At 39.8% G+C, this 72,089-nt stretch overlaps 1 long non-coding RNA gene across 1 annotated transcript; it reads left to right on the top strand.

Annotated features, from left to right (window-relative positions):
* The first annotated feature begins 36,954 nt into the window (after nt 1–36,954).
* LOC120391707 lies at nt 36,955–69,407 on the top strand. The gene is made up of 3 exons (XR_005591442.1): nt 36,955–37,156; nt 43,633–43,758; nt 69,288–69,407. It is a non-coding gene; the product is annotated as an uncharacterized LOC120391707 (long non-coding RNA).
* Nucleotides 69,408–72,089: the final 2,682 nt, after the last annotated feature.

The following is a 72,089-nucleotide window of genomic DNA, read 5'->3' as shown; positions in this document are numbered from 1 at the left end:
ACAAGCCCTGGAAGATTTTGATAAAGTAGAAAGAGCTGGGATTTCCACTGGTGAACTCCTTTTACTGACCTTATATATGCTGGTGATGTGATGCTGTTTGTTGCAACCATTAATGAAATGCAATGATTGTTGGAGGCTGAAAAACAGTTAGAAAAAATATGGACTATCCCTGAATGTGGCAAAAACATTATGTATGTTGACACAAACAATAACAAAAGTATGTAAGTAGACATCACAATCAACAGCCAAGCTGTAGATGCAGTAGATGAATTCAGTTCTCTGGGATGATACATATCCATCCAAGGATGTTGTTACAAAGAAATTGGAAGAAGACTAGGAATGGTTCACTCATCCACAGCCTCCAATTACAAAAGTGGAAAAAACACCCTGGCATCTCAATGTCTGAAAGTTCAGCTGGAGAAAAGCTTAATGATTTCCATAGCAACTAATGTATGTGAATTGTGGGAAACTAATGTTTCTAACAAGAGGAAAAATAAAGTTCTGGAGATGTGGTGCTGGCAAAGATTCTTGCGTATCTCCTGGATGGAAAGGATGATGAAGGCTTATATTAAAGAAATAGTACTGGAGAGAAGTGGACTCCATTTTCAGAAATCAACAGCTACAAACTTATATACTTTGGTCACAAGGGCATAGAGATGGAGATAATCTCAAGAAAGTTATCATGGAAGGATTGGTGCTGGGTCATCATAGTAGGGGGACGATCAGTGAAGAGCTGGATAGATGATGTGTCAGATCACTGGCAGCTTAGTTGCTGGGGGTGTGAAGTTAGCAATGGATTGAGAATATTTTCAAAAATTCTGCTATGATGTCACCAGTGTTCAGATATGAATAAATGAGCTTCACATACTTCTACGTCTCAAGAGAGTGTCCCAACCACCGGGCTATGGTACCTATATTCTGTTTGAAGCTATTTCATTTTTTATAAATAGTCTCTAGAGCAGGTATTTGAACTGGGGTCTCCAACTTCCCAGGTAAACGCCCTAACCAACAGGCTATAGAGTTGTTTTCATGCTTTTTCCCTGGGTGAATTATTATTCATTGTTATTCATAGTGGCACATTATAGAGACTGGCAAATTGTCATAATAAAAGATTATGAAATGCCACTATGAATACCTGTTTTTATATATTAAAAATTGCTTGATTTTTAACCCAGTTGCCCCAAAATAGTTATTCATAGTGGCATTTCATAAATATAAATAATTTGGGGGTTCTTTTTTATCTTCTGGTTTTTGAACCTTTAGTGTTTTCTCTACAACCATGAGGGCTAAAAACTTACTTCAAAAATGAAACTGAGATGCTCTTCTATTCCCAGGAGTCCAGAAGATGGAGCTTTAAGAAAAGAAACATCCAATATTTTGAGACTTATGATACAATGGCAAGAGTTGTCTTTTCTTATGCTTGTCTGGTGTGCAAGAAACAATAATATTTATTCATATAACTTCTGTCTAATGTTATACTTTCATGAATGTATTAGCAGATTTAAATATGTAAAATTACCAACATAATAATAAATAAAAAAAATATTTTAAAAAGCTACAAGGCATAAAGGATATGTAGTGAATGACGTAAGGGGAAAATCCTTGTGAGACTATTCTCGTGAGTATGTATTGCAGTGTCCTATATAAAGTGCATATCCAAAGTAAATTTGAATTCTTATTACATAGTGTAAGGAGAAAAATATTATACACATGAAGGATCTCAGCTAGCACTACAAAACAGAAAAGTACTAAGTTTTATTTTTTTTAAATGTACCAAGAAACTTCTCATATGGAAGAAACCCAATTGCATAAAACTAGATCCATAAGGAGGGTGGTGATCACGTTTGCTATACAAATATTTTATCTTTCTCTCCTAAATTAAGGCTAAACTAAAAATACATTTATATATGAAAAAGGGGTTCAATTTCAAAAAAGTAAAACTTATTTCACCAGCTTAAAAAACAAAAAAGCCAAAACCCTCAAAGCTATTCACTTGGGAGAAAAAATAATACGTGACTAAATATAACTTCATTGACTTGTGATTAAATATTAACATACCAAATTGAACCAAAACAATTTTTAAAAAAGTAAACTTAGAAAAAATATTTTTTAATTAACCAAATGGCTTAGAAGTGGGATGTTGGGGGGAAAATAATACTAAAATCTTAAAACTTTCCACAGTGTCTTTGTGCTAAAAGTTGTTTGTTTGTTGATTCAGTGGTTGTAATTTTAAGGTGCAGATGGTGAAATTGACTATAACCGTGGTTTACTGCTCCTGCTCTCTCTCTCTAGAGTTTTAAGTTCAAATTGCACCTATAAAAAGAGGTAATTAGTCCTTTCTGTTTTATTGCTGTTAGGGGAAAGGAAGCAGTTTCAGTTAACTACCATCTAGACACCACTCCAGATTAAATATCTTAGATTCAGTACCTTATACTGTCTTTTAAATACCAAAGTGAGAGTTCAAAGAAAGTAGGAAATGTCACCTTCCCAAACATTATGGACTATTAATTATATCATTGCAGTCAAATTTCTCAGTGCAATTAGTTGACAAATATGCATATCAGTCTTTAAGAGAGTCTATGAGTAGGAATAAGGTTGATTCTGTCTAAATTTGTCTTAATAAAAGGAGTGAATGCATTAAGAAAATTGAACAGTTATCTCATAACCAAAATTATATGGAACAAAATGAACAAAAACTGATTATTTTTAAAAATAAACACAGGAAAACAATAATACATATGTTTCTTTTTTCATATATATAATTCTTTGCATGTGTTATTAATTAGTTCATTAATTCCCCATATAAAACATGGCCCTATAAAGTGCTGAGCACTCTTTGGTGGCACTAAACGCTGATTACCGCCATTGGCTTTGGTGAGAATAGAGGATGCTCATCAGCATTTTGCAGGATTGAGGCAACAGTTTCTTTTACTGTCTCTTGTGAATGCAGAAATGGAACTGGTGTTTTCAGCATTACTGATGATGGAGAGACAGAAAAAAATAGTTGAAAATGGCTTTTAAATACTTTTCTTCCCCCAAATTGTGGATAATGTAAAAAAGAATCACTTGAGGTGGCGGGGCAGAGCTTGTGTGTGGATTTTTGTGTCTTTACTTCTTTCAAAACTTTTATTTAAACAATGCCAAAAAATCAATCCCCCACCAATTTTTTCTTACCCCATTCTCCCCAAAATGCCTGCTAGTAAATAAATAATAAAACCTGATTGCATTTTAGATCTTTTTTAAAAAAAATACATATTGAAAACAAAATCCCCCAAACCCTAGCTCCCACAATAGATCCATTTTGAATCTGCTGAAACAACAAGCAAAACCAATTTTTTTTGGGGGGGGGAGTGGGGAAAATCGTTGTTGACCACCTCTAAAAAAACATTTTGAAGAAAAATAGTCAATAAATGTGCATGTGGAGGTGGAGGGAAGAATGGAAATGAGAGAGGGGAGTCCACCACACATGTCATGGAATTGTGCACACTCTTGCCAGTGGTGAATTTGGCCTGTATATGTATTTAACAGGATGACACAAGATATTATGACCAGTCAGCCAAACTTTCTGCATTTCTAAGTGCAATTTGACAATTCAAGATGCATAATTTCCATAACTGTTAGCAGGGTGAGATTAGACTAGAATTATGGGCTGTCTTCAAATCTTGCTGATGCTTCATCATAATTCTAGAATTCTAACTTTTCTTTCTATCCACAGATAAATGCTGAAGTCTCCAAGTCTCCATCCAAGTCTCCATCTCCAAGTCTCCATCCAAGTCTCCATCTCCTGTCTCAGTTACCACCTCTCTTTCTCTTTGGCCTCCCTGACACTCACATCATCATGTCCACCACATTCAAAATGAGCTGCTAAACTCATTTTACTTGCCTGTAATTCTGACCAAGTCCCACCTCCTCCCCCACTTTGAAATCCTCCATTGGCTCTCTCTTTTCTACCATATAAAGCCCAAGCTTGTTTCCCCTGTCTTCAAGGCTCTCCCCATTGTTTCAGCCCTCTCTGGTTATCTGCTCTCATCTCTTGCAATATCCTCTTTCCACTCTGCCATTTATGCCAACTCTCTCCATTCTTCCCCACAACCATGTCTGCGCTTTCTCCTGTGCTGTCCCTTCCTCAAGAGTCACTTCTTTCATGATGCATACAAGTAATTTGACAGATGAGATGGAGTTAAAAAAATGTTACATACACACATACCCACTCCCCTTTGCATGACAGGTATCTTGGGGCAACAAAAGAAAATGGAACTGACAATACATTGCCTATCATCACCCTGATCATTGTACTTACATGTCAAATACCCACATCCACTGTCCCTTCCCCGCACTCTGAGTGTGTAAGCTCTTTGGGTAAGAAAGCACCAGATCTTTCTATATGTTTGTACACCTGGAAAAGCAGGGGCATCCTGATTTGGGCCTCTTGGCATAATATAATCAATAACAACATGCAGTGACTGGCTCGTGTCTTCTTGGCTCAGCATGGCAAGGTACTAACAGTATATGCCTACTGCTTGAAAGTTCACAGCGAATTTCTTGCAAGAGGCTGGATTGATTTTCCAGTATACTTGTGTCTGTATGAGAAAGCACACTAAGATTTAAAAGTCAAATGCAAAAATCCCCCATCTTCATACAAAAATAAAATAAAAATGTCATCTGATTTCACTGGTAACATCCAACCACGTTTGGCCATTAGGCAGAGACTGTAAGAGTTTACACTGCCCAGTGCCCACTATGTACTACTTCTGTCTGTAGTAACAGTAACAGCTTTATTGTATTGCTTAGAATGATGTGTATGACTGTGATGTATTTCATTTATCTAAATGGTGTCTATTTAGGAGATCCACTTTCCAGTTCAGGTGCCTCACTCTACATCATAGCAGAATATTCTGAGGAATTTGCCACTGGAAAACATCCCAGGAAGTACTTTTATGAAAGTCAAAGATACATAGGTTCTAAGGCCAGAAGGAACCATTGTGATCTCCTGGTCTGAGGTCCTGTATAACACAAGACACAGAACTTCTCCAAAATAATTCCTAGAACATAACTTTTAGAAAAAAACCAACATCTAGTCTTGATTTAAAAAATGTCAGTCATGAAGAATCCACCACTAGCCTTGGTAAATTGTTCCAATGATTGTGGTGGATTCTGTCACTGACAATCATGCACTCTGCCCTTATGAAACGTGCTATAGAATATAGCAGAAAGTGATAACCTTTCAATAACATTTTTGTCTCAGCTGATTATAATATCACTCTTATAGAATTTTTTAGGAAAGTAAAATAACCTATAGAACAGAGATACTTGTTTTATGGATTCTACAGGCATTTAGAGTAATTTGTATAGAACCCTATTCATTTTCCATAGAATCCTTCTGGTTTAACATCTCTTTCAAGTTCACAAAAAATGGCCAAATTGTACACACCCTTTTGCAAACGTTGACCCATGTCACATGACTGAGGATAGGAAATAAAATCCAGTCTTTTACCAATACCACTGTGTATCACACTTTTACTAGATGTGTTCTGAAGAAAACTGGATATTTAGTAAAATAGGAGTCAATGAAGTCCCTAATTATGGCAGAGAACTAGAAGATAATTCTTACACGTTTCACTGGAATTAAGTGACCGTAGAATAGCAATCTAAGATGGTAGAATCCTCCTCATTGCTGCATATGATAAAGGTTCAGAGATACTAGAGAGCTATAATACCAATGAGTGCATCCAAGGGGAACCCCAGGACTAGGCAAAATCATTGTACAATTCAATACTTTGAAAATTAAAAGGACATTCAATTAAATTAAGAAGATGGGATATTCAAAATTGGAATGCTAAAGGAAATACTTTTTAGCATAATGTAATTAGGGGATCTCATTCCCACAGAAAATCATTGATATCAAGAATTTAACAGGCATCTACATTTATATCTATATCTATATCTATCTATCTAGATTTAGATATAGATATATAAACAAGCATATCCAGTTATCATAACTGACAACAAATTTTGGAAGTGATATTAAACCTTGTGCTTCAGGGTCTAAGACAAAAGCAGGATGACACCAATATGGGAGGGCAGATTATTCCACATCTGCCTACTGTGGGATTCTTATGCCTTCTTCTAAAGCAGCTGGTGCTGACCACTGTCAGAGGGTACGTCTACACTACGGGATTATTCCGATTTTACATAAACCGGTTTTGTAAAACAGATTGTATAAAGTCGAGTGCACGCGGCCACACTAAGCACATTAATTCGGTGGTGTGCATCCATGGTCCGAGGCTAGCATCGATTTCTGGAGCATTGCACTGTGGGTAGCTATTCCGTAGCTATCCCATAGTTCCCGCAGTCTCCCCCACCCCTTGGAATTCTGGGTTGAGATCCCAGTGCCTGATGGGGCAAAAATCATTGTCGCGGGTGGTTCTGGGTAAATGTCGTCAGTCACTCCTTCCTCTGGGAAAGCAACGGCAGACAAGCATTTCACGCCCTTTTTCCCTGGATTGCCCTGGCAAACGCCATAGCATGGCAACCATGGAGGCTGTTTTGCCTTTTGTCACTGTCACCGTATGTGTACTAGATGCTGCTGACAGAGGCGATACAGCAGCGCTACATAGCAGCATTCATTTGCTTTTGCATGACAGCAGAGACGGTTATCAGTCATTCTGTACCGTCTGCTGCCATTGTAAATTGGCAATGAGATGACGGTTATCAGTCATTCTGTACTGTCTGCTGCTCTCATGGGTGCCCCTGGCTGAGGTCGGCTGGGGGCGCAAAGACAAAAATGGGAATGACTCCCCGAGTCAATCCCTCCTTTATGGTATCTAAAAATAGAATCAGTCCTGCCTAGAATATGGGGCAAGTGTACTAGAGACCAGTGTATCAGAGAACCAGAGAGCACAGCTGCTCCGTGTCAGATCCCGCAGAAATGATGAGCTGCATGCCATTCACAGGGGGTTTCCCTGCAACAACCCCACCTGTTGCTTCCCTCCTCCCCCAACCTTCCTGGGCTACCATTGCAGTGTCCCCCCATTTGTGTGATGAAGTAATAAAGAATGCAGGAATAAGAAACAGTGACTTGTTAGTGAGATAAAATGAGGGTAAGGCAGCCTCCAGCTGCTATGATAGTCCAGGCAGGACATAAAGCAGTGTGGGGGAGAGGAACCCAGCATCCCGCTGCTATGATAGTCCAGACAGGACATAAAGCAGTGTGGGAGAGAGGAGCCCAGCATCCCGCTGCTATGGTAGTCCAGGCAGTACAGAATCTTTTCTTTACACATGAAGGGCGGGGGCTGATGGAGCTCAGCCCCCAGTTGCTATGATGAAGACGGTTACCAGCCATTCTGTACCATCTACTGGGAATGACAAGGAGTCATTCCTATTTTTACCCAGGCGCCCCCGGCCGACCTCACCTGAGGCCAGCCAGGAGCACTCACGGGCTGATGACGAGGACGGATACCAGTCCTACTGCACTGTACCGTCTGCCACCAGGAGCCCCCGGCTGACCTCACCTGAGGCCAGCCAGGAGCACTCACGGGCTGATGATGACGATGGATAGCAGTCATATTGTACCATCTGCCAGCAGGAAGTGAGGGAGAGGATGCTGCAGTTCACTGCCGCAGCATCGCGTCTACCAGCAGCATTCAGTAGACATAGGGTGACATTTAAAAAAGTCAAGAGATGATTTTTTTCCCTTTTCCTTCTGGGGGTGCGTGTGGGGGGTAAATTGATGAGCTATGCCCTGAACCACCCCGGACAATGTGTTTGACCCTACAGGCATTGGGAGCTCAGCCAAGAATGCAAATGCTTTTCGGAGACTGCAGGAACTGTGGGATAGCTTGAGTCCTCAGTCCCCCCTCCCTCCCTCCATGAGCGTCCATTTGATTCTTTGGCTTTCCGTTATGCTTGTCATGCAGCAGTGTGCTGAGTCCCTGCTGTGGCCTCTGTCTGGAGATTTTTTTAAAATGCTTTGGCATTTTGTCTTCTGTAACGGAGCTCTGATAGAACAGATTTGTCTACCCATACAGCGATCACATCCGTACGGTCCATGCTGGAGCTCTTTTTGGATTTGGGACTGCATCGCCACCCGTGCTGATTGGAGCTCCACGCTAGGCAAACAGGAAATGATATTCAAAAGTTCGCGGGGCTTTTCCTGTCTACCTGGCCACTGCATCCGAGTTCAGATTGCTGTCCAGAGCGGTCACAGTGGTGCACTGTGGGATACCGCCCGGAGGCCAATACCGTTGATTTGCGGCCACACTAACCCTAATCCGATATGGTAATACCGATATTAGCGCTACTCCTCTCGTTGGGGAGGAGTACAGAAACCAGTTTAAAGAGCCCTTTATATTGATATAAAGGGCCTCGTAGTGTGGACGGGTGCGGCATTAAATCGGTTTAACACTCCTAAAATCGGTTTGAACGCGTAGTGTAGACCAGGCCAGAGATTGGATACTAGACTAGCTCCTTCTGTTTCTTTCAGTGAGCACAGTGGCTCACAGGCATTGGTAATGTGATTCAAAGTTTTTGTAGGTAAATTTCTGGTCTGAATCCACCTTACACTGGCAGGGAGGTGACCAAAGTTACCATTTGGTAATTACTGGGTATGGCATATATGATAAGAGTTTGGTGGGCTCGGTTCAGCCTTTTTGAGAGATGCCCATAGCACAAAAAAGAAACAACAATGTGACAAAAGTTGTTTGTAGGTTCATCTGAGAGGATTATTGTGTTCTATTTCTTGTTACCATGCTCATCATTGCAGGACTGAAGGGGCACAGAGACCTCTAATGTTAGTCCTGTGCAGATGAGTGAAGACACCAACAGGGCAAAGGGGAAAAACTACCACCTGATCTATGGAAAATGAACTTAGAGTATCAGCCTAGCCAGGGGCGGCTCTAGGCACCAGCAAAGCAAGCACGTGCTTGGGGCAGCCCATTTACAGGGGCAGCAGGGATCCAGCCTGAGAGCTGAGAACCAACAGGGGGCTCTGGGAGCTGTAGTTCCTTGGTTAGCTCCCTGCCTATAGAGCCAGCCCTGGAGCAGGGAAAGAACTACATTTCCCAGCATTCCCTTGGCCACTACCAACTGGAAAGGAAGGAGGGGGACCTCATGCGGCAGCGTGTGCTGAGAGTGCTGTGAATGGTAGGGAGACCGTATTTTAACATTCAAAAAACAGGTCACTCCAGGGGGAGGGAAGCCCCAGCCTGCCACCATCCACTCCCTCCGACTGCCCCCCACAGAAACCCCAACCCATCCAACCCTCCCCGCTCCCTGTCCCCTGATCACCCCCTCCCGGGACCCCAGCCCCTAACTGCCCCCCAGGACCCCACCCCCCTATCTAAGCCTCCCTTCTCCTTGTCCCCAACTACCCCTCCTGAGACCCCCAGCTTCCCCTTAGGACCCCACCCCACCTGTCCCCTGACAGACCCCTGGGACTCCCTCCCATGCCCATCCAACCGCGGCCTGTCCCCTGACTGCCCCCCCCGAACCTCCGCCCCATCCAACCCCCCCTGCTCCCTGTCCCTTGATTGCCCCCCCCCGGAATCCCCTACCCCTTCTCCAACCCCCAGCCCCTTACTGTGCCACTCAGACCAGCGTGTCTGGCTCTGCGCAGCACCAGATACGCTGCTGCTGCATACATGCTGCCGTGCTATGGAGCCCACAGCCCCTGCCCCCCCCCCCCCACACACCCAGCACCTGCCTTCCAGATTTGAACACCTCAATATTCAAGAGTGCTCAAGCTCAGTTTGGGCAGCTGTTACTTCATTTCTCCCAAATCAAATACACTGATTCACTGTAACTTGCTGTAGAAAAGTATGATAAAATTGAGCAAGAAATGCTTCCCAGTAGTTATTAGGACTGGAATTGCTATTTTCAACAGACATTGCCTTTTTTTGTTTGTTTGTTTAAAAGGAAAACAGTGATATTGCATTGGCAAATTCCCCATAGAAACAAAGATTGGAACAAAAGAATAATAAAGACACCTCAACTTTTCCTCATTTATGGAGGACAGTCTTATAATATGCATCCAGATATCCTCCAATCACACAAGCTGAAAATTGTTCCACTTTACTGCAGCTCTGTAACCATATGGGAACCAATCCTGTCTGTGTTTTGTGCACACCCAACATTCCTGCTGAATGACCCGCCCTGGGAGCGAGTTACCAGTGACCCAGGGCTGCGGCAGAAGGAGGGTGCAGGTGGGGGTGGTGGGAACCCAGGGCTGGGGCGGCAGGAGGTGTGTGTGGGGGCACTGGTGGGGGAGAAGGGGGAGCCCAGGGCTGGAGCAGCAGGGGGGTGGGGGAGGGCACTAGTGGGGGGGAAGCCCAGCGCTGGGGTGGCTGGGGGTGTGTGTGCGGGGGGAAGAGCCCAAGGCTGGGGCAGCAGGAGTATGTGGGGGGGAGCCCAGGGCTGGGACAGAGGACAGCCAAAAATTTTTTTGCTTGGGCTAGCAAAAAACCTAGAACCAGCCCTGAGCCTAGCACCTTCCACAATCACAAAAGTTACCTGAGAATAACTAAACTATATCTACAATTTAATGTTACTACTTCTTCAACTTCACGTATTACTAAAAGAGTAATAGTAGCTGATAATCAGCTTTTTATCCAATTAAAATCACAGTCTCCCACCTATAACATGTACATTTGAAAGCTCACAAAAACTTGCACCTCCACTTTGGATAAAAAGAAAAAAGAAAAAAGTTAGAACAGGTGCAGCATTATGTCTTTAGAAAGCTATTATGGAATCATGAATAATGTAATTCAGAAGGTTAGCCATCTGCTTACTGAGTATCTGTCAGATATGCAGCAGCAGTAGTGTAAAGGTGATTCATTAAATACATCTAGCAAAAAGCTTTTTTGAAGACAAAATGTTCAATTCTATATTCATAATTAATATATGTAGAGTATGGATTTTGTAAACATTAAATGACTATTGGACAATAATAATGTACATATATTTAAATATTTTAGTCATAATTTGTGTCCTTACAGTGCTCACCTTCATTTTTTTAGGGAGAGAGGAAATGTTATTATGTACAATTTAACAAACTCTCAATTTTTATATCTGATTATTTTGTGATTCAAGGTATTTTTGGCACATTTTGATAAGAATCAAAAGCAATTGAAACAAATATTGAAAGATGTAAGCTTAAAGTTGTACATCTGTCAGAAGGAGGAGGACTTTATAGCTAAACATTTAATCTATGTAGTTTGGTTTTTTTCTAGAGCACCAATCGATGTAATACCTAGGCTACTCAAATAGTCGGCTATGAGGAGCTTCCTGCTGGGACACTCTAAAAGAGGAGAACATGGGAGGGCAGACACTAATTTAAAAAATCAGCTGGAATCAGCATTTACAGGAGCACTGCTACACTGGATATATTAATATTTAAAATGATGACAGAAGAAGTGCCTCTCAGTGTTTCAAGTAACAAGTAAATTTGTCTCTACTAAGACAAGTTTTCATTAGGAAAGTTTTACTCTCTTAACCATAATAATTGAAGGAAGAAGGAAAAAAACTGTTTAGAGACAGGTCAGAAGAAATATAAATTTTAACAAGGTTGTGACAGAAGTCATAGTCCGGAAACTTTCACAACACAAATAGCAAATGCACTGCTGCTTGCCCTGAATACAGTAACTGTAGCTGTCTTTACAAAACATGGACTTCTACTATGTTTAGTGAATAATGGAATTCAGTTTATATCAAAGGAATTCAAAAACATACGTCAAGAGGAATATGATTAAGCAATAGGGTGACAGTGGAGAGGGAACAAGCCACCTGACAGGATGAAAGAAAAAAAAATCATCATACATTTCTTAAAGCAATTTGATTTGCTCAGCTTCAGCAGAAAGACTTCAGAAGTGGAAACAGTGAAATTCCTTTTGGCCTGCTGATCTACTTCTCTGTATGTGACTTGACCACAATGTCAGCTCTGTGGATTTGTTCTTTGAAAGGTAAACATCACATATAATCTGTCCTAGTTACAGAGAGTACAGGAGTAGGAATATTTCACTTAAACACTTCAGGATCCAAATCCTGTATGACACATGAAACCTAAATCCTAAGTTAAAGTTCCCCAGAAGGTCCATTGCCTGACACTCAAGAGACCTGGGTTCCATTTCCTGTTCTTCCAAAGACTTTCGGCGTGACCTCTGTGTTTGAGTTCCTCATCTGTAAAATAGGGATAATAGCACTTCTCTATCCCACAGGTATGTTGAGAGGATAAAAAACTGACCCCCCCATTAACTTGCCTGAGACTTCCCATTTTATGATCCTGTTTTCAGTTGCTTCACCACACTTTAACATTTGGGTTTAAAAAATAGAGCGTGAGGTTCCTACATTACAGAGGGGTAGAGTTGCACACCAACACAGCTGTACTGTATATGCAGACCATCATCTAGAATGCCAGTAACTGTGTTAATCTAGGGACAAAAATGATATAGTCAGCTGGCACAGATTAGTATTTTTGTGAGATGTGGTTATTATTTGTCTTGTAAACTATTATTTGTCTTTCCTTTGAGAGTGTGACTTGTATTACAAAAATTGCCTCCTCCCATCTCCCCCCAGACATTCTATCAGTACAGTACTAATTGCTTGGGTTTGAGTTTCTTTTCTGTTTTTTAAGATGATGTGCTGAGGTTAAATACATTCCTCAGTGCAATTATATCATGTAATGAACTTAATAATAAAATCATAATAGCTATTTGATAACTTGCCTTTAAAATTTAGAAACATATTCAGAATTACCATACTGTTTATTGAAATGAAATGTGTGAAAATAAACACATATAGAAGAATTTTTATAGAACTCTAAATAATTAAAATAAAATAAACTAATTAGAAGGTAAAGAGATCACTAAATTAAACTATGGAATCCAAAGACTGTTTTGGTCCCTACAGCAATTTCAATCCCGCCCTGCTCCACATAATGTCAGATGCAACTGTGTGATTAAAAAGAGATAATCCAAGTTTTCTACCAGGGAAAAAAAAACCCTCCCCCTAAACCCCTGACATTTGTTGAGCGAAGTTCTATGGGTAAAAAAATAGTAGTTGATATAACACTTGTTCAGTATGTAAGGCAGTTATCACTGAGAAATGAGTTTGTGCAGCCTGAAGCCCCAGTCCTGAAAATGAACTCCTGTACTCAGGCAGATGCATTTGTAGACTCAGGGCCCAAATTATGTACCAAGGAAAACATTTTTGCAGAAAAGATGTATAATACTGTTGTGACATGTGGTAGTTTGTCACCTCCCTCCCCCCACACACAATGATTTTTGATGCTTTTGTTGCATATACCAAACAATAGTGGGCACCTTCATTCTCACAAAAAATAAAAGTCACAAACCAGTTTAGCAAAGTTAAGTGAACTGACATGCACTGACATTTTTCAATATTTAAGTCCACCTTCAGTGGGGACAAAGAGAAAAGATGCCACATGCCTGGGCATGTTTTTGAGGGAGCAGCAGATAGTTAGTAGTTATTTATATTTAGGCTTACAAGGAGTAGATTTTTATAGAGGTTAATGTTGATAAACATTGATTTCACCATACATACAACAACTGACAAAATATTTTCCTGGTTTATAATCAATTTACAAATAAGAAAAATGCTGCTTGAAAATTTATTAGAGTTTGATTTTAAGCTATTTATTTTATATATTTTGACATGTTTGATGATGACAATTTGTCTTTAAACTTTTATAAAGCTTTATTTTTTTGAATCTCAACATCTACTATCGTTATATAATTATTGTCTGATCCCCACATTTCCTGCAACTGTGAAAATTTAAATAGATAAAAATACAAAAGGTTAAAAATAAACCAATATTATCCATCACAATTCTATTTTACACAGACAAATTCTGCTTTATATTGTACTAGTGCCCAGATCCCATTCCACTTAGGTGCTGTGCAAAACTCATAGACAGACATGTTCCCTGCCTCAAAGAGCTTACACTGTTGGAAGACCAGGAGCAAAATCCTGGCCCCAATGAAGTCAACAAAAGTTGACTTGATTTCAGTAGGTCCAGGATTTCACCCAAGACTTTTAAAAATAGGAACCTAATGTCAGACTTCCAAATCCATATGAGTTTTTCCTTCTAGCTTCTCAATTCCTCTTTTCCTTTCTCATTTTTTGTGGTGCTGGGTGAGATTTTTCAAATGAAATATGCCACTTCTTGACAAAAGAACTTTAAAAAATGCATTTTTAGCAAGGTTGTTTTTTCCTTAATATTTTTTTTTGCAAAACATGACATGACCTTTTATAAAAATATTATTGATAATGGTCTTAGAAATTTTTTCATTTATCAAAGATCAGGGTTTCACTACAATGTTTTTATACAAAACTGTGAACAAAGAATAAAAATTAGTCAGTTTCAAATCCTTTGAAACAAAAACTTCAAAAGTTTGATTTTTTTGGAAAAACTAGTTTTTCATTGCCCAACCACTTCTTCTTTTTAGATTATAGCAGGTATGGCCAGATCCTCAAAGGTATTTATGCATCTATCTGGTAAGTGATAAATGCTGCATCCCAAGGGGATTGGCATAAGGAAACCTTATCAGAAAGGACTGTAACTTCATTCTTTGAACTGCATTGGGCCAATGGGAGAATATTCACTTTACTCTGGGGCAAATCCTGTCCCCAGAAAACAACCCAAATGACTAGGATGTCCTGTGGAGAGAGTCACATAAGGGGATTGGGAAAGTTGAGGAATCTGTACCTATGTTCCTGTTAAAAACTACTAATAAATTCATATAACTGATAACTTCCCTTTCATAGCCTTTTCCACAACAACCCTGCATTTTGACTCCCTCAGTATAGGGTCATTTCAGGTGCAAGAGGGGATATCTACAGATATCCCCAGGACCAGGAAGGGGTAGAGTCTAAAGGTAGTGGAACGTCCCACCTCCTTCAGGTCCTATGATTCATGTAGTTCAGCTGAGGCCAAGGCTTTGGTCCATCATCTTTTTAGAACACCCAACTCACCTTGCAAATTATGGAGCTGTGACATTAATAAACGAATGGAAGTAACAAAGACATGACTGGAGCACAATTTGTTGAAGCTTGGTGCCCCAGTACAGTAATTATAGTGTGAATTGGAGCTAAAGGTTTCTTTCTATTACTTCATATACCCACCAGAAGAACTATGCAAAATTTGTACTTCAGAATTTTCCATATGCAATTTAATGATTTGATCACGAATTGATTCATGACCAAATGTCACTGTTTCCATTGGTAAACCCTACGCTTCACTGTGAAGACAGAAGACAGGGCAGGGGGAGGGGTGATGTTCCCTGAATTTTAACTATTCAACTATTTTCATAGTGAAAACAATTCCCCCCCCCCAAAAAAATGAGAGTTCAGAACTTTTGTTTCCATGGAAACAAGCACCACCCCCCAAGAGGTGGACAACCAACCTGAAGCTTTGTATTTCCCCAAAACAGTGAAAAGGGGAGGTTTTGTATTGTTTTTGTTTTGCTGATTCTACTAATGGTGAACATTTTACTTTTTGCATTAAAAGCCAACCACATACAGACTCATGAATACTTGAACTCAGAACTACTGCTGACTCAGCAATGTAGTGTTGCCTTGTTAGACCCTATGCCTCAGGTATGGAGGTCCCTTCTGCTTATCTCTGGTGGCTGTGTAGGTAGAAATATAAACCACTCTTCTCAAAGGCTAGGGCATGACTCCAGAATCCCTGCCAGCAAACTTCTTAATAAAGGAGTTTCTAATCTGCAAAGCTGAGCATAAGCAATGGCTGAATGCATAATTGCTGACACACTTACACATTTAGTGCACTAACAATATCTAATTTATCTGTTTTATGAAGTGATTTGTAATATAAATGTTGCTGTATCAAAATATATTATTCTGCATTCTATTCAAGCATTCAGCTGCATCCAAAGTACAGAGGGCAAAGCAAAGGGGTTTCAGCAATGTAGCCACACGCTCATTAAGAGCTCAGAAACCCTTTACACTTTTTCTCCTGTTTAGATCCCTCCCTAAAATGGGTCCCACAAACTGGTGAGATTCCACTGCAGAGATTTCTGTAGAGTCCATCCACATTGTTCCATGTACCTCTCACTGTGGGGTCACTAGCGAATGGCAGTAGTACTGAATGTGCTGCCAACATAGCACCACTAGTGCCTGGTGGATCAGAACCCAAACTCAGATCCCGTTTAGCAACCCCTGGCACTGCTACTGGCCATGCCTGGTTTTAATTTTTTAGGAAATAACAGGAGTTAAGACCAATATTTCCAACCCTTGAGCAGATAACGAAGACTGTGAATAACAAACCAGAGCAGGGAATAGCTGACTCTACATTCTCAACTCAGTGTATGTTGTGTCTTAGGAGAACGTCAGTCAATAAGGAAAGAACAAATCCATGTTAATGTTAATGTTATTGAACGATAAATGAGGCAGAAGGAAAACTATGTTAAATGTCCAAGTCGATGACAGTATGCTTGTTATGGAAGCAGTTGCAGGAGTTAGCACATTATTGGATGATGAAACCAATTGTTTTCAAGTAACACAGTTATTTGCCTTATCTAGATGGTATACATTTTCAGAAATAAGCTATTTCTGGATTCAGAATCAGTTCAAATGGATCTCATGATTGTTTGTTTGGCAAGATTCAAAGCAGCAGAAGAAATGGCAATGAAAAATAAACTCTAGCATAGAGAAGAGAAGAGATTCCGAAACTGGTATGGCAAGCACTTGCTGATTGTTACTGGAAAGCTAGCTGGTCATAAAGTGCTGGGTCCTCCTCCCAATTTTTCAGTTGCTGTAATTAAAACAGGGATGTTATGCAGCCAAGAAAGGGTAAGTGACATAGTCATGAACGGATCTGGCAAGTGGCCCATATGAGAATCCATGTGATCCACACTTTGAAAAAAGTTTGGTCTACAGATCAGGGCTATCCAAATATGGTACAAGTAGTTGTATGTAATTAATATAACACAATATAAGAGAGATCTGATTAGTTCTTAGGCATAGAAATAATAGGCCACTGACTTGATAATATATTGGGTAATAATGAAATAAAATATAAATAGAATGATTCAAAAAAATGACTGCTCACTTCACAGACCTTCTAGAGTGCATCAGAAATAGGTAAGCGTATTGGAAGCAGAAAGCAAAAGCACATAGCATAACACACAGGCTGTTCATTTAAGTCAGCTAAAGAGATAATTTGCCCATTTGCTGCTGATATCCTCACTTTTATAAGCTAAAAAGAAATAAATATTTGGGATTCTGGACACTATGTTGTATTTTGGTAGTAAAAACTGCAAACAAACCCACATGTGATGCACACACAAATATACCCAGCTGCAATGTGAAAATGTATTGACTTTAAAGCAGTGGCATTGGCTAGGCTCAGCTGATGCTTTTCATTCAAGACCTGCTGTTAAGGCATCTGGCGCTTATTACACTATCCCTAAATAGTCACTAGGGAAAGAAAGACTTGGTCAGAAGAACAAGATTAGTCATTCAATTACAGAAGAAGCATAATTTACTGGGGCAGCATTGCAACAGTTTATGCTTAAGACCTAGATCTACATTTTTTCTCAGTTTATAAAAAAAAAGTTACAGTATATAAGATTAACATAACATATCATCACTTGCTAATAAATGTGCATCATTGGGTCCAATTCTGATCTTACACAAGCTTTACCCTGATGTAACTGCACTGATTTTGACAAAGTTGCCCTTAATTTACACTGGTGTTCAGTCAGAGTCAGGCATATTAAAAACTGGTCTGTTTCCTTCAGGTGATTACCAGTGTACAAATGGACCAACTAGAAGAAGTATTCAATGCAGATCTTCAAGAAACTATTTGAACTTTCCCAGGTAATTGACATGCCTGAAAAGGACAGTCTAAAAAATACTAGTAGGTTTGGGAAAGTGACTGTATATGCAGATTTAACGCTCATTTTCTTTGTTGGAGAACAAGAAAAATAGGTCAATGAAGATAAGAAATTTTAACCTTAAAGGTATGTCCACATTGTATTGTAAACCTAGGTCTGTGGGATCTGGACTTGGTGTTTTCAAACCTGTGCTTGAGCACCGACACTGCACTGTAAATCTAAGTTTCAAATTGCCGGATCCAGGTCTTATAACTGTGCTAATGCGAATGTGTCCATACTGCCCTACACTGACTTTTGGACTCAGATCTGTGGCTTGAATTGAGTCCACACTGCAAAATGATAGTGCTTGTACCTGAGTCACAGCAGGACTTGGGCTCTGACACAACCCCCTAGCAAGTTCCCAGGATCCAGGCCCTGAGTGCTTGATGACCGGAGTCAGACTAATTTGTGTGGATGGAAGGGAGGTTTGCTTTGCCTGTACCCACCAACCAACCAACCAGCCTACTCACATTCTCAGAGTTCAATACATTCACTCATCAAGAAGTTCTGGATACCTTAAAGGAATCCCCATCCAAGACTCATAAATGTGATAGTTATAAACAACTGGTGCCACTCCTAACAAAAAGAGCCAATGGCTCATTCTGAGAAGGAATCTTCTTTTCCTCCGTCAAACAAGCAATAGTCCAACCAACAATGAAGAAACACATCCTGGATATTTCAGCCCCAGACACTTATACCCCAGTGTCAAACCTGCCATTCCTGAGCAAGCTCATAGAGAAGCTAGCTAAAAGCCAGCTGCAAATTCATCTAACTGAAGCCAATATTCTAGAGCTGGCATACTTTGGATTTAGGCCAGGACATGGAACTTCAGTGTTTTATTTTCACTGATGGATGACATGCTCCTGTTAATGGATAGAAGACAGATATCGTTTTTCGTCCACCTGGAAATCTCCAGCATTTGACATTGTTGACCATGAGATACCACTGTCTTGCCTGACAGAGGTGGTAGGAGTCCAGGGTAATGTGTTAGTCCTTCCTAGAGGGACATATCCAAAGAGTAGTGATGAGAAACTGCACCTCCCTCACTAGAGCTCTCACTTGTAGGGTTCTCCAGTCCTTTTCAACATCTCCATGCAACCACTTGGTGAATTGGTGAGAAGACATGGATTCAAGTGCCAGCAATATGCAGCTGATGCATAGCTCAGCACCTACAACCACACCATTACAACCACCACCATGGCCTAGTACTTGAATTAGATTAGCTCTTGAATGAAGAACAGTTGGCTGAAGCTGAACCTGAGCAAGACAGAGGTGATGCTCCTATTGGGAACCAGGAGGTGGGCGGACAGAGCCCGCCCACTGCTAAAGGACCCTCCCCCAAGCCTAAGGGAAGGATCCACAGGGCCTGGAAATCAAATAATTTTGGGGGACAACTAATGAGATAACAGGGATGGGAGTGAGGTCAAAGGGTCAAACAAAGGGAACCTGATGGGGATACCGAGCAGAGAACCCTGGACAGTGAGGAACTCTGCCCGGATGCGTGAACAGACAGAGGTGATGCTGGTGGGCAGAGGAAAGTATTTTGAGAAGTTTGTAGCCACAGTGCAATCTCTTTTGATTGGAGGTTCACAATCACAATTGGTCAATTCAGTCAGTAGTCTAAGCGTACTCTTGGATTCCTTGTTGATGCTGAGCTCTCGCATTGCAACTGCTGATAGTAATGTTTTCTACCATCTCTGGTTGTCTAGGAGACTCTGTCCCATACTAACAGATGAAGACTTGGACTGATTGATTCATGCCAGCCTTCACCTCTTGGGTGGACTACAGCAATGAAATATACCTGGGCATGAAACTTTCAGCACTTCAGAAACTCCAACTTGTACAAAATTCTGCAGTATGCCTCCTCAGCAACACAAGCTACCATTAGCACATCACACCTGTCTGCTGCTCTCTGCAATGGCCTCCCACAGAATTTCAAGGTTTAGGTTCTTAACTTCAAAGCACCCCATGGCCCGGGCTCAGGATATGTTAAAGACCATTTAAAGCCTTGGGATGAAGACCTTGGTTGACAGCTTCACACTGCTGACATAATGGAACTCTCAACAATCAGAACAGAGCACATCTATATGGGAAAAGGAATTTTCTCCAGGAGTGGTCCAAGACTGAGGAACGAACTTCCCAGGAACTGTCACCATAGACTCAGAGACTTTAAGGTCAGAAGGGACCATTATGATCATCTAGTCTGACCTCCTGCACAATGCAGACCACACAATCTCACCCATCCACTTCTATAACAACCCCCTAACCTATGTCTGAGTTATTGAAGTCCTCAAATTGTGCTTTGAAGACCTCAAGCTGCAGAGAATCCTCCAGCAAGTGACCCGTGCCCCATGCTGCAGAGGAAGGCAAAAACCTCCAGTGCCTTTGCCAATCTGCCCTGGAGGAAAATTCCTTTCCAACCCCAAATATGGCAATCAGTTAAACCCTGAACATTCCCCTCCAAGTGCAAGGTACCTTTATTTGACCTTGCCTTCTCTAACACAAACACATAGCAACAGGTATATTAAATTTTTTTTTATAAAAACAAGACACTCCATTCCATTGGGGAGAGGAAGAGAAAAAAACAATGTGACAGATGAGCAATCACATTGCTTAATGCACTACTAGAAGGCACTCAGATACTGTGGTGAGGACTGCAGTATAAAAACCTACACAGAATATATATAGAATAGAAAGTGTGAGAACAGAGTTAAAATCAGTGTCTAAGAAATATGGAACTCTTTACATAGATTTTGACGGGAATAAAGTGGCTTGGTGTGTGAGACAGAGATGGAAATACTCCCATTGGATAACATTATACCCAAATCACTAGGTGCTCATGTATAGAGGGATGCAAAACTTGTCAAAATTTTCACAAAAAGGACAAATAAAAAACCCTCCTATTTTGGCTCAGTTTTTTTAGATGCCATAGATTGGGAGCAGATTACTCTCTAGATTATTATATCATCCATTTTTTACCTGCTATTGTCAAGAATGAAATGACAGTGATATTGCAATACCCACAAAGGGGTAGTCCAGGTATTGGCAACGTTTGGCACACGGCTTGCCAAGGTAACCCCCCTGGTGGGCTGGGCCAGTTTGTTTACCTGCCGCGTCCACAGGTTCAGCCGATCGCAGCTCCCACTGGCCGCGCTTTGCTGCCCCAGGCCAATGGGGGCAGCAGGAAGCAGTGGCCCTCAGCCCACGCTGCTTCCTGCCGTCCCCATTGGCCTGGAATGGCGAACTGCAGCCAGTGGAATCTGCGATCGGCTGAACCTGCGGATGCGGCAGGTAAACGAACCGGCCCAGCCCACTAGGGGGCTTACCCTGGCAAGCCACATGCCTAATGTTGCCGATCCCTGGGGTACTTGATTATATGGATAGCATTCTAGTATATGGCCATAAAGAAGAGAAGCATAGTTTCCAATTTCAATCATATCTGAACTGCTAAATGTCAAAGAGTTCTTTGTTGCCCTAGAGACAACTAGGCTTCTTAGGGTAAGGTATAAATGAACAATGCACCAAGCCTAGATCTGAAGAAAATAAAGGATTTTGAAGGAAATGCAGCCTCCTGAATATCTTCAGTTCTTTTTCAATTCCAGGACTGAAAAGAATATGTATGACTCACTATCAAAGCAGATATAAGCAACCTGTCAGTACTATATATTTGAAAAGTGTCAGCATCCACGATCGAATCACAACCAAAGAACAGCCACAAGTATTCTATAATGCTGCTAAACCAACCAATGTATGAGCCAGTAATCATGTTAATAACTAGACTATGGGAAGGTGAAATTAGTGTAAGGTCACAGTCAGTTGAAGCTAAGTGAATTCTATTGGAACCCACTGACTGATGCCAAGACTGTCATGATCAGAATGAGAAGAGGTCGCTTGCTTCCACATGATCATGTGAAAATTCTTTAAAAATATTTGAATGACAGTAATTAGATTCTTTACACTGTTTTTACTGACCACAAACTGCTGGTATTTCTGATAAACAACGAGGACTGTATAATTGTGAGATGTCAAAAAGACTATAGCTACACATTAGCTAGAATATGCAAGCAGAGCATGTACCTTGAATGACCCAGTAGTTGCTGATATCTTCTGGAAACACTTTGAATCTGGGTGATGCAGGCACTCTCAAATAGAGGAAGAAAGTAAAATGTATGAAAGATCTCTTCAAGCTTTAGCAAACCAGCCAGACTGCCATTGGAAGAGTCTAGAGCCCCAGTCAGTGTTATGGTTTTTGAAAAGTGGCTGGCCTAAAATATTGGAAGTGAAAGCAACAATGTCTGAACATACTTCCTGGAGATAAATAGCCTTACAGAGGGGTTCTCAAACTGTGGGTCGGGATGCCAAAGTGGGCTGTGACCCCATTTTAATGGGGTCACAAGGTCTGGCTTAAGACTTATCGGGGCCCAGGGCCAAAGCTGAATCATGAGGGTTTCAACCCCAGGTGGCAGGGCTGAGGTTACAGGCCCCATGCTTGGGGATAAAGCCCTTGGGCTTCAGTTTAGGCCCTCTGCCAATGGCGGTGAGGCTCAGGCTTTGACTCCCTCCCTCCCACCCCCGGGGCAGCGGGGCTTGGGCAGGCTCAGGCTTTGCCCCCGCCTCCTATGGTCATGTCATAATTTTTGTTGTAAGAAAGGGGTTGTGGTGCAATGAAGTTTGGGAACCCCTGAATGAAATGCTTCTTTATAGAGAGACAGTGGCTGATGCAGCCAAAATGCTGCATCCCAAATAGTTGACTTCCAGGCCTGTTCTGGAAAAAGGAGTAAACAATGAGGTGGCAAAATTTGCAGATGATACAAAATTAGTCAAGATGGTTAAGTCCAAAGCTGACCGCAAAGAGTTATAAAGGGATCTCACAGAATTGGGTGACTGGGAAACAAAATGGCAGATGAAATTCAATGTTGATAAATGCAGACTAATGCACATTGGAAAACATAATCCCAACTATACATACAAAATAATGGGAACTAAATTAGCTGTTAGCCCTCAAGAAAGAGATCATGAAATATTGTGGATAGTTCTCTGTAAACATCTGCTCAAGAACCATACAGATGAGGATATGCATCGCTAGTATCATTAATGACAGATAATGTGCATATGGAAATATAACAGCTGTTTCTACTGGAATGGTTTCCAAAGTCAAGAGATCACGGCCACACAACTTAATGCAAAATCTTATAGTAGGATGGCAATTTATATTTGTCACCAAGGTATTATGAGTAGGTAAAAAATTCTTTTGCAGTGTTCAGTGATATTCTAAAGCAGTATTTCCAACCCAAACATGGGAGCCAGATCAAAGTAAATTTGCTATAAAGCAAAGCTTTCTTCTTTTATAATTGCAAATCATTTGATTGGCAAGTTTTAGGCCATGATTTTCCAAACAGACCAGTGATTTTGGGTGCTCAACCTGATACTCCTTAAAGGGGGCTATTTTTCCAGAGGGTGGGTGCTCAGCAATTACTGAAAATCAATCCTCTTTCACTTGCCTCAAGTTGGGCATCCAAAAATTCATATACAGTACCTCAAATCATGGGTCAGTTTGGAAAATCTTGATCTCAGTGCTTTGGCACACAGTAAGTAATACAGCTGTTCAAAAGTCAGAATTTCTAGTAGGTAATTGTGTTATTTTGAAATTTGTTTTGGTCATGAACTGGGGGTCGGAGGAGGGTAAACTGAAGCATCAAATATTTTCACACAATAGAAAGTTCTGAAAAATTGGAGTTCAGAAATGTCTACATTCCCCAACAAAATTAAATATTTTGACATGCCCAGATCAAAATGTTGAATGTTAGTTTGTTGAACTGAATCAAAACATTTTGTTTTGGCTTGGTTTAACATTAATTTGTGTCCCCCTGAGCTACCAGAGTCCTTCCTGGGTGTGATGATCTTTGCCTTTTGCTCCCATTCTCCTCTTGGGCAGAAGCACATCTGTCATGATGCACCATGGTAATTTAACTCTCATGATGCACCTTTTTGGTTCAGACAGATGGAAGACTATGGTGCATCATATGTCAGATTGGAAGGATTAGATTTTTATTGTTAAATACCAATAAACATCAGTTTTACCATATACACAGAAACCAACAAATAATATTTCCATCTAAAGTTACAAAGGTGAAGAAAGAAAAATTCGGCTTGAGTAGTCATTACAGTTTAAGGATATTTACTTTTATATTTTGACAACAATGTTGTCAATTTGAGTTTTAACTGTTGGAGCTTTAACTTTTTGAATCTCAACATCTACTGTCATTAAATAATTGGCTGAACCTCAATAATTTCCCACAACTGTGAAAATTTAAATAGCTAAAAAACAAAATGAAAAATGCTTAAATCCCATACTTTTGTGCGGCCATGAAAATTGAAATAGATTAAAAAATGCTTAAAATAAAAGAAACATTGATATTATGTAAACTTAAAAAAATAACACTTGAATTCTGTCAAACCTAGCCACGTGAGATGTATCCCAGAAAAAGATAAAAACTGGAGCATGAGACACCAGAACATTAGGTACATGGGGTGCTGCATCACCTCATGAAAAACAAATATTGGACCACACCAATATGAAATATTTCACTTCAATTTGACAAAGGAAAAATCAAATGAAAATTTTAAAAGTCAGTAAAAGCAAAGTTTTCCATGCAGAAAATGTGTGTTGTATTATTATTATTATTATTTTCAGAAACTGCATTTTTTAATAAAAAATAACATTTTGATAAAAAATTCCTGACTAGCCTTATTAAGCAACTTTTTCTTATTATTTGCATGTTTCTCTGTAATTAGAAACTGGATGTTAGCCTGCTGCTTCCAAACCCATGGTCTAAATTGAATCACCATAATTCTCAGCATTATGATGTCCCTAAGTATAACACATCATCCAAAATTGTTTTCAACAAACATAAGAAATTAAAGGATCTCTGTGTGGGATAGCCAGCACATCTATAGTCCATTAGAGAAATAAAAGACAAAATATGAAAAATAATGTTTGCTATCAAAGCCTGAAAAGCATCATTAATGCATTAAAACATATGAGCCTATATCTTACTTTGTGCAAGAAGGGGGGAAAAAAAAGACTCCAGCCCACGCATTATAGCAGGGGGTCTCAAACTGGAGGGTGTGACCCCTGGGGGGTCATGAGCTATCAGCACCCACTCTCAAACCCAGCTTTGCCTCCAGCATTTATAATACTGTTGAATGTAAAAAAATATTTTTAATTTATAAGGGAGGTCACACACAGAGGCTTGCTGTGTGAAAGGGTTCACCAATGCAAATATTTGAGAACCACTCCATTATAGTGTCTTACAGAATAAGGCAAATGGAATATTTAAAAAAAAAAGATATCCAAAACTGCAAATCATCACTTTATTATCTACAGCAGGGATCTACAGCACAGGTGTCCACCCTGTGCAAAACTAAAGGATTCATTGGCAACTTGCCTGAAACCCAAAGACTGCAGATAATTGTAATATAAATGTGTGTATTACACAATTTTACAGCCCTAATGTTAGTGTACATTTTCAACGTCCTTGACAAATGATCTGAAATTGTTTGTGGCTTGAGTCTGCTGTCAATAAAAACCGTAGTTCACAGGCTTAGTCTTTACTCCGCAATTACAGGGAAGGTAGACAGCGGCTGTGTTTATGGCTGCATTTGAACTGCAGGCTACGCATACCTAATTGACAGTGAGGAAGTATTCAGTGGGCAGGTGCATTGTATTGATGGCTAGCTTGATGTCATGACTGGCTGAATGAACATCATCTCTGTTACAGAGGAGTAAATGGTTCAGAAAAGAGATTACCATATGCTAGAAAGAAATTTCTCAGTGAATAGGATCAGTCAATTTAAGCTGCTTTACTCATAGTATTTCATGGTATCTGGATATCCCCATATTAATGATAATTCTGCATGCACTGAAGTCAATGGACATTTTGTCATGAACATCAATGGCAGCTGGAGTGGGTCCATCTTGTGTTTGGAAGAATCCAATCATGATGGAATCTCTCCAGTTTCATTCTCAGTATTCTAAGTGGAGTCCTGGGTGAAACATTTAACAATTTAAGATATAGTTCTACAAGATTTGCATCCTGAATACTTTATAACTAACTTCCATCATAACTTCTACTTTTAGAATATTCAAACAGAGATGTGGGTGGGGGGGAGGTGGATACTTGATAGCTATATGCCTGCTTCTGCCATGTTTGCTCACTAGACCTGACCAGAAAATGGAATTTCAATTTCATAGGGAAAAACTGAGCTTTTCAGAAAAAAAAACCAACAAAACAAAACACCAACATTCCAAATCAGAGGGGAAAACAAACAAACCCAACTTTTCCATGCAACTGAAATTCCAAAATATTTTGTTTTGGAGACTCAAAAACATTGCCACTGCGGGAGCATCCCAGTGTTTCCAAAATGAAATATGTTCCTTGGGCTCCCAGGAGCCTGAGCTCCCAAGCAGCCCACCTGGGATTTTGTTTTTTCCACACAGCCCACTGGGGAAGCTGCCAGGGAGCCTGCAGTCTGGAAGCTCAAATTTGCCAGCAGTCTGTCGAGGAGCTGGAGAGCACAGCAATATGGCCAGGTGGGTGGATGAGCTGGTTTCTGTCAAAAGATGTTTTGCAAATAGATGTATTCCTGGGGAACATTTCAATTTTGAAAAATTGACGACATTTTACAATGTAAAATTTACGTTCCTTCAGAAAATTTCCAACCAGATGTATTGAGCAGTAGTATCATAGAGAGTGAATTGGGCCATAAGTTTTCAAACGGTAAAAGCTTAGGCTTACATGAAAAAAACAAACAAAAACCTGTTCACTGGGGGGAAAATGCTACCACTATAATGAGTACATTTCCAATAATGGTACACACAAATGGCTAGGTAGATATTTATTTCACTTGCAAAGTCATACCAGTAACTAAGCATTTGCCTTGCATGTGGACCTCAGTTCCATTTTGGATAATTTTGCCCTTAATGTGCACAAAGTGGTGAACAAATATGCTGAGTTTGTTTATTTCCTCACATGCTGGGCTGGAACCTTGGAAGGCAAAGGAGAAAAGAGAGGTGTATGCAATTAAAACTCCAGGCTTCACTGGTGAAATAGGCTCATGCATCCAGATGTCAGATTAACAGTTGCTCTACCTACAATGTAATGAGTTGTAATGATTATTGCAAAATTGTATAAGATAAATCACACAAATTACTGCAAAACAACTGCAGGCTAAAATTCTACAATGGCACATTAGTGTGCCCCGTGAGGAAGATACACACTGACGTGCTTACGACAAGGGCAAGCTTCACAAACAACATTGAAATATGCTGACATTGGGTAGGAGACCCAGCTATCAGCAGAACTGAGTAAGATGAGGCTTTTTGCAAGTAGTTGTGAGAATTGGGACATCACCCACTGGAAAACCTCCCTGTGCGGTATCCAAGAGTTTGCTCATCTAGTTTGATTTTTGTTTGAGCCACGCTGCAGATGCCTGATACGCTTCCTGTCCCACAAGAAAAGGAGACTCAGTACAGGGTTAGGTAACATAGTGGTACAAGCACCTGGACATGCTGTATATTGGAATTAATGCTTTTAACAGGACTGTTGCAGCTTCATTATTGTCAGAAATGGAGAAGACATGTCCTAATGTAGACGAAGCACAGCAGGGCTGTATAGAAACTGGTCTCAGATCTCTGATTTGTGAGAGGCCTGTTATCCACAGAGAATGCTGCTGGGATGTAAAGAAAGCTTTTGTTGAATCCAGTCAGACCACGATGTTGGCAGAGCATTAAGTGTAGGCAGGTGACCTTTTACAAGTTTGTTTGCACTCCAGTGACTCTAGGACTCCAGTACCTCCACCAAGAAGGGGCAAGGCTTTTTGGCTGAGAGGAGTTGGTTAAGTGCTTTCTCTGTAACATCACATCACTGAAATCACTGGTGATACAGTGAAGTATCCCAAAATGGCCCTTTCCTTTTGGTGCGAACGTTCAGCTACTCCCATCACTACTTGGGCCTCCAGAAAGCTGGCAGAACCTTACAACCCACTCTCCTCCCAGAATTGCTGAGTGAGACTTGGAAAATGCTATGATGGAACCAAAGAAACATTTCTATATACCCAGTTACAATATACATTTTTAAAAATTCAGTTTGTCACAACAAGGGTAGATTCCCCAGACTTCCATCACAGGTTCTATCATCATTTCTCCTCTCGTTTTATCTCTCACAGAATATCTGGGGAGAGTAGATGACCAAAACAGGTCCTTTGAACAAGCAGAAAGGGGAAGGGGGTTCTTCCTAACCTCAAATTAAAGGAGTTACTGGTCAGTGAATATCACACAAGAAACCTAACTTCTTCTTTCACTATTCCCATCTCAAATACCAGCCATCTTCAAACTGTTTTTTACAGTCTTCTATTTGCATCTCCAAATGGTGTTTGGCCCCCAACATATTTAACTTGTGTATGGACATATTCATCTGTATGCACAAAGGGAGGATTTTGAATATGCAAACAATTGTGTGTGTATAGATTAGGAGGACACAGATGAAAATTTTGACCTAAATATCCAAGTGAAAAAAAATTGAAGAATCATAAACCAGCTTTATATAAAGATATACCAATGTTACTCTATATTCATAACCACAAAAGAATTCTGGAGACTGTTACAGAACAAACTAACTCTATACTCTTTATATTATTATAACATGTTGCTCAGTTATCAAATACTCTCAAAGCAGATTTCTCGTTTCATTGGGGTGAAAATACTTAACAAGATTGTGTTTTCCAGGCTCAGATGTCCCCCCCATCATTCCTGTCTACATTTAATTAATAAACTGCTGATATTCCTGACTCCACCTTACCCTTTTATGAATATTTAATTAAACACCTGAACTCATCACTTGAGATTTAGGAGGCTGAATCCTGACAATTAATCAGCTGCTGGCAAGAGTTCTTCAGCTCTGTATCGCTGTTCCGTTCAGCTTGGATGAAGCTGCAGACAGGAGTCTTGCTGATGCCGCCTCCACTCATGAAGGGACTATGAAAGTTCATTAATTATTATGAATATTCTTTATTTTTTTAAATTAAAGTTAAAGTTTTGTGGTTTTTTTGTAAACAATAACAAAAAAAAACTACAACCCCCCAATACAACCCCCATAACATCACCCAAATGACATCAGTGATTTAGGTCCAGATAGCCCCATCTCTGTCATACCACTGCTGCCATAGAATATCCACCTTAACTTTATTCAGGAAGAGTGTGGCCTCCACTCGTCTGCTGAGACCCCTAAATGGCTTCATTAGGTCTTCATGGAGAGCTACCTTTGAATTCTTAGAAGGATCTTGGGGGGTGGGTATTAGGGAAGTACAATGCATTGCTCTATAAAGTAGTAGGACCAGATAAGCACTACCACTCATGCTATAGCTAGCCTAAATCATTTGAACCAGATTTGTGGGATTTTCAAAAGTGCCTACGTACCTCTTTGCATCTTTAGGCATATAAATTCCTTTTAAAACCTGTGCTTTAGTGTGTAATTTAGCTAGGCAATTAGAGGAATGGCAGGGACACACAAGTATAATCTACAAATATTTGAAGGCTGTAAATACCAACGAGGGAGAGGAATTATTTCGGTTAGTTCAAGAGACTGTGAGCAGGTCTTTGTTACTTGCCTTCATGTTACTTAACAAAAGGGACTCTGATCCTTGATTGGGGCTCTTAAGTGCTAGCAATTAAATTCAAATATTATAAAAATGTATGGTTCAGATAATATAATATTTGAATTTAGATTTATAGCATTTAAGTTTAGTGTATATATACACACATACACACACAGAGTCATACTTGGAGACTTTGAAAGAGAAGATGTCAGGTGGACTATATTAAGAGTAATTTTCTGTTTGAGAAAGCATTTAATAGACTAATAGATTTCACTAAGACATTGGCGGAGGCAAGTAAAAACAGACTGAACAACATACTAATAATATATTATAGGCAAGAATCCTGCATTGGAACAATGAAAGACAAGATGAAAAACAGGTATTTCTTAATATCTATTGCACTGAATATTTACCTCCTTGTTCTGCAATACTGTAGCAATTAGTGTATAATAGCCACAGTAGCAAACCTATTTATTAAAAAGTTATCTTTATGAAGAAAAAACAAATATATTAATGATCAGCTGAATATTTAACAAAGGGATCTTTTATCATAATTGTTTGTCAGACATATCAATTAAATAGGTGTTGCCAAAACAGGCATAAATCAGATTGTTTAAACAATATAAATACAATCTCTTTCCTGTCAAAATAGCTCATGATTCACTTGGTTGTTGTTTGTAACATCATAATCCTAGTAGTTCTACAACTATCCATAGACTCTTCTGGGGGAAAAAAAATGGGGGTAGGTGGCAACCTCTTCTCACACCCCATTCCCCATCCTTCTTATGTTAAAAACAACAGAGGGATGGATGGAGGGATATCTGATTCCACCAGTGTGGGTTGGGCAGTTTCTTTGTGGATTCTGTAAACAAGCCTCTCCTAGATTACATGTATTGTGTATGCTTTGTCTGTTTTCATATCCTGACTTTGGACATAAAGTGTAGAAGTATGTATTGTCTATTACCATCATGGTACTAACCTCAGAAGAGTCTTACTCCATTTCATTAAGTTGTGAAAAAAATATACTTACAGTAGATGCACGAAGTGTTAGATTAATCTTTCTCCACAATTTACTGTTTTCAGCTGATGGAATTTAAAAGTATATTTCAACATAATAGCACACACATTCAACATCATTAATTAATCTTAGGACTTTTATAAGGCAGAAATATAATCCCCAGAAAAACAAGATATCAAGATAGTTCTGTGAAAATAATTTAATTTTAAATTTGATCATCATTCACTCTTGATTGCAATTAGAGTTTAACTTATTAGATACCATCTGTTGCCTGAACATCCAGCAGTAGCCTGAAAAGATATCTTTCTTGAGGAAAAAAATATATTTTGTGCCAGCTTGTTTATTACTGCTTTGGATGCTGGATTTTTAACTTTATGACAACAAAAATTATAGTTAACTGCATAAGGTAATAAAAGAAAGACCTTTATGTGATAAGAGATCAATGAATAGTAAACATTTTTTCCCAGATATGTTACTTTCACATGCTCAAAGAAAAAAAAAAGCTTTGAAAGCTTAGAGAAACATGAGATTACTGATCTTTTCTAACCTAAATTTAGCTCTAAACCCATACCAATTGCTCAGAACGTTTGTTTAAACAATTAAAAAATATAATTTTAAAAATTTATATCTAGAAGTATTGAGTTATTATCAATTAAAAAAACCTCTTCCCATGCTAAAAATGCAGATCACAATCTTGCAATTGGATCCATGCACATGAAGTCTCATGCCCACTCTTAGTCCCAGGGTAGTCAATGGGACTGTATGCAATTCCGGGTGTCCAGTGCAGAATGTATTGCATGGAAAAGTATAGCAATTCCTGGAAGAGTAAGATCTTATTAAAGAAAATTCCTGTATCATCATATACAATTCATAGACCCATAGAGTTTAAGGCCAGAAGAGACCATTAGTTTATCTAGTCTGTCCTCCTGTATCACAGGCCATTAAATTTCACCCAGTTGACCCTGTTTTGAATCCAATAACTTGACTAAATCATATCTTCCACAAAGGCACCCAGTCTTGATCTGAAGACATGAAAAGATGAAGAATCCACCATTTCCCTTAGTAGTTTGTTTCAGTGGCTAATCAAACTCACCTAAAAAATGTGTACCTTATTCCTGATTTGAATTGGTCTCTCTTCAGCATCCAGACATTTGTTCTTGTTATGCCTGTCTCTGCTGGATTAAAAAGCCTTTCAATACCCAGTAATTTCTCTTTGTGAAAGCATTTATTCACAGTAATCAAGTCACCTCTCACTCTTTTTGATAGACTAAACAGATAGAGCTCTTTACAAGTCTCTCCCCTAGGAGATATTTTCACCAGACCGCAATTTTCATTTGCGTGTCCAGGATTCCTTTGGAATTTGAAGGTGGGATTGTGGTCACTTAAACAAGAGCTATTCCCCAAGGCCACTAGGTCAACTTACAGTTGATTATAATCTTTTAGTATAAATATTCAGTGGCAAAATCCAACATTTATTAAAAACAAACAAACAAACCAGATTCAGAATAAACAGCCAATCTTGTGAAATGATTATGACAAATCGTGACTTGCGACCATCAAAACAGTTTGTTTTTACTTTTACATTACAATAAAATATTAAACATACTATATATTATATAGAATGTTGAATTATTTCAATATTAAATTAAATATTTCAATATAATTAACAGTCAAAATGACACTATTGTGACCTTATCAAAAGAAAATATTTCCATTAAAATCAACATGTTCGCATGAAACATTTTGATTTCAATGAAGTTTTAGTTTTCAATGGAAAACTGTTCCGTCTACATTTTTGCCACCAGCTCTGCCTATGACTGTGTCCACTTTTTCCCAAGATGCACGTTACAGAACAATTTAGGAGGCAAAGATGCATGTGAATGGAATCTAATGAAATATGTATGTAAGCAACTGGCTTTTATCGCACTAAATTATGATTGATTCTGATGGTAATTATTATATTTACAACTTTGAGAAAACAAAAACAAAATGCTTACATGATGGGATATTTAGGGTCAGATTGTCAGCTCATAGACTTCAATGAGCTAAGTTGAGTTACACCAGCTGGGACAAATTTCCAGCTGGTGTAAACTGGGATTGCTCCATTGGTTTTAGTGGAACTATGACAATGTACACCAGCTGAGGATCGGTCCCCTAATTCTTAATACTAAGCAAACTAAAGTGGGGAAGTGTCCTCTGATAGATATTGAAAACTCTTATTTGTCTTACTGAGTAATTTTTCCTCTTCCATCTCCTCTTTTTTTCCCCTTCTTTATATAGAGGGGGCTTTTGTGGGCTTCCAGGAGACCCTTATGAAATTTCTGCTACCAAACTGAAGGGAACCTTGCCTCTGACTGAATCACCCCATCTCTGGGTACACCAAATCTTTCCTGTCAGTGATGTCTTATCCCTAGGGCTCATAAAAAACCCTTCTGAAGAGTAATTTTATTTTGTCATGCAAAGAGACCCACTTTCACTATCGGCTAGGTGTTTTAAAAAGTGAATTTCCAAGAAGAGAAAACCCTCTACAAGATCTTTACTCTGAGCCCCACACTTCAAAATAATACAAGCTGAATACTGTGCTCATCTTTCAGTATAATCAGTACATTTTTCAGCAACAGAGTACAAACATTCCCGCAAAGTGAGACTTAATATTAACAATTTTGTTTGTGTTTGGAAAAAAATATGTATCCCATTACCACCCCTCGTTAGAGCACATGTATCCCTGGGGCCCTGGGTTTATCACGGGAAAAATTAGAACATTTTTGGGGTAATTTCTTGTTAAAATATTTCCGGCAATTGTTGTTCCAGACTCTTGATGGAATAATCAATGTGTGAGACTCTTCCCAGATATATAGTCAGTAGGAAACTGGATAAATAAGTCTTCGCACATAGATTAGCTAAATCAGAGATCCTGTTGAAAAACGGCACCCAGTTGCATTTGTGACATTCCACACAGAAGCTGAGTTAGAATTAGATTGTACTCCTCAGAGAATGGACATGAATCTGTAACATATCTGGCCACAATACTCCATCCTCCCCACCCCAGCAGTAGTCCAAGAGACTTAGTCAGTAGCCGCTGTATGCTTGACAGTGCCTTCAGGTTGCCAGTTGCATTTGGGGCATGTTGGCCAACAATACCATCTTTGACCACAACCATGTGTAGTGTCCTTGGGGGACCATATCATATATAATTTTATGAATGTTCTGTGTATTGTTGTGGTCTACAGAGTATATTCCTCTCTATGTGGGGGGAGAGGTGGTCTGTTACCATAACTTGTCCAGGAATTAAAACAGTGTGGGGATTGATTTAATGCAAAATCCCAAAGCTCTTTCAGCAAAGCAGACACACAGACTTTTGAGGCTTGATCTCCAAGGAGAGGGACTGTGACGGACTTTACTTGTTTTTCGGGAGACAAAGGCTTTTAGGATAGAAATACTGAGTTTAATTAGAGTGACAGGCCTTCCTTTGAGATTCAACAAATGGACCTGATCTTTCGTTCAGGGAGGAACTCAACCCTGGTGAGAGATTGGAAGGACTAGAACCTGCAGGACCTCCTAGGACTGATGGGTGACTTCTCGTATGCTTAGTATGCACATAGGTCTTTTATTGTTTTATACGTTTTTTCCCTCATGCTTTTGTCCCTAAATCAGTGTATTCTGCTTTGAAAGAGCTGTTTGGGTTACTGGTAGATTATCTTCAACCTTGGCGAGAAACCAAAGAGCAGAAAGTAAATGTTGATCAGATCTGCTTTGATAAAAGAGTGAAGGACCAAGGGACTGCAGCCTAAAAGTCCTGGTCATAAGGGAGAGGAACCTTGGTCTCCTCCCAGATAGATGTGATGACCAAAGTCCTGAGCAGACCATGGGCCAGCATAACTGAAACTGTGATACCATCAGTCAAAAGACTGATCAGATTTCTATAATAGAGAAAGATTTTACATTAGCTTGATAAATGCATCTGCTTCAGTTTTGCAAAGAATCAATCATGTCCAGTAAAAAATCAGATTTCACATTTATAGTAGTTACTCTATGCTATAACAATCATACTTGTGCTTCAGCATCATTTTGATAACATCTTTGTGATCTATTTCTATCTAATTACCTTGGATGAACCATAGAAATAAGAACCAATTACATAACAAATATAAAATGGTAATTTTATAAATCAAACAGGAATTGTTTAGTATAGCAGTTGCCGGATAGTCATGCCTATAGTTAAGACTACATTGGCAACTTCATCATAATTCTCTGATTTCAGAGGAAAAATTCTCTGTGGTACAATTATTTTTTCATGATAGACCATAAACAGGACCTCTTCTCGCAGAGTTTATTACTAAGAAATATTCATCAACGTTTGTTAGTTGTGTAAAGCAATACCTTAAGTCTACTTACCAAAGAGTTGCTGTTAAATTTTTGGGAACACAGCAGTAGTATTGAGTGATTTAATAGCTTAATTATATTGCTTTCATTTCTAGGGGTAATTCAGTCTTCTGAAACACATTGTCCAAATAAAACAATGAGATTCAGTTTGCTTGGTGATATGATAATAAAATACTTTGGAAGCCTCAGAACATGATATATATTTTCTCTAAGGTATAGAGGCTAAGGAAGCATAACTTAAAATTCTTAAGAATTAGGAGTGATGATTATCATTTGACTTGAGATTTTCAAGTATTTTCTTGTCAACATATTGAAATTTAACTGTATAGTATTGTACTGAGAGGAGTTACTACAGCTTTTATTCTCCTAGGTATTCTACCACTGGAAAAAGCAGAGCTATCCAGGAAATTAAAAATGGTTATATCCATGAATTGTACAAAGTTTTTAATAAACTTTATATTGCTAAGACAATATGCAACATCACGTCCCAGCTGAAGGCATCAAGAATTTATAAAAGTAGAAATTCAGTAAACTCTTATTCAGAGAAATAGAAAACATGCTTATAAGCACCCACTAAACTTTTTCCCCCTAAACTTCTGGCTACACCAGATCTTTGACATTTCAATTTGATTGTAAGGCAAGCCTCTTAGAATATTTCCAAAATTAGAACTAGAGCCGAGCAGAAAATGTCACACATACAGCAAAACATAAATATTGATATCTCAACTTTTCCTAAGAATTTCTTATAGGTGGACAGACTAGGGTTTTTTTGTTTGGTGTGTGTGTGTGTGTGTGTGTTAATAAAAAAAAAACCCTATATTTTAAGGAAGGAGTTTAAGAACAAGATGGCAGGGGGATCACCCCAGATCAGAGCAGAGAAGTCATTACAGATATAAAGGGCAGTGTAACAGAGTGAAGGTGACAGTGGGAGAAGGACACAAGTGAGGTGGTTAATTATGTGAGATGGGCTGAATAAAGGGGAAGTAAAAAGAAACAATATAAACAGGAGCTCAATTATGTCCACAACAAGGCCCTTAAATTTGATGAGGAAAGTGAAAAGATTTAAAGAGCAGATGGACATAATCCATGATGGTAGGCAAGTTAAATAAAGTTAGGTGAACACTGGTGATGCTGTGTAATTGGAATCTAAAGCTAATCCGAAGACAGAGGAGAAGACGAAGGACAGAACTTGGAGGGACACCAACAAAGAGAGTGAGGGGAGAAGAAAAGTGGGAGAAATGAAATGTTGGTCATAAAGGTAGGACATGAACCAGGAAAACAGACTTAGATGGAAAAAGTGCAATTCTAAGAGGTGGGGTTATTAATGTTGCAAACTACAGACAGTTCAAGAGGGAGGAGAATGGAGAAGAGGCCTTGTGATTTAACCAGGAAAAATAATATTGATGAGGGCAGTTTCAATGGACAAGAAGGGACAATCGCGTGATGGGTTATCTTAAAACCAGACCGAACTCTATTGCAAATATTTCTCAGCAAGTAGAAATCCAAAACTGAGGTAGGGATGTGGGATAGGGGAACATTATTCTGTAATTACAACTAACAAATATTGAAATGCTTTAGAATAGATAAAATACTCCATTTAATATATTTAGCAAGAATATTTACTGTAACCTGAGATCATCTTAATGCTAATTGGCAAGAGGGTTACATGCATATCCTGATTCTGGTACGTATATTCTGTTTCACCACAGAATGTCACATTAGGTCTCAACTGAAAGGCGGTGACTCACTGGTTATTAATATCACTGTGAAATGTATGTATATACATACTGAAAATATGCTCCTAGAGTCTGTATCAGGGTATTAGTTACCAGCACAGGTGAAAAACAAATTTTCTGCCAGCCAAGAGATGTTTATTTACTTATCTCTCCATTGACATGTAAATTAAGCATTGTAAGCTAACTCAATGGATACTCATTTACATATGAAGTCAATTTTTAAAGAGATGTGAAATCAGCAGGAAAGGAGCACTTGGGGATGGGGGAGAGGGAGGCAGAAGCAATCCATAGGAGGTTATCCTGTCTATGTGTAAAAGACAATGGACTTTGGGGGTATTTCTAGATGGCAAAGATGACACCCTGTCATTCTGCACCTTGGAAGTAAATAGTGTAGCTGCATTCATGAAAATAGATCTCAAACCAGCCTTGATGGAAAGTGCTCAGGAGGACTTTCGGTGAGATAAATGTCTTTAGACAGGAGGTTAACATGTTCATTTTAGTTGCAGTAGTGTCTGTCCCAGGATATTAAAAAGCGACAAGGTGGGGAGTTAATATGTTTTATTGGGCCAACTTCTGTGTGAGAGAAAGACAAGCTTTCTATCCACATGGGGCTCTTCTTCAATTCTGGGAATACTAAGGCTATGTCTACATTGGCAATTGAATGATAAAACTTTTGTCATTCAGAGGTCCTACTCCCCCCCCCAAGACAAAAGTTTTACCATGGCAAGTGTCGGTGTGAACAGCGTGTTGTTGACAGGAGTGCTTTCCTGTTGACAATGTGAATGCCATTCTTTGGGGGTGGAAGTATTTTGTCGGCAAAACTGCTGACATACAGCGGCTACAGTGCCTGACTTTAAGCGACACGGCCATGTTGACACGGCCATGTTGCTAAAAGCTGTGTAGTATAGACAAAGCCTAAGAGTGTGACAACTAAATGCAAGGTGGAATGGATTGTTTAGTATAAGTAGTTAGCACATATTCTAAGGACCATTCAAGGTAGAGTGTCCCATTAACACTTCTGCAGTTATAGGAGAAAAAAAGGGAGTTAATCGGTTACAGATTATTGTAATAAGCCATGAATCCAGTGTCTATGTTCAGTCCATGATTTTTAGTGTCTAGCAGAGTTATGAATTTAAGCTCTCAGACTCATCTTTGGGAGTGTTGTGCAAGTTTCCTTTGAGGTCAAGGACTAAGAGATGAAAAATAGAGTGATCATTTTGGAAAAGAAATGTTGCCTCCTCTGTACTTTAAAACCCTTCAGCCTCACCAAGATCATCATCAGAAGCAAGATCCCCACAGTCCAGAACATACCAACTCAAAGCAGCACCAGACCCTGCCATAACAGATACAAAATGTGCAGACATAACTCTAGTGTTACAACACACCTTTCAAGGTCCATCAGTCCTACACATGCCTGTCACAACATATGGTGAATCTCATCCAGTGCATCAAATGCCCCAACAACCATGTGAGTGAAGCAGACAATTGCTTCACTTCCAAATGAACTCTCTCAGAAAAATTATCAAAGACAAAAAACATCGTAGCACCCATGGCTGAACACTTTTCATATTCAAGAATCACTCATCTACCAATGAAATAGCATTGCACAGAAAACATATCAACCATTCTGTTTCAGGAAAACTGTTACAGAGCACAGTGAAAAAAGAATAAGTTGTCTGATGGGAAATAAAGAAACAATTTTTAGATAAACAATTTTATTACTTAAATTAGAATCCACCCATGGCTAACACTACTAATATAGTTTTGCAATATTGTATCAGATAATATTTTAATAACCACATGCGGTCTCAATTCATTGTCGTACCTAAAATACTTTAGCTTCAGCAGGAAAATGCCCTGCAGCATGCTGCTAAGACACTGGTTCAATATTAGCTCAGATGAAACAGTGCCACCTAATGGAACATCAACACAATGTCCTGGGGTTTACCACATTCCAGAACTTACAATTCTCACATAGGTAGAGGGTTTTTTTTTTGACAAACTTAAGAGACCTTCTGAGAGGATACATAGTAATTTCTTCCACTAGATAGTGTGATGATCCCATGGATGTATAAATACAAGACACCCCCATCACCTACTACGTACTATACATGATTGAACAAAGGCCCATTTGCTTTAAAATCTCAGGCTTCTTCCACTTCAACCAAAAGAAAAATAGCAGTTACTTGCAGCTGTATAGGCACTTATCTTTTTGGTTCTTGGCCACGAAAAGGAGCCAGGATCACAAAAAAAGAAAAAAAAATGTCCAACATCCAGTAGCATATATGCACACTGCCTTGCCAGCATACCACAGTAAACAAAACTGAAGACTTGCAGAATCCATGATGATTATAGATGGCAGTGTGTCATTCAAAGGAGAAATTTGAAAAGGAAACTTGTCACAAAAAGAAACTGGAGAATCTCCAAATGGAAGGAAAATGAGAATGACAAATTTGAGGTGGATTATTGTCACTATAAATTTATTGATGTATAGAGGAATTACTTCTTGTTTTGGATGGAGTAACTTTGAATTCCCGACAATGTCATGCAGAGCCACACATCAGTTGTCTTTACATGATGAATTGGGAATAAATTTTCTTTTTACTAGTATGAGCCCTCCATACTTTTTTCTCTCTTTATGACCAATCTTCTCAAAATTTTCAGTTCCAGCCACAATTTGAGGGCTAGGCTGACCTGCAGAGGATAAATAAGTCTGCTGGACATGAAGCCATGGACTATATTTTTCACAGGTTTCTTTTCTCTTGAACCAGGTCCTTAATGAAAGATCTGACTGAGGGAGGAAATCAGCATTGTGTTTGCAATTCCATGCATTTACTTTCCACAGAAAACTTTAAACTTCAGAAATTTGAACATAAGCCTGTGGGATGAGAGAAAATCTGCTGATATTTATAACTCTTTTTTATCTGAAAGAAATGTAAACATATCTTCCTGAAATCCAGAAAATAAAAATAAATAAATAAATAAATAAATAAATAATAAAAAGTAGGTGTTTTATTAGCTTTCTTTAGGTGTTTCAAAATACCATCGACTGACAATTCTAACCTGTCTGTCAGGTAAAGAACATTTCGATTTGCTCTTTGAACAAAAATAATTTGTGCATACCCAGGTGCAAGATAGGATACTGTTTGACTGTGAAGCACTTTAAAAGAAATTGTATTTGAAAGCTTCTGGACACTGGGTTATTGTAGGAATACATCTGATCCTATGACTTGATGATAGACATTTGCAAGGTTATTAATCAGGATAATTGAAACCTACAGTTAGAGGAGACTTCATTGGCTATGAAAGGCTGTTCAGTTAACAAATGTTTGAAATGTATATCTCAATCTTATCATCCTTCTATACCACATTACTCACTGTACTCCATTTCTATATTGCTGAACACGGATGGGGAGAGCTGTGCTTAGTGGCAACAAGTGAAGCTACCGTGCAAAGGCACCGAATAAAAGCATATGGTTTCATTATGACACCAACAGCAAAGAGTAAATAGGGTCAACAAGATAATACTCTGAAATGAGACTTCTGGGTTCAAATTCTGCCCCGAGTTGCACCCATATCACATCATTGATGCTGCATGAAAACTCTCTCTCTCTCTCTCAATACACCTGGGTGTTGCATTTTTAGGGGAGGGCAGAATTTGGCCCAGAAGTTTGGAAATGGAGGAACTGACTCAAAGTTTCCATAGTAACACATCTTATTTTAAAAAGGTCCAGTAGCTTATTAATGGCACACGATCATATTAACAATCACTGAAATTACACCAAGAATGAAGGGGAGCCCATATGTTTTCTAAAAAATAAAAATAAAAAAAATGCTACCCTTTCTACAAATCAAGGCTTAGATTATTAAAACAAAAATAATTAAAAAAAGAGAATTATGCTCCGGTTTATTTTTTGCATCTTTCACAGCTTGAACAATGAAATTAAAATAATCAGTGTCACTTTTATTGACCAATCAGCGTCACTCTCAAGGTCTCCTACACTAAACAGGATGCAATGTTGGAGCTCTATGGAGCTTCCAAGGGAAGTTCTATAAAACAGTTACCACTAGAATCAGAAAAAAGCATAATAGAAATAGGTTTATTGGCACTGGATTTTATCAAAGCTTCTTTTACAAAACCTAACTTTGGATCCATGTTTGATATTAAAGTGTGTCTTTAATTTTTCCTACAATCAAGTGAGTGCCCTATTTTTTATTCCCATTTCCATCTCTCAATATCACTATGTTAGAGAAAGTTTCCTCCAGTTTTCACAGCACAGCAGCCTCAAGCCCAAATAAGCAGAAAGTGATGCTGGAAAAAATCAGGCTGGTTTGGGGCACGAGAGACTCTTCTTGGGATATTTGTTTTTTCAGCTTGTTTTCTACTGCTCATCTCCCCTCGGGTACTTCTCACTTCTCTTGCTTCCAAGAGTGATAAATGTATAGGGTCAGATTCTCTCTTATGTCAAAATCTTGTGCCTTAGTGCAGGGGTGGTGGTGAACAGAAGAAGGACCATGACAGATGGCAAGAATCTGGTTCATATCTAAGTTTTGTCAAACTTCAGACCAATAGAACAGTTTCCACAATTTTTTTCTGATGAAAGAGCAACGACAGCGACTCATTGAATAAAGGGAAAGAAAGGCAATAACACATTCCATTATTCACTTCTCTCCAATATTGTACCCACCTTTATTTGCATGAAAAATCATATATTGGCATAATTTTACACCCGCTGCTGCAGGAATTAAAATGAGGCCATCCACTTCTACAAATCAAGTGCTTCATGTTCTGACAGTTCTGTACAGTCTTAAAACAATTAGGGAAGGGGAAGGCAAAGATTCAGTTAGACTGAAACACCATTGACTTACTCCAGTTTTACAGAATGGTACTCCAGTGACGTAAGTGGATTTATATTGGTATGCAACAGGAATAAATCACTGCTGAATCAGCTGCACTGACTATATGCCTCTAAGAAATAGTTCATGAACATAATCATGAACATTTCAGTATCAGTAGCACTGAGGCCAGAAAGGGCTTTATAATATGATGGACACATCTTTCAAGACATTCTTGCCATGCAGCTGTAGAGACAGTTTATGTCTTTTCAATGTATACCTGTGTGTATGTATGCATGGGCAATGGGGAGGAGGAAGGCTGGGTTTTTTTAAAGCTACTTAAAGAATTCTTGTCTGACTGACTATGATGACATGAAAAATAATACAGCAGTTGGTAGGATTTATCTTCACATGGAACAAATCATCTACAGTCTTGGATCTGGTCAGAGAGTTTAGCTTGTAGAGTGATATATTCCATACCTGTAAGTAGTCACAAAGCAAAACAAGCAAGGCAAATGTTGACACTGAATTTCACTCTCTCTTACTGTGGGGGTATTGAAGAGAGCCATATATTTGGAAAGAATTATGTCCTAATAAAAAGAAACCCTTACTGGTTGGGGGAAATAGGGGCATAGAGCTCTTGAAGAAAATGGTGTTCCCCCCTTCCAAAATGGATCATGGAAATATACACATAGTCAGTAGCAGACGCTCAGCAGCATGGCCATCTTTGCAGCAATACATCTCCGGTAACAATTACTAACACTACAAATAATAAATAATGGGACATCTTGATGAGATCTGAGTCCTTGCAACTCCTGCTGGTCCAAAGCCTGAGAACCTACCCAAGCCCTAATTCTGCAGTCAACTCCTTACAGATGGATCCCTGTTCAAGAAGAGACCCAAGCAAGTCAGTGGGGCTTGCTGCAGGCACAGGATCTGTCTGTGAAGTGCTCATTACAAAATATGGGGCTTAGTTTTTACTTACAGAAGTACAACAAAAGGATGAGGAAATTGTATGGTCATTACTGATCACAGAGCAGTGAACGCTGGTACGCAGATGGTGGGAGAAAAAAAAAGGATAATAGGAAACACCACTCAAAGAAAAAAATATAGTCTTGCACAACAAAGTACCAAATAAATTACAAAAGATTATTGAGGGAATTTAGGGGGAGGAACAAAGTCATGCATATTCCTGGCTCTGCCACCGGCCTGCTGGGTGACCTTGAGCAACTCCCTTCATCTCTCTGGCATCAGTTTTCTCATCTGTAAAATTAGGATAATGCTACTAGACTCCTTTTAAAAGCACTTGGAGATCAGTGGAGGAAAAGTGCTATATAATAATTAAGTATTGTTATTATTATAAATCCAACAGTTTATTGGTACGTGATAAACAGATTGTCACTGGCAACTACTCACCTGGCAATTTCCTGCTACTTCCGGCATTACTGTATGTATTTTAAAGCTGGGTCAGCCTACTAAAGTTTACTGCCATCTGCCCTGCTCATGTGTTCCTTGGAGAAGGAAAGTAGGTTGCCTTAGAGTATGTCTACACTTGAATTTTTAAAAGTGCAGTAACTAACATGAGTGTAAATTCTAGTGTAGACGCTATACAAATGTTTATTCCTTGTCATGTTCAACTTTGTTAGATACTACCTGGAACACATATCTGTACCCTGCCAATGCTACAATTTATAACTCGTTTAATTTAATGTGTTTTACTAAAAATTGCACTGTAGCCATCCTATCAGACCTTGTATCAACTAGGAAAAAGGTGCTTCCCTCCACCTTCAAACTGAAAAAGCTCATTCAAACTATCTTAAATTTGAACTACTAAAATAAAGCTAAAGGTGTTAACCTACTGTATATCTACACTGATAAGTGGGGTTTCCAGTCAAGTTAAATCAGCTTGATTTAGCTACATTATTGGGTGGGGGGGGAAGCACTTTGTTTGTTCATGTAGACAAGGCCTTAAATGTAATATAAGGACATCCACTTTCTCTATAATGTACCTTCTGTCTGTGTAGTTATTGTGAACCCCTGGGAAAGTAGTGATCTGCACCTGGGTTCACCTTATTCCTGATTTCTGTTGTTACAGATTTTCCCTCTGGTTTGCACTGTGCACCAGCTGGGACACAGTTACATCGTTCTATCAGCTGCCTGTAAAATGGGAAGGAAGAAAAGAAGGAAGAATGAATGACACCATAATGCCATCTGATACCAGGTAAAAAAGTAGCATTTGAAATACTTGTTTTCATTTACATCAAATGTAGGATTTTCATTGAGACAATAATATGCACATTTAAAAAAACTACAACAGATGGCATTGATTCAAAACTATGCAAAAAACCCCCCATAAAACCTCAAAACAATTTGCATATACAGAGCAAGACATTAAAGTTAGGGACAATATTGATCTTAAGTAGTTTGGGGTCTGAACCAATAAATATACATTTTAAAACAATAACACTATTGTTTATTCAGTGCTTCCTATTCCCTCTTCGGTTCATTAGCTGTTTTGGCATGGAGCGTAGCTATTCTGCTGGAAAGTTTTGTAGACATTTTCCACTGATCTGTTAGCATGTGCTAGCCAAAACTCAAAGGTATCAACCTGTTCTGCTTCTCTCAGAATTAAGCTAGTTTCAAGAGTACTCAGGAAATAAGAGGTAAAAATCCTTAGTTCTGTAATTATTTCTGAATAGCACTGATCCTATTAAGAGAATAATGGAAGTTCTATAATCTGCAGTGGGATTGTCCTGTATCCATCAGCACCCAATTACACCTGCATTTTAACTTACTTGATAAATAATGCTACCATAGATTGTTTGTTTACACAAACTATATATACCCATCATGAATAGAAGCTTGTTTTTTTTCTGTCCCTCCCCATCCCCTGCAAGTTTTTCCAATAGACTACTTTTTGTTCTGTTCTGTAGTTTCAAATACATGTTAGTTAGGAAATTGCAATATTTAGGGTGTTTTTCCACAAAGCAAATGATATATTTTCTTTTAAATAAGCAAAAAGCCACAATGATTTTAATGTACATATAGATGGAAAAATATTTTATTTACAGGTAATAACTTAGAAACTGAATTTAGGAGCCCAAAAATGGAATTAAAAGTTTATTTGAAAAAAAAATTAATATAAGTGGCATACCGTATAGGGCTGCTTGAAAATTGTTAGTTGAAACATATTTTAATGGAAAATTGGATTTTCTTCTAAATGAAACTATTTGCAGAAAGTGTCTGCTTTCCTACAAAAAAAGTCAGCTTTTCATCAGAAAAGCAAAAACTTGAAAATAATTTTTTTCAGTTGGCTGAAAACTGCCAAAAGCCAAAAAAAAAATAAATCTGGTTTTTGACCAAAAGGAAAAAAAAACGAGGGGGGGGGGGGGATGAGAGGGAGAAGAGGTGAAGGGAAGGGGCAAAACTGATTTTTTTTACAGAAAATTTTGATTTAATGATTTTGGGGGAAATTCTGATTATCTGTAATATTATAAAATGAATTATTGAAATTTTCAATCCTTATGTTTCCTTTAGTACCTGCAACTTGCTCTGCCCATAGAGGGTTGTTAGGGGTTCCAGTCCTCCAGGTCTTAGAGAAATCTCTGATTGACTTTTTGAGTAAGGACTACATGACTTAAATTTATCTTCTAGTCACACTGGCTCTTGCAGTATTACGAGTGGATTTTTTTTTTCTATACATTGACTGATGTTTCCTCCGTTCATTTGCCCACAGAATAAGTGTGAATGGCAGTCAATCAAAATGTGCTACTGTGCATTTAAATGAACCTTTTAGAAAAATGTACAAGATTGAAATATTTAAAAGGCCCTGATACATTCAGGAATTGCAGCAGGGATTAATCTTTTTATCCTTATGCTGTCAGCAGCCATAAAATCCATGCAATTAAAGTCTATAAAGACTTAGACATCTATGACATATGCTAAAAAGTTGACCAAAAGATGAACCATAGGAGAAGAATATAGTCAAAACCTGGCAAATATAATTTCCTGTTTAAAGTGTCTACTTAATATGCAATTTAGAAATACTTAACAAAATGGTTAAATATTTATATGTGATAATTAGTGTACAATGTAACTATGATTTATTTTCTAAGAAAATAAAAGAATATGCAAACAAATTCTCATGGGCTCGAAGTAGTTTTTAGTTTAAACACCATTTGGATTTGTTTCAATGACCAGTATGGCTATTCTTATGACTGCCAAATACAGGAGGCAAATATGACATGACACAGTAACGGTATCCTTGAAAGTAGTGACAATAAGTAATAATCAGTGGTCATGGTAGAAAACCAATTGAACATGAGCTACCAGTGTGATGTTCATGAGGGTTAACTCAATCCTTGGATATATAAGCAGGGGAATATCAACTAGATGTAGGGAAGTGGTATTACTTGCATATGCAGTATGAATAAGACCATTACTGGAATACTGTGTCCTGTTCTGGTTTCCACAATTCAAAAACAATGTTGAAAAACTGGAAAAGGTTCAGAAGAGAAGTATAAAATGATTTGAGGGCTTGAAAAACCTTCCTTTCAGTGAGAAACTTAAGAAACTCATTTTATATTTAACATACTCAAATCAAGGTTAAGAGGTGACTTGATCAGTCTTTAAGTACCTACATGGGGGTGGGGGGAGATTTCTGATAGTTGAAGGCTTTTTAATCTAGCAGAGAAAGGTATAGTGAGATCTAATTGCTGAATCTAGCCAAATGAAGATTAGAAATATGGTGCAAATTTTTAACAGTGAAGGTAATTAGCCTTTGAAACAATTTACCAAGAGATGCAGTGCCTTTTCTGCGATTTCAAGTGTGTAAACCAAGATTTGATATCTTTCTATAAAGTATTGCCTGGTTCAGCCAGATGTTATGGGCTGAAAGAATGAATTACTGAGTAAAATTGCATAACCTATGTTAGAGAAGTCAGACTACATGATCAGAATAATCTGAGCTGGCTTTAATAATCTTGGAATCCATACAGGATAAAATTTGCCCTTGAATGGTGCATTGGGCTTGTGATGGTTCTCTGCACAAGGCTAGTGCACCATTCAAGTCCCATATCAGTAATATTTTGAAGGTCTTAACTAGGACTGAGGTGCTACATTAGGTCTGTGCTGGCCCTTTGCAGTGCAGTGCATTCACCCACAGACAGGACACCAGAATGTCTCTCAATTCTATTTTTGTCACGACTGGTCCCAATTTAGCTTTTATTTCTTTTCCCAATTCTTTCCCTTTAATTGTGCTTTACTAAGTTCCAAAACTGAATTGCATGCTTAGCTTCCAATGTTTAAACATATCAAATGTATTTCTTTCCACCAACAATAAAGACAAGCAACAAAATAAACAAAAGATGCAACAGCATAGGACAATTCCTGAATTGTGCTGAATTATTCCTTACTCAGACAACAATTTCACTGATTGCAAGAGATAGATTCCAATGGAAACTTTGCCTGAATAAGTATTAAAGAATTTAGCCTTAAAGAAGTAATCCGATATAAGAATGACCACAACTGAAGACAGAGCATATTTCAGAATGTCTCAGCCTCATACCAGTGTTTGACCTTAGAAAACAATATTAGCAATATCTGCATCCATAGAAGTCAACAGGAGTTTTGCCATTGAGTAATGGAGCCAGGATTTTACCCCATGATATTTTCTTTTAATATCCTATTAAATATCTGTTGTCATATTCCATCAAATTGAAAAATTGTTAAATGTTTAAGGCTGAGTGAGTGGTAACATATTCCAAGATTTTAACAACCTGTACACTATGTATGCATGCATATATGGAAGGGTTTTATTTCTAGAAGGATGAAGAATTTTTGAAAGGAAGAAATAGTAGAATTCTGGAAAGGAAGGTAAACAGCACAAGTTCTGACTGGCAGATCCTTTCTATAAAAATAAAATACTGAAGAGGGGTAGCTGCTGACTCAGTCTTTTTCTGAGCTCCCCTTTGTACTGCTTTAACTTTTAAGATAGAAAAAATAAAGTTGATTCATTAGAAGCTAAGTAGATTAATACAACATAGTTTTTATCTTAAGCCAGTGAAGCTTATGACTTTTTAGAAACTTGTGGTGATTGATGGATTGCAGTTTTAAAAGGAAGCATCACATACTTCCATATTTTATTATGGTAGTAACCAGCTGGTACTTCCTTGCTGAAGTTACGAGTATTTGTCAGAAACCATGCTTCGGCTCAGCAACAAATGTGCTGAAGGAGGTAGTAAAGCGGTGAATAATTGTGGAAGATAATGCTGAACTCATGTAGGAAATCACTTTCCTACTAGTGTGTGCTGTTTCTTTTTGTACTGCAGATGGTTTAAAAGCTGTTAGCAAATTTTCTTATATTGTAAGTAGATTGCAGATGCAAACTTCTTATTGCAAACTAGTATCTTAAAGACCCACAGATGTGTCCTGGGAAACTCACCATTTCCACAGCAAGAATTCTTGCTGTCACAATTATGTGCTTTTCTGGACCCTAGATTCTTCTTACCCTTTCCTTTGTTATTACTGGCATAGATCAGGTCCTGCGCTGCTTGCTTTATTTCTCTTCACTTTCTGTTGTAGCTGGACATCATTAGCAACACAAGTAAAGAAAGGCCATAGACACTCACATACTTTGGAGGCTAAGTATCTTTTAAATCAGACAGGAAGGGTATTGCTTTAATGTCTCATCAATTAATAAACCCAGAACATTCTACCAAAATACCCTAACAGAATAAATTACAAATCACATAACAGTAAATACTGACTTCCTTTATGAAACATAAATACACAGCTATTATGTGCAACAGGGAAATGGAAAACAGGATTTTCATTCGATGTGAGCACTTATACCTATACCACAAACTCAACTATAGGAAAAATGATCTTATTACAGAAAAGTGAGATATGACCTAATATACACTACCAAATTGCTCTGACCACTCGGAAAGTGAGGCTCTGAGCCAAAGCTCCCTGACAAGGAGGGAATGGAGACAGCTCTCAGTCAATGGCAGAATACATTCTCCTTTCAAACTCCAGCTTTAACAAGATACATACAGACCTTGCCGGCAATTCTCTAAAAGGCAAAATAGAAAAAGAAACAGGCTTTCCAATGTTCTTTTTATGACAGCATATGGCACTGTTGGTATAGTCCCACTTTCTGTGCTAGAAAAAAAAAGTAGCTTCCATCCTTGACTCCCCTGCATTTCTGCTTAAGGCAAGCTACGCCCTGCCCACCGTGCAATAGAAATAAGAATTCAGCTGCTCATTTCCATGGGCAGGTTCTCTTCTTGCCTGCCCTCTTTCCTTGACAGACTTGCTAGCACACTTTTTCTCATCTAGCCACCTAGCTAGCTTTCCAACTGCCTTCTCTTTTCTTTCCTCATTCTCCTCTCTTTATTTTCCCTTCCATTTGTTTTTGTTCTCTTAGCTCTCTTTTTTCCCCTCCCCTACTCTGACCTCATTGCTTCAGTGCTTTCTCCCCCAGTTCTGTTTTCTGCTCTTTCCCTATTCCTCCTTTCTCTCCCTTTTGCCACTCCTTCCTGCCACTAGTTCTAATCCAGTCCCCCACCCCCCAAATCTTCTCTATGTTTCCATCTCCCTTTTTCCCCAATCTCCTTCTCCAGCTTTTTTTCCCCAGCCCCCTTACCTCCATGTCTGCCTCCACTGTCACTATAGGGACTAGACTGATGACATGTCCAGACCACTTGTACAGGCAACACCTCTGATTGGGATTCTGCTCTGTATCCAGAACCTTGGCAGAATGGAGGGCTGAGTACATGTTGTAAGAGTTCACTACATGAACTAATCTTGTGATAGATGTTTAGCTTCCTGTTCTGCCCTTGTGATTCAGGCAGAGAAGAGAACTGATCTTTGTTACTAAAAGTGAAAAAAAAAACCACAGATCCAGAACTCCCACTCTCAGTGGCCCCTGGTGAGGGAAAAAGGAAAGATAATCACACAATGAAAAACAAGGTCAGGTAAATTATATCACAGTGATCACAGCAAAACCTTACACAGCTACAAAATGTATCATCAGCAAATTTACTCACTGCTGGTACCACTTTAATTTGTCGCAGTCTCAAAGGCATATGGATTTAAAAGGGAAATAAACAACTTCGGTAGATGAACTTTAGATGCAGAATAGTCTAATAGTTAGAAGAGGGTATCGGAAATCATGCAACCACTGTACTATGCCTGGCTCAGTCATTGGTAGATTGATAGATTGGTTTGACCGGTTTAAATCAGAATCAGAAGCCAGATTAAAACCCAACAATTTACCAATCAAAAGTGCAAAAACCAAAACTGAATACTGAAAGAGAACCACATGTGACAGATGCTAGTCATATCACTTTATTCACCTTTGGACGGTACTCATTCTACCATGCTGGGTGTGGTATAAGACTTTGAACAGAACAGATTAATATTTAAAAATAAACACGAGGAAAAATGGATGAATACTAAAGATGACATAGCCTAACAATAAAAAATAAACATTATGATGTCAGAACATAAAGAAGGAAATGACCAAAACTGAAAAAAATAAGACTGAATTGAATAAAATAAAAATAATAATACACAGTCTGGAAATGAAAAAATGCAATGGGAAAAAAGGGTATGTAAACAGAATTTTCTTCAAGTACAGCATTCTTCAGAGATTTCCAGGAGACAATCCTTTAGTGCAGATATATTGAGTTAATATTAGAGTTTATCATAATCCTTCCTCTCCCTTAGAAAATTTCAGTGTCAGCAATAAATATACAGATTTTTGGAGGTCTTAAAACTGAACATTTCAATTGAGAAATGTTGAAGTGCCTCACGTCCCCTTTCTCTTCTATGGGCCTCGCTGGTCTCCCATGATGCTCTATCACCTCCCTCTTATCGAGCCATTGTAGAGCACTATGGGAAATGTTGAAGAATCCTGCCATAGAGGGGAACTGGATTTAAGGATATGTCTGAACTACAGAGACTATACCAGCATAGGTATGTCAGCCTAGCTTTGTAGTGTAGACACAGCCTATATCGACACAAGGATTTGTTTTGTCATGTTGAACACAACAGCCCTGAATTAAATTAGTTATGTTGACAGAGGCCCTCTTCCATTGATATAGGATGTACACTGTGGGTTTTGTTGGCAAAGGTACAATGGTCAAATATGTGGATTTTTTTTTATATCCTTGACTGACATAGCTATGTGTAGACCAGAACTTCTATGAGATATTGCATCAACATTTCTGAACCTTAAACATTTTCAATATTTGAGAATCAAAATTTTCTATGAAAAGTTGACACTTTTCTCTCACACAAAAAGTTGTTTTTTAACAGGAAATTGGAGTTTTGACTAACAGTTAAAGATTTTTTTCTTAAAGTGAATTTTAGGAACTGAAATATTTTTATTGATAAAGGCAGGGCAGAGACAGAGACAGGGCAAGCTTCCTTGTAATTTCCTGCTAACCTTGACTGATGTGAAGCATCCCTATGGGCAAAAAAGTAATTTTTCTTTTCCTTGCTGAAAAGAATCTTTAGCATCTCTGCTGAGACTGTCAATAAGAGAAGCAATTAGTGTGATATTTTTAAGATGCAGACATATGTATAGGAACTGGATGAAAGCTGAACAGTCAGAGGATGACTTTCTAATTGTCATTCTGACCAAAACCTGATTTGAGCTAACGACCTGGAGGTGAAAGGCTCTGTAGCTCATTGTCAATATCTTGGGCTAAGTAGTTCTCATCCAGAAGCAAGTTTAATAGTTAATGAACAGGGGTATCAGCTCCATACATTTCCTTTATTGATATTCTGAAATAATTATTATTTAGGTCTCATCATATGGAAAAAGATGCATTGTTTCATGTGAATGTTACCCCATGTAATCATATATAGCCTGGCCGAATATTAGTTTTAAAAAAACCTTTCCTATAGCGGGTAAAATGAAGACTGTATTTAGAAATCCCAGCTAGCAGTTTGCAAATGTGCAATTAAAATTCTCTCTCGTCTCTAATTATGGAACACTTAAGTTAAATGGCCTTAATAGACATATAATGATAGCTTTATAAACCCACAGTTACTTATAATCCAAAGTAATTTCTAGTTCCCTTTAAAAAGCATCCATTAAATGCCCATTATGATCTTTATGTAATTTAGCAGACATTTAATGAATGCTTTATAAACCTAAATAGCAATTATTCCCAAAGACAACTCTTTAGCATACAGAGTAACATACAGTGAATTGACTATTTCAGATTAAATGGTAAAACTCATACTTAAAGTCCACTGAATTGGATGCTTATAAAAGCATCATGCATATTTTTAATTAAAACTTTGGGAGGTTTTAATCGGAAAAGTTGCCTACTTCAAATTTTAGTACCTTGTTGTATTAATTGCAACTGAAATCAAGATATAGAGGTGATCAGTCAGAAAGCCAACTGAATCTGATAAATCTAATACATTTCCACATGTTTTCTGCAAAATGCTACTTCTCTGTCAAGCATAGTATTTATGAATTTAGTCATTTAACTCAAGTCTCTTGGTTGTTGCCAGGCAACTGTAGTGTTCCAGGTTACTGAGAGCTTCTTGGATTAAAGCCCTGAGACCTGATATTGAAGCCAGCAATTATCAGCTTTCTTAAACCAGTCTAACTGATATGGACATTTATAGAACTGTCTCCTAATGCCTGATTCAGCTCACATTTTGGTGTAAATCAGGAACAACCAATAACTCCACTGAAGACAACGGAATTACACTAGTGTAAAATCAGTGTGAGACTCCCAGTCCTGCCCTAACATACTCTGACCCCCAAGAAAATAAAGAACAAATTCATGGGAGCTGCCTCTTCATTGTTTGCTGTAAAGTTCCAGGAGGAATTAGGTGGTGATCTTCCCTGAGCATAACACAACAAGGACAGTCCAAAAGAAAACAGATGCTAAACTAGAACTGGTTGAAAAGTTTGACAGTTTTCCATTGGAAAAGAGTTTCACACGAACAAAATTTTCCATAGAAAAGTATTGAAACAAAATTGTTTCAGAGTTGTCATTTTGTTTTGCAAATGTCAAAAATTTGCATTTTGACGTGGTCAAAATGTGTTGTTTCAATTTATATTAATTATAATATTACATTTAACATATATCATAAGGTTTTAACATTAATGAAAAGAAACACTGCAAAATTTTCCAAATCTATCTAGCTATAGACATGGATATATATGGAATTTCTGTTCCGTGAAAAATCTTGATGTTTAATTTTTCATTCTGATTTGGTACAAAAACAAAGCATTAGAATTTCTCACAGGATGGAAATTCTGGTTCTATGACCAACTCTCCCCAGAAAACCTCAGCAATGTTTTATAATAGTTATTGTAGTAGAATCTGGAAGCCACAAATTCCATGTTTTTCATGACCAACTAGACTAGGCTAGATTGTCCATTATATAAGGAATTCATAAATCATTAGCTCTGATATGGTTGATTCATCATTCTACACCATATGTTTCTGCTTCAGGTTTTATGCCAATTCTTCTGACTTGATTCTTGTATACTAGTTTATCTAAAACAAAAGAAAATAACTGAATAACATACTTTGACAGAAATGAGAACATCAGGCTGCTACATATTTTAATTTTCTTCAGCAAGACATTCATCTATAGTAGGGATTGATTAATTTATTTTGCTTATTTCTCAAACCAAAACGCCATGTGCCAGATTCACCTTTGAAATCACTGGTACTTCACTAAGGATGGATCAGGTCCCATGAATTTGAAGGTTTAATTGGTATGGCAAATATTACAGTTACCTTCTGCTTAGTAAAGATGATAAAAAAATGGGAAGCAAAGAGCAGGCAGAGCGAAAAACAAATCCAGAAAGGCTGAAAAAAGGAAAAGAGGGTATGTGGAGAGAGAGAGAGAAAGTCTTTAATAAAAATAAATATGGATGTGACACTGAGCCAGCGAGGAGTAAGCAACTAGCAAGCTAAATGTAAGTATATAAATGGTAATCAAAGCCATTCCTTATAAATAGCTTACAAAGCCATGCTAGATAAACTAGAGCTTAGAAATGTAGACTTGTATCATTAGAGAATTAGAAGAAGATACTGATTGTATTTGTCTGTGTTTACCTATATCTTGTTAGATCTTAATGCTGTAACCAGATTAGCTTGTAGATGCTAAACTTTGGTTCCTGTCACTCTATTCCATTGATTCAGAGATCAAAAGGGAATATGAATATTTAGATGAAACATATGGTATGATAATATCATTGTCTTTATTTCTCTTTGAAGTTTATAGTAACCTACCTATGAACTTCTTGAATTAATTGCCTTATGCTAATCAATGCAACTAATCATGTATGTATACATAAGAAATAGAATTGACTTCAAAGCCACAATGTATATTACTATTCTTCATCCAATGAATGCCTGTTTGCTGTGCTGACTATTTTCAAAAGACTATCACAGCCTGACAGAGATCTGTAAAAGAACTCTAGGGCTCCAATCCTGTTATCTCAGATCTACTTAAACTTCATCAGGGAAAGCTTGAGTCTTAAGACTGATGTCTCCAGCTCCAGTCTGAATTACTCTGCTAATTCTCAGGGGAAAAAATGAAAAAAAAAATCTCTATACAGGAACTGCTTATTGGATTATAATCTATGGAACTGATTCTGGAGGAACTTTCTACAAATCAGCTCACCATCTCTACTATGAAACTGACCTAAGTACTTTACTCTGCTCTGTATGTATAATTATATTTAACCACAATAACTCTTTCTTTCCTTTTATTAAATCTTAGTTTAGTTAATAAGAATTGGCTGTAAGCATTTTTTTGGGTACGATCTAAAATGTACATTAACCTGGTGGGTAATGTGTCCAGTCCCTTGGAACTGGTAGAAATTTATATACGATGAACAAGATTTTCAGTAATCCTCATCATATTTGACTTAGCTGTCTGGGTGGGAGCCCAAGGCTGGGTTGCTTTAAGGAACTGTACTTTTGGCTTCTGGGTAACCAATAAGGTATTGTAGAAGCTGTTTTGTTGATGGCTTGGGAAATCTAACCATCAGTTTTGGGGATCATCTGCCCCACTCATTGCAGTTTGCTCTGATTGAGCAACCTCAGTGTAGCCCCTCCAGCAGCCAGTCACAATAGAATATCTATCTTCTAACCTTATGGAAGACTTTTCATAGAACATGAGAGAGCTATAGAAATTACACTAAAAACCCACAGAATTTAATAAAGACCTCTCTATAGGTCTTTTCAATCATTCTATATCATTCTATAGAAAAATATTCTCTATTAAAATCTATAGGGTTATTTAAAAAAAAACTACAGAAAAGAGATCATTTTCTGTTAAATTCTACACAACTTTCCTATAAGGAGGGGGGAGAAAAAAATCATATTCCTAAAATGGAGCAAAGGCTTCTCTTGGGGGAAAAAGTGTTTTTCCCCCCTTTTTTAAAAACTGTGTCCGTATTGAGGAAAAACAAACTTTGGCTTACATTACAAGAGAAAAAACGTTTATGACTTAAAATGGTTTTGTGAATCCCAAAATAGTTTTGAATCCTTTAACTCCATGAATCTAGCTCCTTCCAAATCTAAAGAAGTTTGATCCTATTAGTCTGCTCGGTGCTTGGCTACAGCACAACGGGTTTTTGTTGTTCTTTTTGCTGAGGTTGACACCACCTTTTGCAGCCAGTGTTAATCCTATGATGCTGTAGCAACCATGAGCACAATGTCAGGAAGTGATAGAACTTTTATCCCTCTGCATGACTGAGACCTAAGAACATATTATAGAGCTAAACCAAGAATATTAATTTCTTGTGGTTCCTATTTCAGAGTTCCTAGTGCCGCAAAACACAAATGACAAAGCTTGCAGTCTCTTCTTTTCAGACTTTCTGGCAAGACTATTTTCTCCAGAAGTTTTATAAGGGATAAAAAGCATGGTGACTTTAAAGAGGAAAAAAGTGGTTAAAAAGTGTCTAGTAAATAGATCTGAGTTGGACTTTTTGAGTGAACTGTTCCCCCCCCCCCCCAAGCCTATTTTTGGGAAAGAGTTGGTTTTGAAAAAATTCTCAATTTAAAAAAAAAAGAAAAAAGATTGTTGTCCTATTTCAACATTTTCAAAATTAAAAATTCCAGTTTCCCAGTTGAAAACAACATTTTGATTTGTAATATGAGCTACTTATAGAAAAACAACATTAAAATTTAAAAAAGTGATATGAAAGGAAACAAAACACAGTTGCAAGTTATAAAAACAAAATATTTTGATTGATTTGAATCAATTTTGTTGTTGTTGCTGTCTTGCAAAAATTTGAGATTTACAATTCAGTAAGACAGTTACACAAACACCACACAATGGGGATTGCTCAACTCTGCAATTCAATAAGGCCCACCAGGACATGCCTGAGTCAGTTTCTTTCCAGGTACATGGACTAAGAGTATAAAATAAGGGACCATGGCATCATGAGACCACTTCTCTCATCCCACACCTATGCTGCAGGCAAGAAGAATACTGGGAAGACAAAGACTTGAACTGAGACAACTAGTCCCAGGCTGAAAAGGAAAGTCAGCCTGTGTATTAAGATCTGTAACCTGCCTGCAACATCTAGTGGAGTCAGAAAAGCTGTTTCATCCAACTCCTGCTTAGTCTAAAAGTTTAGGATTTATAATGTGTGTTTACGTTTCATTTTCTTATGGTAACTATCTCTGACCTTTAAGCCTGCCACTTCTACTAATTTAAAGTCTATCTTTCTGTAGTTAAACTTATTTTAATATTTTATCCTTATGCGTGACTTGGTCTAAAGTGCTTGGGAAATCTTCTCAGATTACAAAGGCCGCTGCATATCCACTTTCCTTCGATAAAGTGGCGAACTAATTAACAAGTTTGCATTATTCAAAAGAAGGTCTTGAGCAGTGCAAGATGGTATATTTCTGGGATGCAAGGTGGTTTGGGAGGTTTGCAGGTGTTTCCCTGTGTATAGTTCATGAGTGGCTAGGAGATCATTCATGTAACTCAGCTGGATATGTCCTTGCCTGTGGATCGCTAAGCGCAGTGCTTGTCAGAGGTTTGTAGCTTGACATTAGGACCACAGTGTAAGACACAGTCCAGGCTGGTGGGTTTGGAGGGCTGAGTGGTCCCACAATCCAGGTTGGACCTTGGGGACCCCATTCAACCAAGCTAAGCTATATCTTTTAAAATACAGTTTTCCTTGTCTAGACAAGGCCAGTGAGAATTCAGATTTTGGCGGATGGAGAAATGAGAGTGAAGAGTCAAAAATGATATTGTAAGCCAGCACACAGACATGATGGTGGAGTGGCCATAGGAAGGAGGGAGCGGAAAATGATTAGATGGCAATACGGGATGATCTACTCTAGAAAGACCCAGTTAGAGAAATTCAGGTGGAGATGTTTGAGACATAGCTAGTGATAAGAGATTGGACAGAGGGAGAGATCAGGAATAGAGTAGGGATCATCTGAGGGATTTGATGCAGACAGAAACAGAAAGTTCTTTAAATTGAAGAATAAAGAGAATGGAGAAGAAAAAAAATTACTACTAGATACTGTCAATTATGCTTTTGAAGAAATTGCCAAGAAGGCAGTAGAAGAGTAGGTCCGGGAGGTGGAAAGAACTGAATGTAGAGGGTTTGATAGAGATGAAGGTGGAGAAAAGTCAGCAGACATTGGAAATGAAATATTCAATCAAGAATGAAAACTAACTTGCTTAGAAAGGAACAGGCCAGAACTTAGGGAAGACAGAACAGACTTAAAGTAGAGAAAGTTAGTGTAGTCATGACCCATTATCCAAAGGCAGTGGGCGGTGTGGTGGCAGGAGGCTACAGTGTCTCAATATCAAAAAAAATAAGGAAACCATCAGTGTAACTTGAAAGATTGGCTTTTGTGGAAGGATCCTTCTCCTGACATGTAGCCACCCTGCTGGAAATCCTCTCAAATAGAAAACTGTGCTCACAGAAATAATTTATTAGCCAACAGTTTCTTTTAATCAGAATGATTTTTTTTCCCTGTAAGAACTTCATTAATTCAATATCAGAAAATTAAAGATTAAAAAAAATGTTCACACTGAGAAGTGTGACTGCTAGTAAAATTGAAAAGATTATGAGCCAGCTTCTCCTTCTGCTCTGGCTATTTTCTGCTGCTCTGCTGGTGCAAAGCAGCACTAAAAATAAATTCAGCAGGCCCTTAAGGGCTCCCTCTACAATCGCACATCCATCGGTACTATAAAGCCCTTATAGTATCTCCTCTATCATGTGCTCCCTTTCCGTGACACAGGAATAAGGGAATATCTGAAGAAAGGGAGCCTGGCCAGAGCTCTACCGATACCTGTCTGACAGAACAGCTTCTTTGGACGAAGCGTAGCTTGTATAAGTTACAAAAGTCTGAGGGTTGCTCTAACTTGCAAATGGACCTTTGCCTACGTAGATCTCACGTAAGTTCCAGGAGTCACAAAGATGGTTTAACAGTGATCTTTCCTCCCTTCCTCCACACCAAATCTTGTACTCAGCACATAGCACTTGACTAGGGAATCCGGCCCTGTTAGACCACAAATAGTAAAAAAAAGGAAAAGAAAAAAATGTTGACGTTTACATTTTGGGTGTAAGAACCACAAATAAATTAAGTAAGGGACTTTAGCTTCTAATTATGAGAATTAATTACTAGCCTTGATTGACAAGAAGCAGAATGGACATTTGTAGGTAATACTCCAGACTCAGCACAATCTGGATTCAGGCTAGGAAATGGGACTAGAACTGTTAATGATTAGATGGCAGATATCCATTCTCATCCTCCTGGACCTCTTTGCAGCACTTGACATTGTTGGCCATGAGAGTCCCTGAGAAATGTGGCAAAAGTCCAGGGTAACATGCTAAAATGGTTTGAGTGATGACCACTAGACCCCTCCCTTGTGGAGTCTCTGAAGGATCATTTCTCTTTCTGGTCCTTTTCAACATCTACATACAACTACTAGATGAAATGGTCTGATAGCATGGACTCCAGTACCATCTATATGCAGATGACTCACAGCTCTGTCCATCCTTCATCACATACAACCAAACCATCATCACCACCATCACCTCAGCCCAGTGTTTGGATGAGATCAGCTCATGGATGAAGAACAGTTGTCTGAAGTTGAACCTGAGCAAGAGAGAGATGATGGTATTCAGCAGAAGAAAGCATTTTGAAGAGTTTGCATCTACAGAGCAGTTTTCTCTGGTGGAAAGTACATACCCCAATTGGTTTAGGAGTCATCTTGTATTCCTCACTGATCCTAAGCTTTTTGCAAGCCAGAACCCCAGCCAGAGTAATGTTTTCTGTGATATTTGGTTAGCCAGGATACTCTAGAGCAGGGATTGGCATCCTTCAGCATGTGGCCCGCCAGAGTAAGTCCTCTGGCGGGCCGGGCCAGTTTGTTTACCTGCCGCATCCGCAGGTTCAGCCGATCGCGGCTCTCACTGGCTGTGGTTTGCCAATCCAGGCCAATGGGGGCTGTGAGAAGCAGTGCAGGATGAGGGATGTGCTGGTCGCCGCTTCCTGTAGCCCCCATTGGCCTGGAGCGGTGAACCGTGGCCAGTGGGAGCCACGATCGGCCGAACCTGCAGATGCAGCAGGTAAACAAACCAGCTCGGCCTGCCAGGGGGATTACCCTGGCGGGCCACATGCCAAAGGTTGCCAATCCCTGCTCTAGACAATGACCTGGCCTGAGTTATTCACACCTTCCCACTGGACTACATCAAAGAAATAACATTAGGCATGAAGACTTCTGTACTAGTTGGAGTTTTCTAAACACTACATTGTGTCTTGTGAACCCAGGCTACAACAAACACATCAAATACGTCCTCTGTTCTCTATGTTATCTTCCATAGAATTATGAATCAAGTTCAAGGTCTTGGTTCTTATCTTCAAGGGGATCCATGGTCTTGGGCCAAGATATCTACAAGACTGCCTAAAACTCTGGGATGGAGACCATGGTTGATTACTTGACTCCTCTGGCACAATGGAACTCACTATAATAAGGGTATAGCTTGTCTGTGACAAAAAATGAAGTTTCTTGGGGGCTAGCTCAGGAACTCCCTCAGGAACTAAAGGCACCACACACCTCACCACCTTCTGTTTCAAGTGCAAGTCACATTTCTTTGACCTTGCCTCATCTAGCAAATACATAACATATATTTTTTAAAAACTAAATCATACAAAAGTCCCCAAAACAAAACACACCCTACTGAAACAAGACCTTTTACAGCACACTCAGCACACTTCTTTCCTAGGGAGAGGATGAGAAAACAAATGTGGTAGACGTTAGTCACATCGCTTTAGGCATTGCTGGAAAGTGCTCAGAAACTATGGTGATGATCATGGTAAAATAACCTATGTAGAATTGTATATCATTCACACTTTATGAACTGTATGAAAATGCATATCCCATCTGGAAGTTATTTACATACCTGGTCATGAAGCACAAGTGGCTAAAATGCAATTTTCATTCATTCTTGGTTGAATATGTAGGTTTTGTTTTTATTTCCACTATAATTAATCAAGCTCCTTTGTGTCTCTCAAGGCCCTCAAACATTGTAAACAATTATCACATACAACCTAATACTTTATTCTTTTCAGACCCAAAATTCCAAAAAATTCAAGTAAAGTCCAAGTCAGTGGGAGTTGTGTGTCTGTAAGGAATGAGTATTGGGTCCTCCTGAGTCAAGATGTACTTCATATTTGTTTGGCTATGAATCTTGCCATGGCGGTTGGTTAGCAATTTCATCACTGAGAAAATTTATGCTTGAAATTGGAGAGATTCTGTGAAATTCCAACTCATTGGCATTAATAGTGAGGAAATATGTTTGCAGCTCTCTTTCACATAGTTATCTTAATGAGCTAATAGAGCAGATTTGATTACTGCAAAACAATTGTGTTTGCTTTTTAGATAAATAAATATGCATGGATAGGTACCTTTTATCCCTAAGTTCTAGAATTCAAAAGTTGGTAACTCTGTTACCTAAACACAAATGGAAACACAACACTTTTGTGATGAAATGTGTCCAATAAAGCACAGTTAACAGAATCTGTCTTATGGAGGGTTTTTTTTATATATAGAAGACTCAACATGCTACTTTATTTTATTACAAAATACTGTAATAATTGAACATACCTTCCAAATGAGTGACAATGGCAGGAGAAAGTCTTTTAGCATGTTCAATGAAAATGTAATAAATGGTTTAAGTATCTGACCATTTTGGGAACTATTTAATTTGAGAGCCAAATTCTGACCTTAGTTACACCTTTGTCTAGTGAAAATTTAACAATTTGATTATTTACTTATGGAACTTTGTTTTTTCTAGAACATTTTGATCATTATAGGATCAATCCATCAATCTTTTTACATGCAGAACTCCCACTGATGTGAGCGAGAGTTACCTATAATATGTGAAGACTGGTCTTTATGGGGGAAGAGGGAAGTTTTGAAAGATCATCAAAATGCTCCCTTTTGACAGTTTTGAACCAGAAAGTTTACAGTTTTTCAAATCAAAATGACTTCACTTTTAAATTTTAGTAAATTTAAATTAAAAATAAATGAAGAAAAAAGGTTGAAATCAAAACAAAATTGTTCCAAAATGATTTATTATTAATTATTATTATTAATAATCATTTTGGGACAATTTTGTTTTGATTTCAACCTTTTTCAGATTTCAGCTTTTTTTTCTGGATTCAGATTTGTCCCATCCATAATGTAAGGCCAAACTGTTTTAAAAGTATCAGGGAATGGACATTGGTTCTTCCATTACTGCAAATTATACAGTGCACACAAGAATTTGAGGGAGGGAGGCTAGAAAACAAAAGTTAATTGAAGAGACGTACTTATGTAGAAATCCAGATTGTTTATTTAATTTTGATGACACCAACAATATACTGTGGTTTTGTTAGGTTAGGTGCACATTTATTGGTACTTTAGCAGAATCTAACTTTTCATAATGACAATTTGTCCTAGTACAGAACTGCAGATAAATAATCAAGCAGACACTTACTATTTTAAGCAATATTTTTCTTTTCAAATGTTTTTAAATCCTCAGTAATTGGAAGCCAATCCTGGTATATCAAAATGTAAAGGAAGGACACCTAGACATCAAGCCTCACAGTTCCTTACCTCTTCCGCTTTTCTATGTGCCCACAGCACTAATATTTCCTCAGCGGTTTGCATGAATTATGGAGAAACCAGCTGAAATACTAATTTTTCTATGGGTCAGACTGAACTTTGTTTAATGTGGACAGGAAAAGTATCATGGATCAATCAATATCAGGACTGGCAAGATGACCTAAACAGTGGCTCATTGTTCATATGACAGATGTTCTGCATACAACTGGAAAGTGTTTTCCCTGTAAAACTTGGAGAAATGGATGATAAAACTTTAAAAAGTCTTAAAATCAGTCATCCTTTAAAAGCTTCTGACAGCTTTATTATACTTTCTGTACAATGTTTAAATTGGTACATGGAAACTAAAGAAAAAAAAACCCAAGTATTCATCATCATGCTCTGTCTGGCTTTGGAATCCTGTCACTTGTGCTTTTCATTACATTTCCAAGTAAAATATTTACAGTGAGCTGTTACTTGATGTTTACTTTAAAGGAAATGACTAAGACAACCATTACAGTCCTAATGCAAGAATCCATTTTAAACCAGTTGTCTTGATTTTTCCACAAGTAAACTAGGAATGGCTTGTATTAAGGACATAACAGAAGAGCAAGAGCTGAAGGCAGATAGTGAGGATAGACTGTTCATGTTGATTGTAAATCAGGCACAGAAACACTTCTGCCCTAAGAATTAGTATATAAGTCAAGTTGTGGCCAGCCCTAATACAGACATGCATGTGGGAGGGGTCACACACAGCCACTCCCACTGTTAGGCTCCTGCACAAAAGTCAGATACTCTGCGGATAAAAGGCACAGCTCCCTCCTAGCCCTTCCCTAGAGCTCTGCAGGCCTAGCTAATTGAAAAAGTTAGAGTGAGGCATGGTCCTGTCCTTACCTTTCTCCTCATCAGCCAGCAGGGCTTGAGGAGTGCAAAGAAGACCAAGCCCAAACCCAAACCTTTCTAGGGCTTTGCAGCTGCTGTGCTTTTGGGTGTGGTTCAGGAATAGCTCAGGCTGAGTGAAACCTAATTCTTTTCTGGGCCTCTGAGTGCAGTCCTGCTGCTCCATATATCTGTCCAATTTGTCTGAATGTGCTAGGATGACAATCCAGCCCTAAATGCTTTCTGTGCAATTCATGTGTAGCTTTTATAATGAAGTCTTTATATATTTTTATTACATACACATGAAAGAAGAGCCCTTTCACGTTCATGTCATTAGCTTCAATTCACCAAACTGACTAGTGAACAACAGTCACCTACCTGATTGCTGTTTTATGGCTTATGTGAAACGATTTTGGTGGCTTCACACCTGAAAAGATGGCTCTAGTTCAGTGCTGGGCAACCTGAGGCCCATCAGGGTAATCCACTGGCGGGCTGCGAGACACTTTGTTTACATTTGCAGTGGCCGCGGTTTGTCATTCCCAGCCAATGGGAGCTGCGGGAAGCGGCGTGGGCCGCAGGGTCATGCTGGCCAATTCCTGCAGCTTCCATTGGCTGGGAATGGCGAACCGTGTCACTAGGAGCTGCGGTGGGAGGTGTGCAAATGTAAACTGTCTGTCGGCCTGCCAGCAGATTACCCTGATGGGCCACATGTGGCCGTTGGGCTGCAGGTGGCCCACCACTGCTCTAGCTCAAAAAACAATTTAAAATGAAATTGGAACCTCTGGATAATCTCAGCACAGACACTGAGGATAATCTCAGCACAAGGCACTGAGCTTTCATCTGTTTATGCACATGGTTACAATAGGGTTAAGTACGGTCTACATTGCAAAGTTAACTGGGTTTCAAGCTGGTTACATGACTCAGTTGATTTTGTGCTGCAGATTTTTAGTCTGTTCTATTATGATACAGAAGTAATGCACTTCATTCCTGCAGAGCCTTAGAATATCTTCTCAAAACAGATGCATAATGGTCCTTAGCCAGTTAAAATACAAATTAGGCTGAAGAGTTCTGCCTACTCAGGATTGGCCAAAAACAGTCCTTAATCACTATGTTGAGGGAAATACACTATTAGTCTTCCAAGGGTACAGAAGACTGACAAAGATGTTGAATCCAGATGTTTTATTCTACCCAAGTCAATGCTTCATGGGCTGTCTGCATTGCAATGCGGCACAGTCATATATCATTTTTCAAAAGGAAAAAATATGAACAGATATTGGTGAACAGCTTAATTTAATGTCTTCCCTGAAATTAATCTTAGAAATCTTGGACTCATTTTCTAGCAGCGATCTCCAAAAGAGTGTGGGTGGAACATAAAGGTATGTATATGCTACAATAAAAAACCTGTGGCACGAAGTCTTAGAGCACAGGTCAGCTGACATGGGCTTGCAGGGCTTAAAATAGCACTGTAGACATTCAGGCTTGGGCTGGAGCTTGGGCGCCAAAAGCCATTTTATAGCCCCACAAGCCCAAGTCTTCTGACCTGAACCAGCTGTGGCCATGCCGTGAGTCTTTTATTGCAGTGTAGGTGCAATAGCTAGAAGGGAGCAGTGATTTTTAGGTGTAATGGATTTCAAGAATTCAAACTTTAGCAAACTCAGGGAGTTGGTAGGTAAGATCCCTTGGGAAGCAAGTCTAAGGGGAAAAACAGTTCAAGAGAGTTGGCAGTTTTTCAAGAAGACATTATTAAGAGCACAAGAGCAAACTATCCCACTGCATAGGAAAGATAGGAAGTATGGCAAGAGACCATAGGAAATATGGCAAGGTGCGGTCGTGCCTACCCTAGCCTAGTCCTTGCTACCAGCGCTCACAATCAGATACTTAGACCTCTACATTTTGCTGCAAATAAAAAAATTAAGCTGCCGTTTAGAATTGTCCCCCAACATACATATCCTGGGACATTTTGTATTTTACCAGTGTCAACCAAAGGCCCACACACAAATGGAGATTCAGTCCTGCCTGTGCTTCTATCCTAGTTCTTATCACAGATTACCAATTTCAGCCATAGGCTGAGCAAATGCAGAATGGTGGTTCACCCTACTTCGCTGTAAGCCAACCGCCCTCCCCTCCCCCCTTTGATCTCTGCTTGCAGAGGCAATAAAGTCAGTGTTGTTTCTTAGTCATGCATTCTTTATTACTTCATCACACAAATGGGGGAATAACTGCCACGGTAGCCCAGGAGGGGTGGGGGAGGAGGGAAGCAACAGGTGGGGTTGTTGCAGGGGCACCCCCTAGAATGGCATGCAGCTCATCATTTCTGCGGGATGTCTGGGGCTCTGACCCGGATCGGCCGTTTGCCTCTCTGGTTCTTTAGTAGGCTTGCCTGATATTCTAGGCAGGACTGACTCTCCATTAGACAAAACTTAAAGAAGAGAATGACCTGGGGAGTCATTCCCATTTTTGTCCAGGTGCCCCTGACCGACTTCACCAAGGCCAGCCAGGAGCACCCATGACAGCAGCAGATGGTACAGTATGACTGGTAACCGTCTTTGTCAACTTGCAAAGCAGCAGACGGTACAGTAGGGCTGGTAATCATCTTTGCTAACTTGCAAAAGGCAAGGGGATGCTGCTGTGTAGCACTGCAGTACCGCGTCTGTCAGCACCATCCAGTAGACATACGGTGACGGTGAAAAAAGGCTGAACAGGCTCCGTGGTTGCCGTGCTATGGTGTCTGCCCGAGCATCCAGGGAAAAGGGCACAAAATGATTGTCTGCCATTGCTTTCACGGAGGGAGGATTGACTGACGACATTTACCCATAACCACCCGTGACAAATTTTTGGCCCCAGCAGGCATTGGGATCTCAACCCAGAATTCCAATGGGTGGGGGAGAATGCGGGAACTATGGGATAGCTATGGGATAGCTGCCCACAGTGCAACACTCCGGAAGTTGACGCTAGCCTTGGTACATGGATGCACACCGCCGAATTAATGTGCTTAGTGTGGCCACATGCCCTCGACCTTATACAATCTGTTTCCAAATTCGATTTCTGTAAAATCGGAATAATCCCATAGTGTAGACATACCCCAAGAGACATACAACCAAGGAAGGAAAGAACAATAAACCCTATAGAGACTGAATCATACTGGTAACTAAAGCTGTATTTAAAGGAAAAGGATACTATTTTTAAACTTAAAAAAAATCGGAGAGTTCTAGACTCAGATATCTATTATTGCAGTAATTTGCACATGAATCTAAAATAAACAAAGAAACAAACAAACAAAAACAGCCTTTAAATATTCACATATGACACTCAGAGGGATTATTTTTACACGTTTTAGTATCAGTTTTAATAAATGATATATTTGTTATTTTAACCACAGTGATTTGAAACAACCCATACAGTATTAATTAGCAAAATTAATCAGCAGAGTGTTAACATAGTTTCTTTTATGCCAAAAAGGCATAATTAAGGTGGTAGAGAACAATATCATTATCAGTTGTGTTATGCTAGATGATAATGATCTGCATAATTTAAATACAACAGTAGGTAGCACCTCTCGCTGCTAAAATTACAAGACTGTAGCCAGTATTACCTATTATTTTCATTAAAGATGAATTATTCATGCTTCATTGTTCTGTTGTCTTGGGAAAAGGTTTACAAGTGTGTAGCAGGGTGGACCCTGCTCCGGCCTCTGAGGGCTTTGAAATGCTGCCTGACAGGGCTTGAGAGGGGTGGCTCTGGAAGCTGGGCTGATTAAAGAAGTGGCTGCAGCTGGGGCCACGCCCCAAACTGAAGCCCTGGGGATTATAAGAGGCAGGGAAGCCAGAGCACACACAGAGTCTCTCTCTGCTTCAGAGAGAGATGGGCCTGGCTGCTTAGAGGCTGAGGCTAGATACCTGAGGGAAGCAGGGCTGGGGGAAAGGCTGAGGAGCTAGGGAAGCTCTAGCCAGGAAAGCCCCAGGCTGCAGCCTAGCAGTGGGCCAATAGGTATTGGGGGTTGCAGGGGGCAACCCAGGGGTAGGACAAAGCAGTAGGTCCAAACCCCCTTTGCCTGTGATGAGTGGGCTGATACTGCAGTCTGCCCCAGGGTGTGGGGCTAGACCATGACTGTCAGTAGCCACTACTGAGGCAAGGGGGGGATAGTAGCGTGGGGTTCCCCTGGGAGGGGGAGACCCAATTATAGATAGGGGGCACCGGGTCCAGGGAGGGACGCTGGGTCCAGAGAACAGGTGGGTCACCAGCCTGCTGAGGGCGCTCCAGGGCCGGACCGAGGGACATTCTGGGATGGACCAGCAGGAGGCGCGGCAGGGGTGAGTACCGCCCGCGTACAGTGGCACCTGACCAGAGACCGTTAGAACTGCCCCTGATACAAAGGGCCAGGGCAAGAACTGCGGGACAGTTGCCCAGAGGAAGAAAGCCTAGACAGGCATGGAGACAGAGACTCTTATTAAGCTCCTGGCCAAAGGCCAGCGGCAGCAGCAGGAGCGGCTCATAGAGCAGCTGGGGGCCCTCCAGCGGCAGTGGCTGCAGACCGTGGAGGCCCAGTACCAGGACCAACAGGCGGAATGCTTCCGACAGCTGGCCGCCCTGTGGCTGAGTCCCGGGGACGCTTCAACGGGGGGAACCGGTTTTCCTACCCCCCCTGCGCTGCCAGTACGCCTGACCAAGATGGGGCCCGACGATGACCCGGAGGCGTACCTGGTGACCTTCAAACGGGTGGCGGCGGTAGCCGGGTGGGCACCGGACCAGTGGGCAACCATCCTCGCCCCTATTTGGCAGGGCCTGCTCAGAGGGCCTACCGGGACCTCCCCGACGAGGAGGCCCGGGTTTACGCTCGGGTGAAGGCCGCCATCTTCGATAGCTTTGAGGTCACCCCAGAGGCCTTTCGGCTACGCTTTTGGGGCAAGGTTTATCCTCCGGGCGCCCGGCTCCGGGCGCCCGGCCCCGGGCGGTGGCCCGGGAGTTGAGGGATGCAGCGACCCGGTGGCTACAGCCGGATCATAGAGCCTCTGCTGACATTGTGGAGCAGATAGTCCTCGAACAGTTCGTCCACATCCTCCCGACTCCTGGGGGGGCGTGGGTACTGCGGCACCGCCCAAAGACACTGAAAAGGGCCGTTAGTCTTATAGAGGACTTTCTGGAGGCCGAGGCTCCTATAGGACCGGCCGCCCAGGCCCCGAGTCCGGGACCGGGCACTCAGGGACTGGCTGTGCCCAAAAGGGGGACCGAACGGCCCAGGGCACATGGACCTCAACAGGGGCCAGGCACCTTGGCCTGGAGGCCCGTGCCGGGGCCTAAAGACTGTTTTGCCTGTGGGCAACGAGGACACTTGAAAAAGGTGTGCCCCTACCGGGTTAGGGCAGAGAGGCCTTACCCAGATGAGACCCGAGTGCCCCCTGTGCAGTTAACAGGGGGCCTCCGAACTTGTTGGGCGTGTGGGGAGCGGGGACACATAAAGAGACTGTGCCCTCATAAGGCTCCCAGACCCCGGGCCAAAGCCCACAAAACAGGGGCTGAGGCAGGGGAGGGGCAGCGAGCATGCTTCCTCTCCCATACTCCGCCCCCTGTCAAGGGGCAAGGGCCCCGGGGAAAAAGGGGGGACGTGCCGGGAGGGCCTCGCATTGAGCGGGGGTCTCAGACTACGGCCAGGGGGGCTGACATGGGGGCCCAAACGCGGGGGGAGACCCGCAGAGAACTGGGGAGATCTACTGTCAGGTCCCAGAACCTGAGGGAAGTAGACAGGCTTCTCCGGGAAATTGAGGGCCTGCGGAGGGAAAGAGACTCCCTGCGGGTCCAGCTACGAAGAAGCCTGGGCCGGTAGAGCACCCTGCCTCCCCCCCGGTGGAGGGGTTCTTGAGGGGGAGGGCGTGTAGCAGGGTGGACCCTGCTCCGGCCTCTGAGGGCTTTGAAATGCTGCCTGACAGGGCTTGAGAGGGGTGGCTCTGGAAGCTGGGCTGATTAAAGAAGTGGCTGCAGCTGGGGCCACGCCCCAAACTGAAGCCCTGGGGATTATAAGAGGCAGGGAAGCCAGAGCACACACAGAGTCTCTCTCTGCTTCAGAGAGAGATGGGCCTGGCTGCTTAGAGGCTGAGGCTAGATACCTGAGGGAAGCAGGGCTGGGGGAAAGGCTGAGGAGCTAGGGAAGCTCTAGCCAGGAAAGCCCCAGGCTGCGGCCTAGCAGTGGGCCAATAGGTATTGGGGGTTGCAGGGGGCAACCCAGGGGTAGGACAAAGCAGCAGGTCCAAACCCCCTTTGCCTGTGATGAGTGGGCTGATACTGCAGTCTGCCCCAGGGTGTCGGGCTAGACCATGACTGACAGTAGCCACTACTGAGGCAAGGGGGGGATAGTAGCGTGGGGTTCCCCTGGGAGGGGGAGACCCAATTATAGATAGGGGGCACCGGGTCCAGGGAGGGACGCCGGGGCCAGAGAACAGGTGGGTCACCAGACTGCTGAGGGCGCTCCAGGGCCGGACCGAGGGACATTCTGGGATGGACCAGCAGGAGGCGCGGCAGGGGTGAGTACCGCCCGTGTACAAAGTGAAAAAAATAGACATCCAAAATTAACAAATAGATGACCTCCTGAGGTCCCTTCCAACCCTGAGATTCTATGATTCTATGACATTGTGCTGATAATTTTAGAGGGTTTCTTAGTGATTAAGAAAACATTTGTTTTAATGGAGAGAGTTACTAAAATAACACACAGCTTTCTTCTGTTGTGCGTTGAGCATCCTTTCATTTGTTTTACCTTAACAGAGTTCCTCTGCACTTACTGCAACACTCACTTCAAGAAATAGCCAGTTGACTCTTCTTCATAGGTCTTTTAGAATCGGTAACTTTGGAGGCTGATCCTACAGATGAGATTTTTGCATGCCATCCAATTTGGGATCCACACAATACCAAATCAGGTATTGTATATCAAGTCTCTTTCCACATTCTATTCTCATTTACACTGTGAGGTCAATGGAATTACTCAGGACTTCATGCTGGTCTAACTTAAGAACAGAACTTGTCCCAGAATCTCTGGTTCTGCACATAGCAACTTCCCATTGTAGGCTTTTAATGATGAAATCAAAGAACTTCAATAAGCCTTTTAGACTCACAAAAATTTAATGTAATCAAGTACTTGAATTATGTACTCCAGGAGCAATATGTATTTAGTGTACATTTAACACAGGGTTTCTCAAACAGGGGTCGCCTCTTGTGTAGGGAAAGCCCCTGGCAGGCCAGGCCGGTCCCTTGGCCCACGCCACTTCCAGCAGCTCCCATTGGCCCAGAGCAGTGATCTGCGGCTAGTGGGAGCCACGATCAGTCAGAACTGCGGACGAGGCAGGTAAACACACCGGCTCGGCCCGCCAGGGGCTTTTCCTACACAAGCAGCGACCCCTGTTTGAGAAACCCTGATTTAACAGGAACTCGGGAATTGTCACATTGCAAGTAGTCCAGTACCAGATGCTGGGGAAGATGCAAGGGTACCCATAATACACAGTCATGGAGTGACTACTATTCTTTTTATGGCTCAGTTACCCAGAATGTGCTTACTTCAATTTACTTACCACTGAAGAAGTTGTGACTATGTTAAAACGTTTACATTTTATGCAGATGTCTAATATTTTGGGCATGCATGTTTTTTCTTTTAAAATATTGCACATCTTTGCCACTATAACTATAGTCAAACTGCTTTATAAATTCTCTTAAAGGAAGTGTTGTTCCACTGAGAAACTACTGTTTTGTTTTCTTTTTCTTCAAAAAGAAATATGAAACATTTATTAAGGATATTGACAACAATTTTACATCAGGGAGAGAAAAGTTTATCTTCTTTAAGACATTTGTAGGTGGTCAATAAATCATTTAATCTACTTTAATTTATTTTAACAATAATGCTTAAAGAACATGGGGATATGGTTAAGCCTTCTATTGACAAGTAGTAAGCCCTCTCATTAAACTTAATCCATTGTACTGCAAATGTCACTCCCCCAAGCATTCTTCAAATCAACATCTTTTACTCTCTGCTACCCTGTCAGATAAGATACAGTCTGCATATGCAGTATTGACTCCAATTCTACTAGAAGATAATAGTGCCCATGTTGAACTCCTTGAAGTATTTTATTGTATAATGAAAATTCCCAATGTGACTGAGTCAAAGTTACTTTGAGAAGCAAAATAATCATGGAAAATGTATATAGTGTTTTATGAGACATTTCCTCTCAGTTATCTATCCCCACATGTATAGCACACTTTTGTGTGAGAAATACAAAGAAGATCTTTTGTTGAGGTCTTTTTAGTTTAGCACTTAAACAGGTTTTTACTAGAGGTTATCATGATGGAGATAGGGAGATAATGTTTTTGTTAAGCTTAGCAAAGTACTTCTTTGAGAAAGCCATTAAAAATAAACCAGCAGCTACTTGCTACATTTTCCTCTTAAAAGGTCTCTAATAATCTAATTGCTTTCTGCAAAAGGATTGCAGCATACGGTATAGAAAAGATACCGTAGAGAGAAATATTACAATATTTTTGGAATAAATCCTTAATATGTAAAAAGTGATGTGGAATGAATAAAACTTTGTTTAAAAAACAAAAGGAATTCAACTTAAAGAATATTAAGGTATTTATTTCCATGTAAATGTTCTAAGGAAAATGAATGCATTAAAGTGAATCCATTGACAGAACAGTGTGATTAGGATTCAGCATTTACTTAAAAATAAATTACATTGTTTTGAGATATGAGAAAGGGAGAGGGTTATATAAATCAAATTTGAAAAAAAGTGCAGAAGTAAATTATTTCTGTTTGTGCTCATCTTGCTGTCCTTGGGCATCCAAAATCTCCATTGAAATCAGCAGGAATTTTGGCAGCACAAAGAGTGCAGCTTTGGAAGAGTAAATGCTGAAAGATCAGTGTTGCAAACACTACCAGGCATAGTACTGGCTAACAAGAGTAAACCCACAGGAGGGTTTCCACAGAACTACCAGGAAACTTTATATTATTAGTTACATCATAGTAGCAACCCAGAGGCTCCAACTGAGATCAAGGCTCCCATTGGACTAGGCACTGGACAAAAATTAAGAGAGAGCCTCTGTTCTGAAGAGCTGACCATTTAAATAAGACCAGATAAAGGATGGGGAAACCAAAAGGCAATGTGGCTTCACACAACAGATCACTGGCAAATCCAGGATTAGAATCTAGGTCCCTTCAGTCTCACCAATGCTCTACTCACTCAGCCATATCGCCTCTCCAGGAAGCATCATGGGCATGTTCCAACTTACTAGTGAGAATCTCCAGTAAAACATTTACTTTTCAAGGTTTAGGACCATAGCAAATAAGGCTAACTTGGGGTCCTGATTAGGGGGTACTGGCATGTATGGGGCTGCTGAACAGGAAGCTAGGTGAGAAGGCTTCTCCAACCCTGCTCTGACCATACACAGTTTTCAGCTCTGATGAGCACCATACATAGGAAGTTGGCTGCACAGCTTCCTAAAGTGTTCCTTCTATTTAAGTTCAGCACTGTGTGTGTGTGGTGGGGTGGAGGGGGAGGAAGGCTGAAAATCTGCACTGCAAAT

This window comes from Mauremys reevesii, linkage group 1 (assembly GCF_016161935.1).
Source record: "Mauremys reevesii isolate NIE-2019 linkage group 1, ASM1616193v1, whole genome shotgun sequence".
NCBI lineage: Eukaryota > Metazoa > Chordata > Testudines > Geoemydidae > Mauremys > Mauremys reevesii.
The sequence above is the reverse complement of the archived record's forward strand: the minus strand, read 5'-3'. Positions and strand labels throughout refer to the sequence as shown.